The sequence below is a fragment of the Leptopilina heterotoma genome, unplaced genomic scaffold (assembly GCF_015476425.1).
Source record: "Leptopilina heterotoma isolate Lh14 unplaced genomic scaffold, ASM1547642v1 Lhet_17, whole genome shotgun sequence".
NCBI lineage: Eukaryota > Metazoa > Arthropoda > Insecta > Hymenoptera > Figitidae > Leptopilina > Leptopilina heterotoma.
The window spans coordinates 1,881,543-1,953,631 of record NW_025110886.1 but is presented as its reverse complement, the minus strand read 5'-3'; the positions used below and the strand labels follow the sequence as shown (position 1 = coordinate 1,953,631).

General features: G+C 28.3%; 3 protein-coding genes across 4 annotated transcripts; 2 read left to right on the top strand and 1 right to left on the bottom strand.

The window, feature by feature from the left end:
- Positions 1 to 17,634: 17,634 nt before the first annotated feature.
- Positions 17,635 to 28,110, bottom strand: LOC122499650 (putative uncharacterized protein DDB_G0270496). Of its 2 annotated transcripts, XM_043608102.1 has the most exons (4): positions 27,937 to 28,110; positions 26,375 to 26,425; positions 25,893 to 26,060; positions 17,635 to 19,050 (listed from the first exon to the last, which is right to left on the bottom strand). In XM_043608102.1, exons 1-4 carry the CDS (start codon positions 28,040 to 28,042, stop codon positions 18,536 to 18,538), a joined length of 840 nt encoding a protein of 279 aa, XP_043464037.1. In that variant the 5' UTR covers positions 28,043 to 28,110; the 3' UTR covers positions 17,635 to 18,535. The 2 variants fall into 2 exon arrangements, with proteins under 2 accessions (XP_043464037.1, XP_043464038.1); XM_043608103.1 differs by lacking the exon at positions 26,375 to 26,425.
- A 15,532-nt stretch (positions 28,111 to 43,642) lies between these two features.
- LOC122499634 lies at positions 43,643 to 47,032 on the top strand. Its single transcript, XM_043608086.1, has 2 exons — positions 43,643 to 44,021; positions 45,416 to 47,032. Exon 2 carries the CDS (start codon positions 45,947 to 45,949, stop codon positions 46,508 to 46,510), a length of 564 nt encoding a protein of 187 aa, XP_043464021.1. The 5' UTR covers positions 43,643 to 44,021; positions 45,416 to 45,946; the 3' UTR covers positions 46,511 to 47,032.
- A 10,660-nt stretch (positions 47,033 to 57,692) lies between these two features.
- LOC122499597 (tigger transposable element-derived protein 4-like) lies at positions 57,693 to 58,310 on the top strand. The gene has a single exon (XM_043608045.1). The coding sequence runs from the start codon at positions 57,693 to 57,695 to the stop codon at positions 58,308 to 58,310; it is 618 nt and encodes a 205-aa protein (XP_043463980.1).
- The last annotated feature ends 13,779 nt before the right edge of the window (positions 58,311 to 72,089 follow it).

Sequence of the window (72,089 nt, the reverse complement as noted above, 5' to 3'; positions counted from 1 at the left end):
AAAAATTTACACGTGTAATTACACGTGTAGATTTGGCCACATGTAATTACACGTGTAATTTGTACTTTGATACTTTTTCAAACATTTCTAGAATTATTACACGTGTAATTACACGTGTATTTTGAACTTTGAAATTTTTTCAATAATTTCTAGAATTATTACACGTGTATTTGGAACTTTGAAATTTTTTTAACAATTTCGAGAATTGTTACACGTGTAATTACACGTGTATTTGGAACTTTGATACTTTTTCAAAAATTTCTAGAATTATTACACGTGTAATTACACGTGTATTTGGAACTTTGAAATTTTTTCAAACATTTCTAGAATTATTACACGTGTAATTACACGTGTATTTTGAACTTTGAAATTTTTTCAATAATTTCGACAATTGTTACACGTGTAATTACACGTGTAATAATTCTAGAAATGTTAGAAAAATTTCAAAGTTCAAAATACACGTGTAATTACACGTGTAATAATTCTAGAAATGTTTGAAAAAGTATCAAAGTACAAATCACACGTGTAATTACATGTGGCCAAATCTACACGTGCAATTACACGTGTAAATTTTTAATGAATTCAAAGTAGGTAAACTTAACATATTTTAAATTTCTAAAAATAATTAAATTCTTCGAGTAATTTAATTGGAATTATATTAAAGAAAATAATTGAATCTTTTAAAAGAATTTTATCAAAATTTTTAAAAAACAATTTAATTTCTTGTGTAAAATTTTATTATTTATGTAACTAATAAAAATCCTGTGATTTTAACATTAACGTTTTGAATTCCGATTTTATAGAGTAAAAAATAAAAAATGTGTCTTTTTCACATGTTTCGTTATATACTTCTAACGTTTTTATTTGTTTTAGATTTTTTGACTTTCAACATTTTTATTTTGGATTTTTTATACTTTGGACTTTTTTTCTTGGTTTTTTCGGTCTGAATTTTTTGAAATAGACTTTTTATCCTGTAATCATTTTAGTTGTTTACAAAAATGAGTCAAATTTCATGTTGTTTAAAGTTTATTCCCAATCAGCAAATTTGATACTACATTTTGTAAAAAGTGTATATATATTTAAATCAAAAGTATTATTTATAAATTGATTATAAATTAGTAGACAAGTTGACAAAAGGGTATAGCCGTATAAGTATAGAAAAAGTATCAACGCATTTATATTTATTCAAATTTAGACATATATTCGTATCCACTTAAAATTACCCTTCTGCACGGAGAAAAATGAGTTTGCTATTAGGGTAAACGTACCAATTATCGAGGATGGTTCCTGTTGTCGAGTAAACAAACTTTGAATGTTATTTAAACAGTGTAGCACATTGTAAATGAAAAAAAGTAATAAATATTAATTTTTTAAGCGTTATAAATATGAAAAAAATATATTAATATTATATAAACAAACAAATGAGACATTTTAGACAATATTTTTTGGTTATTACCATGGTAACATCGACAAATGGAACACCCTCGGCAATTGGTACACTTACCCTATATGGATAGCTAAATTTAGTTATACATCAGTTAATGATTAGCTGTCGCAGAAAAAAAATTAGCTACAATGAAAAAAATTATTTGATTCAATTATTTCATACAAATAATTCATATATTTCACTAAATTTATAGGCAATTTGATACTAATAAAAATAATTTGACGCAATTAATTAATTTTATAGCTTCAAGTAAACTATAATATTTAATGGGAATATTGTATTATTTAATGCTAATAAAGTATTATATATATAATTTTGTCGAAATTCGACAATATTCTGAAGCAAATTTTTATATTGGTTGAATTAAATTAGCAAAAAGAAAAAGAAAATTTTAAAAACAAGATATTTTTTATCCTATCAACAAACGTTTTTCTAGTTTCGTAAATAGTAGAGAAAGACTTCCTAAAAGGTTTGAGAAAGATGCAAAGTAATCAGAAAAATAAAAAAAAAAACTTTTAATTCGATGAACTTCTAGCCAAAAACAAATACGCAAAATTTTAAAGACAGAAAATTTTTACCTCCATCAGCAAAGGTTTTTCTAGTTTCGTATCAAGTTGGAAAAGATTTTTTTAATAGGTTTAAGGCGGAAGCAAAGAAATCAGACGATATTCTGAAAAACTAATTCCTGTCTTTAAAAATATTGAATTTTCGAATTTTTTTTTGACTAAGTTAATCGAATGTTAAAATTTTTTCAGAAAATCTCCGCATTTCTTTGCTCCCTCCTAAAACCATTTGGAAAATCTTTTGATACTTGATACGAAACTGGAAAAACTTTAGTGGCCTAAGAAAAAATTTCCTGTCTCCAAAAATGTCGAATTTTCCTATTTTGTTTGGCTAAGTTGATTGAATGTCAAAATTTTTTCAGAAAATCTTCGCTTTTCTTTGCTCCCTCCTCAAACCTTTTGGAAAATATTTTGATACTTGATACGAAACTGGAAAAACTTTAGTTGCCTAAGAAAAAAATTTCCTGTCTCTAAAAATTTCGAATTTTTGTATTTTTCTGGCTAAGTTGATTGAATGTCAAAATTTTATCAGATAATCTTCACTTTTCCTTGCTCCCTCCTCAAACCTTTTGGAAAATCTTTTGATACTTGATACGAAACTGGAAAAACTTTAGTGGCCTAAGAAAAAAATTTCCTGTCTCTAAAAATTTTGAATTTTCTATTTTTTTTTTGCTAAGTTCATTGAAAGTCAAAATTTTTTCAGAAAATCTTCACTTTTCCTTGCTCCCTCCTCAAACCTTTTGGAAAATCTTTTGATACTTGATACGAAACTGGAAAAACTTTAGTTGTCTAAGAAAAAATTTCCTGTCTCCAAAAATGTCGAATTTTCCTATTTTTTTGGCTAAGTTGATTGAATGTCAAAATTTTATCAGATAATCTTCACTTTTCCTTGCTCCCTCCTCAAACCTTTTGGAAAATCTTTTGATACTTGATACGAAACTGGAAAAACTTTAGTGGCCAAAGAAAAAAATTTCCTGTCTCTAAAAATTTCGAATTTTCTATTTTTTTTTGGCTAAGTTCATTCAATGTCAAAATTTTTTCAGAAAATCTTCACTTTTCTTTGCTCCCTCCTCAAACCTTTTGGAAAATCTTTTGATACTTGATACGAAACTGGAAAAACTTTAGTTGCCTAAGAAAAAAATTTCCTGTCTCTAAAAATTTCGAATTTTTGTATTTTTTTGGCTAAGTTGATTGAATGTCTAAATTTTATCAGATAATCTTTACTTTTCTTTGCTCCCTCCTCAAACCTTTTCAAAAATCTTTTGATACTTGATACGAAACTGGAAAAACTTTAGTGGCCAAAGAAAAAAATTTCCTGTCTCTAAAAATTTCGAATTTTCTATTTTTTTTTGGCTAAGTTCATTCAATGTCAAAATTTTTTCAGAAAATCTTCACTTTTCTTTGCTCCCTCCTCAAACCTTTTGGAAAATCTTTTGATACTTGATACGAAACTGGAAAAACTTCAGTTGCCTAAGAAAAAAATTTCCTGTCTCTAAAAATTTCGAATTTTCTATTTTTTTTTTGGCTAAGTTGATTGAAAGTCAAAATTTTTTCAGAAAATCTTCACTTTTCCTTGCTCCCTCCTCAAACCTTTTGGAAAATCTTTTGATACTTGATACGAAACTGGAAAAACTTCAGTTGCCTAAGAAAAAAATTTCCTGTCTCTAAAAATTTCGAATTTTTGTAATTTTTTGGCTAAGTTGATTAAATGTCAAAATTTTATCAGATAATCTTCACTTTTCCTTGCTCCCTCCTCAAACCTTTTGGAAAATCTTTTGATACTTGATACGAAACTGGAAAAACTTTAGTTGCCTAAGAAAAAAATTTCCTGTCTCTAAAAATTTCGAATTTTTGTATTTTTTTGGCTAAGTTGATTGAATGTCTAAATTTTATCAGATAATCTTTACTTTTCTTTGCTCCCTCCTCAAACCTTTTCAAAAATCTTTTGATACTTGATACGAAACTGAAAAAACTTTAGTGGCCAAAGAAAAAAATTTCCTGTCTCTAAAAATTTCGAATTTTCTATTTTTTTTGGCTAAGTTCATTCAATGTCAAAATTTTTTCAGAAAATCTTCACTTTTCTTTGCTCCCTCCTCAAACCTTTTGGAAAATCTTTTGATACTTGATACGAAACTGGAAAAACTTTAGTTGTCTAAGAAAAAATTTCCTGTCTCCAAAAATGTCGAATTTTCCTATTTTGTTTGGCTAAGTTCATTGAATGTCAAAATTTTTTCAGAAAATCTTCGCTTTTCTTTGCTCCCTCCTCAAACCTTTTGGAAAATCGTTTGATACTTGATACGAAACTGGAAAAACTTTAGTTGCCTAAGAAAAAAATTTCCTGTTTCTAGAATTTCGAATTTTCTATTTTTTTTTTTGCTAAGTTCATTAAAAGTCAAAATTTTTTCAGAAAATCTTCGCTTTTCCTTGCTCCCTCCTCAAACCTTTTGGAAAATCTTTTGATACTTGATACGAAACTGGAAAAACTTTAGTTGTCTAAGAAAAAATTTCCTGTCTCCAAAAATGTCGAATTTTCCTATTTTTTTGGCTAAGTTGATTGAATGTCAAAATTTTATCAGATAATCTTCACTTTTTTTTGCTCCCTTTTCAAACCTTTTGGAAAATCTTTTGATACTTGATACGAAACTGGAAAAACTTTAGTTGCCTAAGAAAAAAATTTCCTGTCTCTAAAAATTTCGAATTTTTGTATTTTTCTGGCTAAGTTGATTGAATGTCAAAATTTTATCAGATAATCTTCACTTTTCCTTGCTCCCTCCTCAAACCTTTTGGAAAATCTTTTGATACTTGATACGAAACTGGAAAAACTTCAGTTGCCTAAGAAAAAAATTTCCTGTCTCTAAAAATTTCGAATTTTCTATTTTTTTTTTGGCTAAGTTGATTAAAAGTCAAAATTTTTTCAGAAAATCTTCACTTTTCCTTGCTCCCTCCTCAAACCTTTTGTAAAATCTTTTGATACTTGATACGAAACTGGAAAAACTTCAGTTGCCTAAGAAAAAAATTTCCTGTCTCTAAAAATTTCGAATTTTTGTATTTTTTTGGCTAAGTTGATTGAATGTCAAAATTTTATCAGATAATCTTCACTTTTCCTTGCTCCCTCCTCAAACCTTTTGAAAAATCTTTTGATACTTGATACGAAACTGGAAAAACTTTAGTGGCCAAAGAAAAAAATTTCCTGTCTCTAAAAATTTCGAATTTACTATTTTTTTTTGGCTAAGTTCATTCAATGTCAAAATTTTTTCAGAAAATCTTCACTTTTCTTTGCTCCCTCCTCAAACCTTTTGGAAAATCTTTTGATACTTGATACGAAACTGGAAAAACTTTAGTTGCCTAAGAAAAAAATTTCCTGTCTCTAAAAATTTCGAATTTTTGTATTTTTTTGGCTAAGTTGATTGAATGTCTAAATTTTATCAGATAATCTTTACTTTTCTTTACTCCCTCCTCAAACCTTTTCAAAAATCTTTTGATACTTGATACGAAACTGGAAAAACTTTAGTGGCCAAAGAAAAAAATTTCCTGTCTCTAAAAATTTCGAATTTTCTATTTTTTTTGGCTAAGTTCATTCAATGTCAAAATTTTTTCAGAAAATCTTCACTTTTCTTTGCTCCCTCCTCAAACCTTTTGGAAAATCTTTTGATACTTGATACGAAACTGGAAAAACTTCAGTTGCCTAAGAAAAAAATTTCCTGTCTTTAAAAATTTCGAATTTTCTATTTTTTTTTTGGCTAAGTTGATTGAAAGTCAAAATTTTTTCAGAAAATCTTCACTTTTCCTTGCTCCCTCCTCAAACCTTTTGAAAAATCTTTTGATACTTGATACGAAACTGGAAAAACTTCAGTTGCCTTAGAAAAAAATTTCCTGTCTCTAAAAATTTCGAATTTTTGTATTTTTTTGGCTAAGTTGATTGAATGTCAAAATTTTATCAGATAATCTTCACTTTTCCTTGCTCCCTCCTCAAACCTTTTGGAAAATCTTTTGATACTTGATACGAAACTGGAAAAACTTTAGTTGCCTAAGAAAAAAATTTCCTGTTTCTAGAATTTCGAATTTTTGTATTTTTTTGGCGAAGTTGATTGAATGTCAAAATTTTTTCAGAAAATCTTCGCTTTTCTTTGCTCCCTCCTCAAACCTTTGGGAAAATCATTTAATACTTGATACGAAACTGGAAAAACTTTAGTTGCCTAAGAAAAAAATTTCCTGTCTCTAAAAATTTCGAATTTTTGTATTTTTTTGGCTAAGTTGATTGAATGTCTAAATTTTATCAGATAAGCTTTACTTTTCTTTGCTCCCTCCTCAAACCTTTTCAAAAATCTTTTGATACTTGATACGAAACTGAAAAAACTTTAGTGGCCAAAGAAAAAAATTTCCTGTCTCTAAAAATTTCGAATTTTCTATTTTTTTTGGCTAAGTTCATTCAATGTCAAAATTTTTTCAGAAAATCTTCACTTTTCTTTGCTCCCTCCTCAAACCTTTTGGAAAATCTTTTGATACTTGATACGAAACTGGAAAAACTTTAGTTGTCTAAGAAAAAATTTCCTGTCTCCAAAAATGTCGAATTTTCCTATTTTGTTTGGCTAAGTTCATTGAATGTCAAAATTTTTTCAGAAAATCTTCGCTTTTCTTTGCTCCCTCCTCAAACCTTTTGGAAAATCTTTTGATACTTGATACGAAACTGGAAAAACTTTAGTTGCCTAAGAAAAAAATTTCCTGTTTCTAGAATTTCGAATTTTCTATTTTTTTTTTTGCTAAGTTCATTGAAAGTCAAAATTTTTTCAGAAAATCTTCGCTTTTCCTTGCTCCCTCCTCAAACCTTTTGGAAAATCTTTTGATACTTGATACGAAACTGGAAAAACTTTAGTTGTCTAAGAAAAAATTTCCTGTCTCCAAAAATGTCGAATTTTCCTATTTTTTTGGCTAAGTTGATTGAATGTCAAAATTTTATCAGATAATCTTCACTTTTTTTTGCTCCCTTCTCAAACCTTTTGGAAAATCTTTTGATACTTGATACGAAACTGGAAAAACTTTAGTTGTCTAAGAAAAAAATTTCCTGTCTCTAAAAATTTCGAATTTTCTATTTTTTTTGGCTAAGTTCATTCAATGTCAAAATTTTTTCAGAAAATCTTCACTTTTCTTTGCTCCCTCCTCAAACCTTTTGGAAAATCTTTTGATACTTGATACGAAACTGGAAAAACTTCAGTTGCCTAAGAAAAAAATTTCCTGTCTTTAAAAATTTCGAATTTTCTATTTTTTTTTTGGCTAAGTTGATTGAAAGTCAAAATTTTTTCAGAAAATCTTCACTTTTCCTTGCTCCCTCCTCAAACCTTTTGAAAAATCTTTTGATACTTGATACGAAACTGGAAAAACTTCAGTTGCCTTAGAAAAAAATTTCCTGTCTCTAAAAATTTCGAATTTTTGTATTTTTTTGGCTAAGTTGATTGAATGTCAAAATTTTATCAGATAATCTTCACTTTTCCTTGCTCCCTCCTCAAACCTTTTGGAAAATCTTTTGATACTTGATACGAAACTGGAAAAACTTTAGTTGCCTAAGAAAAAAATTTCCTGTTTCTAGAATTTCGAATTTTTGTATTTTTTTGGCGAAGTTGATTGAATGTCAAAATTTTTTCAGAAAATCTTCGCTTTTCTTTGCTCCCTCCTCAAACCTTTGGGAAAATCATTTAATACTTGATACGAAACTGGAAAAACTTTAGTTGCCTAAGAAAAAAATTTCCTGTCTCTAAAAATTTCGAATTTTTGTATTTTTTTGGCTAAGTTGATTGAATGTCTAAATTTTATCAGATAAGCTTTACTTTTCTTTGCTCCCTCCTCAAACCTTTTCAAAAATCTTTTGATACTTGATACGAAACTGAAAAAACTTTAGTGGCCAAAGAAAAAAATTTCCTGTCTCTAAAAATTTCGAATTTTCTATTTTTTTTGGCTAAGTTCATTCAATGTCAAAATTTTTTCAGAAAATCTTCACTTTTCTTTGCTCCCTCCTCAAACCTTTTGGAAAATCTTTTGATACTTGATACGAAACTGGAAAAACTTTAGTTGTCTAAGAAAAAATTTCCTGTCTCCAAAAATGTCGAATTTTCCTATTTTGTTTGGCTAAGTTCATTGAATGTCAAAATTTTTTCAGAAAATCTTCGCTTTTCTTTGCTCCCTCCTCAAACCTTTTGGAAAATCTTTTGATACTTGATACGAAACTGGAAAAACTTTAGTTGCCTAAGAAAAAAATTTCCTGTTTCTAGAATTTCGAATTTTCTATTTTTTTTTTTGCTAAGTTCATTGAAAGTCAAAATTTTTTCAGAAAATCTTCGCTTTTCCTTGCTCCCTCCTCAAACCTTTTGGAAAATCTTTTGATACTTGATACGAAACTGGAAAAACTTTAGTTGTCTAAGAAAAAATTTCCTGTCTCCAAAAATGTCGAATTTTCCTATTTTTTTGGCTAAGTTGATTGAATGTCAAAATTTTATCAGATAATCTTCACTTTTTTTTGCTCCCTTCTCAAACCTTTTGGAAAATCTTTTGATACTTGATACGAAACTGGAAAAACTTTAGTTGTCTAAGAAAAAAATTTCCTGTCTCCAAAAATTTCGAATTTTCCTATTTTGTTTGGCTAAGTTCATTGAATGTCAAAATTTTTTCAGAAAATCTTCGCTTTTCTTTGCTCCCTCCTCAAACCTTTTGAAAAATCTTTTGATACTTGATACGAAACTGGAAAAACTTTAATTGCCTAAGAAAAAAATTTCCTGTCTCCAACAATTTCGAATTTTCCTATTTTTTTGGCTAAGTTGATTGTATGTCAAAATTTTATCAGATAATCTTCACTTTTTTTTGCTCCCTCCTCAAACCTTTTGGAAAATCTTTTGATACTTGATATGATACTGGAAAAACTTTAGTTGTCTAAGAAAAAAATTTCCTGTCTCCAAAAATTTCGAATTTTCCTATTTTGTTTGGCTAAGGTGATTGAAAGTCAACATTTTTTCAGAAAATCTTTGCTTTTCTTTGCTCCCTCCTTAAACCTTTTGAAAAACCATTTAATACTTGATACAAAAGTGGAAAAACTTTAGTTGATGAAGAAATAAATTTCGTGTCGTAAAAAAATGTTGGCTCGCTCAAGGCTACCTCAAGGCTCGTTCAAGACTCGAGACTTAATTGAAGCTAAAAATTCACCTAAAGCTCAAAGGTTCGCTGAAGGTTCGAGACTTGATTGAATATAAAAATTTATCTAATACTCTTAAAGCTCGAGACGTGGTCAAAGTTGCAGCTTTAAGTAAGTCTCGTACCTTGAGTTAGCTTTTAGCTTTAGTGCAATTTTTAGCTTTAACAAAATATCCAGCTTTGAGCTTTAGTATTATTTTTAGCTTTAACCAAGTCTCGAGCCTTAAACGATCCTTAACCTTTCGGATTTTTTTTAGCTTCAACCAAACCTCGAGCCTTGAGTAAAAGCGATCCAGGAGCGAGCCAACTATTTTTTACGCTGTATAGGGCTTTAATTGTGACATTAAGCTCCTATTCTTGAAAGGGGTCATTTCTATTCTTAAGTGTTGATAAGCATAGCTATAAAAAATTCATTTTTATTATTATTTCGAGTAATAATAAAATTAATTTCATTTGATAATAAAATTTTATTGTTAAAAAGAAGATAATAGTGTCGAAATATTGTTAATGGCGGTTGGTGGATTTAATATGCTTTTTGACGATGATGAAGAGGATGCCGTGGAGAGATATTTCGCAAATATTGATGATAGAGAGGAGCATCCGAAAAACGAAAATTATTTTGAAGAAACTGTACCAAGTTTTTCATTATCAGGTATAACTAAATTATTTTTTTAATCAACATTACAAAGAAGACATTAATTTTAATACTTCTTTTTAATTAATTTGATAACATTTGTAAATCATTTATAATTTGTTCTCAGAAAGTAGTCATTTTCGTACCAACTGAACAAAATATATGATTATAGCAAGTGGGTATAAAGAAAATCGAGAAGACCTTATCTGTGAATAAATTTTATGAGAAAAATTATAGCAATTTATTATTAAAAGAGTTATTAAGACGGTTTTCGTTCTTTTTAAAAACTGATAAAATATATTTTCATATTTACAAATGGAGACGCATGAATTCTTCCCAAATTATCATTTGGGATTCAATAGACATTTGGTTGAATGGACATTTGAACTGTTCGCTCGAATAACGGCTTAAGTGTTTTTGAGGCATTTTGAAAAAGCTTAAAATTAACACTAATTTATAAATTATAAGTAATTTAAAGCATTACTATTTAATTTAATAGGTTTTGCTTTAAACAATTCCAATCAAACATTATAATTTAGATGTTAATTAACAGGATGGTAAGCGTCTTTAGAAAAACGGCTTAAATCAACTTAAACCGTTAGTCGAGCGAACGGTTCATTTGATAAATAAGCTTTTAAACATTGCAGCAAAATTTAAAACCTTGCTGCAATGTTATAAATGTTGCTGTAATGTTTGAAACCTTTTCTGTCAAATGTTTATTTCATATATTGTCTATTCGAGAAATAGCCGTTCTACTAAATGTCAATTCGAGCAAATGTCTTTTGGGAGGAATTCATTCTCCTCAACCGGTGCTAAATAACCGGTCTCTAAATCAGTTAAATTCCACTGAAGATCAGTTAGAAATAACTGAAATTTCAATTATTTTTTACTGGTTTTCAGTGAAATTCCACTAATTCAAATCACGAGAAGAGAGTCACTGATTCCTGGTCAAATTTTATTGATTTTCAGTGGAATTTCACTAGGCGAAAAATTCGAACAATTCGTTTAGAATTATGTTGCACGCTGTATCCAAATTCCATTATACATGAATTAAGCATTTTATATTTTAGAAATGTTGTGTTTAAATTTGATACTTCTTTTCTGCCCTATAAGTGGAAGAAGTTTTTTTTACTTTAACTACCAGGAAGAAAGAGATATATAGGTTTGAATCGATTTTCTTTATACCTAAAAATAAGGTTTAGGTTATTTTTAACTTTACAATTCTTGTAACTTTGCGTTTTTTTTACAACAAAAGGAACGTAATATCTTTTACAATGTTAATTTTTAAAAAAATTCACTTCTGTTGTAGCGAAAGGTTTCTGAAATTATCATCGATGCTCAGCATCGAAAACTATTTGTTCTTATTTTTAGTGATAAAATTTTAACTAATTTCACTTCTTTCATTCAATTAGGAAGTAAAAATAGTATATTAAGACCTCCACTCGTGTCACAAAAATCATCGTAAACAAATTGGGATGCCTTTATTCCCATGTTACTTACGATATTTTTTATTCCTAATGCACAAAAGTGACGATTTCAGATAGTAAACGGCAGGGAATATAAAAGTCAATCACTTGTTCGTCTTATATGAAAATAGCGGCCGTTTTCTCCCATGGGCAAAAATAACGCATGGGATAAGCTGCTATGTTTGCACATGGGAGAAAATGGACGGCATTTTCATATGGTCGAACAAATGAGTAACTTTACGCCCTATCGTCAGCTATCTAAAAGCGCCATTTTTGTGTGTGTGGGATAAAAAACTATTTAAGAGTATTTTTTAACATTAAACCTTTGAAAAAATTGAGTGATTTTTTCGCTATCGTATACAAAATATTTTTTGATGTTGAGTATCGATGGCAACTTTAGGTACCTCAGTTATAAGATAGAAGTACCGTTTGTGGCCATTTTTATAAAATTTTTATTTAATTATTTACTAGAATTAATATTTCTTATTATAATAATATAGTACTACAAGATTTTAAGTATTTCCATAAGTAAAGTACTTAAATAAACTACATAATACAAATAGTTACGAGAAGTATTAACTAGTGACCAAAACTGGTGTCAAAGTGGCCAGAACTGGTGCTTCTACCCTTACTGATTTCAAAAATATGTTTTAAATTACAATTTATGGTAATTTATATAGCTATATAGGTGTTAGGTGTATGTAATTTAATGTTATAAAATTCCTAGATTTTCAATCCCATTTTCGATTAACGCGAACGACGTTTGAGGAATTAAGCCTAATTCTAGGCCCAGAATTAAATACTCCTCAATCTTTTGTGCCGGTAACAAAAAAAATGGCGATTGCCTTATGGACTTTTGGCAACCAAGAAGTATATCGGTACGTATTCTAAAGAAAAATACATTTAACATAAAGTGATAAACATGAAGCAAAAAGGGTACAAATGCACAAAAGTGGCGATTCCAGATAGAAGGTGTCAGGGAATCATTCAGATGTTCAACTTTTATAAAAAATAGCCAGGCTGCCCACCATATCTTCGTTACAAAAAATCCCTGACTTTCCCTGACCGAGCGAACATTTTTCCCTCACTTTTTAAAACTATCGTATGGCAATTAGTTAATAAAATAAGATTAAAAATGGTTCAGTAAATACAATAAAGTATAATACTCTACATGAAGTTTACTATTTTCGCCTTTCGAGAAAATTTTCAAAAATTATAATTTAAAAACTTTAAATTTCATAATCTATTCAAACTGTAGCGTTTTATGCAGAAAACGCATAAGTCAATTTTTAAAAAATTACTTTTCCACTGGAAATTTATCTTTAAATGAAGCTTTGCAATCTGGTAAAATATTATATAAGTGACTAAACTATAAAGTATAAACCCTTAAAAAAATAATTAATATATCATTTCGTGCATAAACAGCACAAGTCGATGGTAAGTTTTATATTAACTTGTGATATTCTTGACGTATTTTAATAATTTATATTAAATAGTTTATATTATAAATAAAAAAGACTGAAGGGAATCAAAAAGTGATAGTTAGACTGAATTATTTTAAAATTAGAAAATATTACCGCACTTTAAGACTGGTATGCGATATTTCATATTCTCAGTACCTTTCACAGCACACTTCCTCTTTATATTAAAACAATTTTTGTGTTGTTTTATACTTTTATTTTATTGTTATTAAATTTGAAAGCAGCATATGTCGGGAATTTTTGACGCAAAGTGAGGAAACTTCTCATTGCGCGACTAACCGCGTATAATTGATTTCATTTGTCAATAATTTTATATTTAAATAATAATTTTAAAAAATGGAAGTAAATTTTACTGCCAATAGGTTGTTTAGAAATTCTAATGAACATTCCAAAACAATTTTGTTGCGTTTCATAACAATTTTGCACTAATTTATGTATGTGAGAAGTTTGCTCATTTGCGACGGATCGCGATACAAAAAAAGATGCGACGCATGGAAGGTTAATCCTTTTTTATGTTAATTTAATCTGCAACGCTTTTTAAGGGGACATTCCAGTTAAAAATGGCAAAAAAATCGATTTTATTTGTTTTTTGGATTTCTTATAGTGTCAAGAATACTCTCCTAAAATATTATTGCAAAATTCGAAGTAAAACAAAAGTTATACATCCATATTCTTCGCCATTTGTATGCGGATAAGCAATCAAATGATTTAAATGTTTTCTCATTAGCATTTAAAAAAAAAAAAAAAAAATGTATTTGGTGTTGCTGATCACAAATTAGATATCAAATTTTCAAAATTCAAAATGACGGATCCAATATGACGGAAAAGAAAATTTTTTTATTTCAATTTTTTTTTCGTCCACCATATTGCATCCGCCATTTTTAATTTTGAAAAAATGATGTCATTCGTAATCAGCAACCCCCAAAACCCCCCGTAACGATTTTCAAGCAAATCCAATGATTTTGAAAAAAAATGTCCGCCATATTGGATCCGCCATTTTGAATTTTTAAAATCTAATTCCATATTCGTAATTAGCGACCTCAAAAACCCCGGAGTAACGATTTTCAAGCAAATCCGATGTTTTTTTAACAAAAATTTCTAAACTTATGAACAAAAACTTTAAATGCGTTTTTCTCAAAATGTCTTTTTTTGATCTGGTAAGAGTGATATCTCGAGTTCTACTGAAGCGATTTTAAAAAATCAAACGTCTTTTCATTCAGCGTCATCATGCCTATAAGTGGAACCTCAAAAACTGGAAAATATCCAATTCCCCTTTTTTTATAAGAGAAATTCTGAATAAAAACACTTTTTTTTGTATATTTTGTGGAAAAAGTACTCTAAAAAAAAGGGGGGGAAGAAAATTTCACTTTTTTGAGGTTCCACCCCTAAAGAAAGATCTAACGAAGAGAATGTCACTTCGTTTTTGGTTTTGTCTATTTTAGAAAGTTTGTAATCGATCTTACCACCGAAAATGGGCATTTTCTAAAACGGCGTATATCGCCGCAATTTTGAAATAAAAATGAAAAAAAAATTTTTTTTACAAATTCTTACATAAATTATTTATTACATGTAAAAGATATTTTTTAAATGTCATAGTTATTTTAATAAAATATATTAAAAAAGCCTTCTTCTTGCCTGTTTCGAACTGAAATGTCCCCTTAATACTTAATAATTTACTGCGAACATAATTCACTTAACCTTCAGTTTTATTCTCACTTCACTTAATTTTAATTTCACTTTCACTTAAAAAGAAATGAAAGTGAAGTGAGAGTGAAAGTGAAGTGATAGTGGAAGTGAAGCAAAATTGAAGTAAGAATGTAATGAATGTGAGAATGAAGTAAGAGTGAAGTTAATTGAATATAAAGCGATAGTGAAGTGAGAGTGAAATAAAGTGCAAGTAGAAGCGAAATGAAAGTAAAGTAAAGTGCAAGTGACAGTTGAATTAAGAGTGAAGTAAAAGTGAGAGTGAAGTGAATTGAATGTAAAGCGGTAGTGAAGTGAGAGTGAAAGTAAATTGTAAGTGAAGTACGAGTGAAGTAATAGTGGAGTGAAAGTGAAGTGATGGTGGAAGGAAGTAGAAGTAGAAGCCAAATGTAAGTGAAGTGATAGTGTAAGTGAAGTTATAGTGAAGTAAAGTGATAGTGGAGCGGTATTTTAAATGAACTGAAAGTAAAGTAAAGTAAAGTAAAAGTGAAGTACAAGTGGAAATAAAGTGAAATTATTGGAGGCGAAGTTTAAATGAAGTAAAAGTGAAGAGATAGTGGAAGGAAGCGAAGTATAAGTGATGTTAAAGTGAAGTGCTGAATTGTATTTAAAAGATTTTCTAATGTTTCTATTAAAGTTTTGGAGAATTTTCACATGCATTGCAAATTTCATTTTTATAGCTCAATAGCTGATCGATTTGGAGTTTCGAAATCTACTGCTTGGCAATGCATGCTTGATGTTGCAACTTCTTTATGTGCTCGTGCACAAAATTTTATAAAATGGCCCACGGGAGAAGCGATTGCCAGAAACGAAGAAGAATTTCGAGAATTTGGAAGGCATCCTGGAATAATTGGAGTCGTCGATGGATGTCATGTACAAATCAGTGCACCGCACGAATATCCTGAAAGTTATTTTAATCGTAAAGGGTATTATTCGATAAATACTATGGCAATTTGCGACGCGCGCATGAATTTTATTTACATTTACGCTGCATGTTGTGGAAGTGTTCATGACGCCAGGGTTTGGGAAGTAAGCGATATTAATGAACAAATAAATGATAATTATGAAACTTACTTCCCAAATGAAACCCATATCTTGGGAGACTCTGCTTACGGCTTAAATACTTGTTTACTTACACCTTACCGCGATAATGGACATTTATTAGAAAGCCAAAGGTATTATAATAGAATTCACGCAAATTGTCGTCAGATTATCGAAAGAGCATTTGCTTTGTTAATTGGGCGTTTCCGACGATTAAAATATTTGTATATACAAAATGTAGAATATGCAGCCCTTATTATTTTAGCTTGTTGCTGCTTACATAATATATGTATCAGTTTAGATGATTTAATGGACATCGAAGACATATATCTTCCGCAACCAAATGATCATGAAATCTTTAACGATAATGAAAATCTCCTAAATGCTCATGCTAAGCGCGATATAATTGCAAATGTTTTGTTTGAAAATCGCAGAAGGGAATAATTATTAATCTTTTAACATTCATTTTAACTACAAAAAGTTAATCCTAATATTTAAAACAATTTAAGTTTATTTAATGACGAGTATTCTTTTAACGAAATTTTAAAGAAAATCTTAATAATCGTGATCCGGTAATCTGATCGCAGTTTGAAGTTAGTTGTACCTTGCTCTTTTTGTTTTCTACCTTTTTAATATTTATTTTTTAAAATATTATTAATATTAAAATTAATGTATTGAAAATCACAGAATTGTTGCAAAGAAATTTATCAAAGTATTAGATAATAAAAGAATTTTATTACTTAGGAAAATAATTGAATCCTCTCAAATAATTATGTTTAAAATGTTTAAAAATAATTTGCATTCTCGCAAGAAATTTTATTAAAATTGTTAAAAATTCTGATTTTTGATAAAATAAATTATAAATTCTTCTTGAAAAATTTCTTTGATTTCTTCTTTTTAATAATGGAGTTTCTTTAATAACTTTCAGTAAGAATGTTGAAAATAATTGAATTTTATAAATATTTATTCATAAAATTCAACTTGCAAATTTTTAAATAATCGTTTCTGTTAATAATTGCATTCTTTTGAGAATAACGAATTAAGAAAAATATAATAAATACAAGTAAATTCTTTCGAAAAATATTATTAAAAAATAATTGAATTCTTTCGTGGAATTTTTAAAAAATAATTGAGGGGCTGGATGCTATAAGGGGATACGCGCCATGTTAAGTGAATGGCGCGTATCCCCTAATAGCACCCAGCCCCTCAATTAAATTTTTGCAAAAAATTATTTTAATATATTTAAAAATGTAATTGAATTTTTTCAAAGAATTAATTAAAATTTTTAAAAAATAATTGAATTTTATTGAAAAATATTATTATAAATTAGAAATAAATTGAATTCTTTTATAAAATTGTCTTAAAAATAATTGAATTATTTCGAAAAATGTTAAAAATTAAATAGAAATTGAATTCTTTCATGTAGTTGTATTAAAATTGTCTTAAAAATTATTTTTAATTTTGCAAAAAACTTATAACGAATTATGAAAAGAATTAAATTCTGTTAAATTCGGTTGTAAAATATTTTTGAAAATAATTGGATTTTTGTAAAGATTTTACTATATATTTAAGAAAATAATAATATTCGTTCGAAAAATTTTATTAAAATTGTGTTGAAAAAAGAATTGAATTTTTGCAAAAAATGTTACTATTTAAAAAAATAATTGAATTCTTACATAGAATGTTATTATCTATATCTAGTAGTAATTGAATTCTTGGAAAGAATTTTATTAAAATTTTTGAAATTAATAAACAAGAATAATTATATAGTAAATTAGTTTAGGATTAATTTTTTTAAAGTTTGAATTTCAAATTATATAAAAATTCAAATTCGAAAATAAAAAATTTTGTAATTAAACTTAAAATTAAAAACCTTAAATATAAACCTTCAATAAACCTTTAATAAAACCTTTTTAAACCTTTAATAAAAAAAAATTTTGTAATTTGGATAATAATAATAATGGATTGAAGACTACGTTTATTGATTATATTCTTTTTATCTATTTATACTACTGAATAAAATAAAATACTGAAATAAACTAAATGAATATGGGAATCGTAAAAAAGTAATATTTATTTCTATGATAATTTTCTAAAAATATTTAACAAAGTATAAAATATTGATACTTTCTCAACGATATTTTATCTTAAGTTCTACGCTTGATTTGCACAAGAAATTGTTCACGACAGGTTTCAAGAAATTTTACTTTTTCAAGATGATTGTTTTCAATTTTCCACAACCCACAATAAGGAATTAATGAAAACAAACTATATTTATTTTAACTACTAATTAATATTGTAAAGAAAAATGAATCTTAGAGCCAGTTTCGCCAACTTCCGATTAAAAGTTAATCAATGATTAAAGACAATTTAAAGGCTTCTGATTGGTTAATTGAGGATTTAATCATTGATTAACTTTTAATCGGTGTTGGTGAAATCGGCCCTTAAAATATTAAATAAAAATCGGCTTTTTTTAAAAAAAAAGAAATAGTCATCTTGAATTTTACGCTCAGTTAGCGTAAGGAACTGTCAACAGTTTTGAAAAATAAAAAGAATTTCAAGAGACATTACATACTTGGTTTTAAATAACTTATAACAAAATAACGAATACAAATAAGCTATTAATTAGAAGACTAGATCTCAAGTGATTATTCAGAATTTTTTAAGTAATTGGCACATATGTACTTATAGCTCGCAGCTATCCAATTACTTTAACATCAATGTCTTAAATAATCAAATTTCCGAAAAATAAAATAAAATCATCTCAATTTTGTAACAATTTGTAGGGCGGATTTCAAAGAGTCTTCTTTTCTAACAAGTTAGTGACTTAAATTGCTTTTCCTCATCTGGGAACAAAGATTTCAAAAACTTAAAATAATTAATAGTTTATGAAAAACACGAAACACAATATATACGGAGATAAAAAAAAAGAAATTTTAGATTCAAGACGAGTGCTGAACGAATACTGCGGAAATAGATATTTATGTACTTAACAAAAATCTAATTTTTTCGCTTGAGAGCTTCTACCGCGTCACGGAAAATTTCCAAAAAGTGCCTCTCTGCTGGGTTGTTTCTTGATGTCTTGCACTTGCTTCTCTTCTTGCTTCTTGCATTTCCTCCAAAATTACGTCTTGTTTACTTTTTTTTACTGATCTTTTTTTTTTATCCACTTCACCTTCTTCTTGGATGTCATCCATTATTCGCTTTTTATAGCCTTGCAAACTGGAAGCTTCGGCAGGTGGCTTAATTTCGGGCTTCTGATACAAAATTTCATGCATAGCATCAAAATAAGGCCAAGTAATTGGTTGCTCTCCGGTCTTCTCCTTTTTTTTTAAATTTTTTTTATAAAGCGAATTCAATAGTTTCCATTTGGAATTGCATTGTTCTGCAGAAACTTTGTATCCTTTTGTATTTAAACATTCTGCCACTTCTTTAAAAAGATTTTTGGTGGTTATATTCTTTTTTACTTTTTTTATATTCGTATAAGTCGTTATAAGGAAAAGAGTCATGTTTGACGACCATCTAATAGGGTTTTTTTCTACAAAAAGTAAAAAAGGATTAATAAAATTAAAATGGATATTTGAAAAATTTATTTAATTAGAAGTTTCAAAAATTTAGGTCGAAAAATTCTTAACGTTTAAAGTAGAGATGCACGTCGATCACATTGAGCGAGAATTGACAGTATTTGTTAAAGTTTCTCGTTTGTTAAATTCATTATATCGTCTTACTTCATTCTCGTGAATCAAGCTACAAAGAAAACGAGATGCTCATATATGATGTATATATATATGTATATAGACGATCATAATCGAAAGCTTTAATTTATATCAAAACAATTGAATCGTAAATTTCGAAATGAGCTCAACACGGTTTTTTGAAATTTTACAGGAGACATAAAAAACTGTTTATTTCAAACAGCTTTGATTAAAAGAGTCCAGCTTTTTTTCTAGTAACTACATGATATTTTATATGAGAAAATGTTAAAAGAATTATCGTTAATAACAGTGAATTGGATAAAATTGATATTATAATTGTCAGAGTTGAGCTCTTTTCGAAATTCATGAAAAAAATGTAATCATTTTAATCATAAAAATATATTAATAAAATTTTTATTATTTAGTTATTTAATTATTTAATTAATTAATTAATTAATTAATTAACTAATTAATTAGTTTATTAATTCATAGTTGCCACACAACCTGGAAAACCTGGAAATAGCATGAAATTTGAACAAATTTCTGGAATTTTTTTTTGGTTAATGAAAGATATTAAGAAAAATTCCATTCAACATGTTATTTTTCTTTAAAAATGTAAACATACAATTTTCTTTTTCCATGTTATCTTCTCTTTAAATTAATTTAATTTTTCTTTTTAATTATTGACTAAAACTGTGAAAAATGTTGTTAATATTGTTCTAAAAAAAGGAATTCATATCTTTATTAGTATTACGATTGTCAAAATTTTTTGTTACTAGTTGCTTTTTGTTCAAGATTTTGAACAAAATTTAAAGATTAAAATTATTTAATTTAGACATGACTTGAATGTTATATTCATATGACTGATTCTTCTGAAAGTGACATTTTTGATGTCTCGATTAATTTTATAAAATCTACTTTCTAATAATATTATTAACCATTTTCATTGTAAAAATTTAGCACTTAATTATCATTAGAAAAATTAAACAATTTTATTCAACTGAATTTATGCAATAGCTAAAATAATTTCAGCTAAACTAAATTTTTATGGTTTTTTTAAAACTCTTAGAAATTTTTTAAAAATAGTGCCAGAAAATACAATGTTTTTTCTATCATTATGTGCATTTTAAAAATTTTTGAACCTCTGTTTTTTATGTGATAAAAATGTTTAAATTTTGTCTTCCATTTAAGTTAAAATTACTTCAGGAATATTATTGCTTTTATAAATATTCAAATTTTACATATCGGCCTGAGTAAAATTCAAAGAAGAAAGACTTTAATATTTTCAAATTAATTTTGCGCAACTTAAATTCTTACTCTTGAGTATGAAATAAAATAGTTTCAATAGAAAATACCATATAATTTAAAAAAAATAAATTGGAAAATCGAATATCAAAAGTAGCACTTTCAGAGAAATCACCCTCAAATAGGTAAGTATGTATTATTGTCTCACTTTGACATAAAAATACCTGTGATTTTAACTGTATAAGGGAACATTAATTTATAACTACATAATAATGAATATTGTTAACACTCTTTGTAAAATACTTGTTTTTTCATCACAAATAATTCCTAAATTTTAACCTGGAATTTTTAATATTTTTGACCTGGAAAACCTGGAAAAAGCCTGGAATTTTGAAGTTTGAATTTATTTAATTTAATTAAAAATTATTATTTAATTAATGAAATGAAATTATTACTAATGAAAAACAATTTATTTATTTATTTAATTTTGAAATGTATTAAATTTTTTTAATTCAAAAACAATTAAGCATTAAAATAGAAAACAAACAATCTTAGGTTTAAAAGTAAAAGGAAAACACTTTAATACATTTTTCTGAACTTAAAGTACCTCAGATGAAATTTTACTTTTATGAAAACGTCAATGAAAAATATCCAAGTTGAGCCCTTTTCGAAAGTCATGATTCAATTTAAATAACCATAAATGAACTAATACTTTTATTAAATATTTAAGATTAAAAAATAATATCAAGAAATGAAATTGCTTTCGAAAATTAGTATGTAATAGTTTAATGTTTAATTTTATTATATTTTTACTATTTTTACTTTTGTTGTCAAAATTTTAAAAACTGGAAATAAAAAATAATTAAGCAAGTTCGACTTATTGATTAATTTTAGTTTTTTGTGGAGTTTTCAAATAATTTAATAATATTAAAATTCGAAAATATAATATAATTATTAACAATTTATAATTTTAAAAAAGCAGAATTGTGTTTTAAATAATTTTGTTTATTTCAGAGGTTTTATTTAACTTTACAGGACACTGATAGTTTATTGAAACTATCAGTTTATTGAAAAAATAATTAAATGATAAATTTAAAATAATCTAATCAAAGAATGTGATTAGTACTAAATGTGATTAATTTTCAAACATAAAGTTTCATTTGTCAATTTTCGATTTGATTTTTTTCGTTAAAGAGCAATTGACCCAAGAGTTTAGGCACATCAATGATGTAATGGACTTATCATTTAATTTGTTCCTGTGTTTTCTAATAGTAAGAGAACTTCTAGAAAATAATCGTTCTGATGGAACAGATGTGGCTGAAATAGCCAAGAAGTCTCGTGCCATGCGTGCAAGATCAGGATACTGATTTTGGTGTTCTTTCCACCAGTTTAAAACATTTGTTGTCGCGACGGATCGTTCTTCGGCTAAATATAAATTTATTTCTCGTTCCCAATAATTTTCAACTGAAGTTGACGGAGAGTCGCTTTTTTTGTATAAGGCAAATAAACTGATTTCTTCGTCTTCATCTTCCGACAAGTATTCCACGTTTTGAGCTTGGTTTACAATTTCCTACATACAATTAAAAATATATCAGAGAATTTCAATATATATTATTATAATTTTTTTCTAGAAATATAGTAATAATTGAATTAAAATGTGTTTATAAAATTATATGAGAATATTCAATATCACCAGTTATTTAAAATCTCAATTTGAGACAAATAATAGGATTAAAACGTTGCAGTGCAACATTTTTGATACTTTATTGTTTTTATTCAAGATTACTGAAAAAACTGTATATAAAAAGATTGGCTTAAAATAATAAACTTTATCATTCTTCAAAGTGTATGTTTACAAAAAAGGATTATTATTATTATTCTATTAAATAGAAAAAAAGTATTTTTTTCCATTTTGCTTCATTAAATCAATTTTCATTCCATATTTTCATTTAATAAATTAATTAATATTTAAAATAAATAATAAATAATAAATAATAAATAATAAATAATAAATAATAAATAATAAATAATAAATAATAAATAATAAATAATAAATAATAAATAATAAATAATAAATAATAAATAATAAATAATAAATAATAAATAATAAATAATAAATAATAAATAATAAATAATAAATAATAAATAATAAATAATAAATAATAAATAATAAATAATAAATAATAAATGATAAATAATAAATAATAAAAATGGATTAATAATAATTTTTTAAATTAATGAATTATAATTAATAAATTTATTGTTTTATCTATTAATTTTTATCTATTTTGCTTGAATAATTTTGTTAACTAATTAAAATTCTAAGAACTACCTTTTCAATAGGTTTTGATTTTCCATAATATTCGCTTTTAAATATTGTTTTAAATTTGTTTAACGATGCTGCTTTCATTTCTCGTCCCCATGGTGTCATGTCAAAAGTCTCCACTTTGAATCTCGGATCAAGGATCAATACAACGCAATAAATCCAATTACTTTTACTGTAATGTTCCGACAATTTTGCTAATCCTGTTTGCAAAGCTAAATATATGTTGTCTTCGATTGGGCTTCTTAGTTTTTCCTGCAATTTTCCTATCGATTCTTCCATTTTATCTAAAAGCATGTTGAATCCCAAGACTATCAAGTTCAAAGTAGGATAGTCTTCTCCGCTGAAAGCTTCGGACAGTATTTTGAAATGACGCAGATATTTGTGAATTTCTTGTAGAAGGGTCCATTCATTTTCAGAAATCATCAATTTTTTCAGAGAAGAATTATTTTGACAAAGCATAATTATTGGTGACTGCATACGAATTCCTAAGAAAATCATGTCGCATGTAGAATTCCAGCGAGTTGAAACGTCGATATTCGGTGATAACATTTTAATTTCACACACATCGCAACAGGTTTTGAATTTGATTCTCCATTGCTCTGAGTTTTTCAAGATTTTAAATAAATTTCTTAACTTAGTAAGTGGCGATGTACACTGAGTATTCTCTTCAATATTTTCTAACATTTCCCTCGCTTCATCTTCACCATCTCTTACTTCTGTGTCATCTTCAGCTCCTTCATGTCTGTCATCCAAATTATCTTCGTCGTAAATATTGTCGAGGCCTAATATTTTTAACATGTGTTGCACTGCAATATTCAAAACATGCGCATAACATTGAAAATGTTGATTTGCGTAATCGAATTTCATTAAAAGAGATAAATCTTTCATAAATCGAAAATTAGCTTTGGTGTTATCGACAGTTATTCCCAAGACTTTAGGTGTAATTTTAAACTCTTCGACAGTATCATAAAAACATCTGGCGATGTCTTTGCCCGCATGTCTTCCATGAGAAGCAACAAAATCTACCACAAGAGAATGTAACTCCCAGTTATCATCTATAAAATGACCGGTAATGCCATTGTAGCTTCGATGAGCAATTGAAGACCATCCGTCTAGTGTAAACGATATCTTGGAGGAATTTGTTTGTAAAATGTTTGAAACAACAGCTTTCATTTTGTCGAATCTAGCTATAACTAATTCTTTCATTTTTCTACGCAATGGAACTTCAGCGATTGGGTTGAGATAGGCGAATAGATCTTGAGTACATTTATCATCGAAGAATCTGAGAGATAAATATTTCCCCGCTAACCAGTCAACTACCATATTCTCAAATATTTCTTGCTGAAAAATCTATAAACAATTTTAATAGTTTTAAATCCTATTTTTAGAAAAAATATCATTTTTCTAATAAATTATTAAATTTTCTTAATTAAATGATACAAAAATTCTATTAAAGAACCTTTTTCATAATTTTTTTGAACTTCTAAAATTAAAAACTTATTATAAAATAACAACGTTAAAAGAAAAATGATTTAAAAAATACAATTGTTTAGAATTACTGATGTAGTTGTTGATGGATACGTTTGTTTAAATTCGATAGGATGTTCTTTTTGTAAGTGACGTTTGATTCCGGTTGTGTTACCACCAGTCATTTTAATGTTCTTAATCTCAGAAGGATTTTTTGAGAGGCAGAGTTTACATTTGCCCCACTTTATATTACTTTGATCGAAGGAAAATTCAAAAGAATCATAAAGAGGTTTTCCATCATGTTTTCTGCGTTTTGGTTTAAAGGTATCTTCTGGATTCTCGCTAATTAAAAATAAAAAATTGTAACTTGATTATGAATTTCTCAATTTAGTATGACAATCAAAGATTAAACGGATAAATTAATTTTTAATGAATTACATAATTTTAATTCATATTAAATTAATTAATTAATTAATTAATTAATTAAAAATTAATAACTATATTCAAGAGTTCAATTTAATGAAAAAATTTTCTTTAATGTTATTGTTGTTATAGGTTAATCCATTAAAATTTACTTTTTACTTTACAATATTTCAAATTTTTGCAAAGTTTTTTATTTATTTTTGTAAATCAATTTCTATATCATGAAAATATTAAATTAATAATAAACATACTGAAAAAATAATAATAAATAAAAGCTATATAATATTCACTTATAATTGAAAAAATAAAGAAAAATTATTTGTAAATTTAAAACATATTTATAATTTTATAAAAAAATTTTAAATACTTTGAACAATTCCGTCTATTTTGTTCTTCATTTTGATCTATTTCCATTTTCCTAAAATTAATTTTTTCTCCAAATAAACTTTCTCCTTTCAAAAAAGAAACAATTATTTTAACCTGTTTTAACCTTTGACTTTAGCGAGCAAACTGAAATTGGCGATATAAAAAACTCGATAATAACAAATGAAAATATAATTTTCTCGGTATCTAAGTTGATTGTTTACGAGATTTAATTCAACGAGACAAACGATCATCTCGGATCGACGTGCATCTCTAGTTTAAAGAGTTTTTATGCTAATATCCAAAAACCGGAACATAATAAAAAAATAAGAAAAAATCTTATGGTGCCATGGAAAATAAAAATAAAGTAAAATTTTATTTATACAAAATAATGCAGTCCGGTCCTAATTCGGAAAATCAAAATTTCAGATGATAGAAATTAAAAGTGATTTAATATCATAATACAATTAAAAGATAATTTCAATTGAATAATTCAATTTTGCCATTTTTTACAATAAGTAAATAATATATATATATATATATAAAATAAATATACCATATTCACTTTTTCGCTATTAAGCTTTGCAAATAAAAATAAATACAACCTAATCCAGTATGAATAATTTCAACAGTTTTTTGCACCGATCAAGATGAAAAAATTAAGTTTTATATAAGAGATACGTGTAAAAGTTGGATAAAATGATATACGATTTAAGAAAAGAAAGACTTATGAAAATAAAAGTTCAGGCAATTGATATTTTACTACAAACACAAATTTTTCAGAACACATTTAACATTTTCAAAAAAAATCGTGTTCATAAAAAATGTTTCGATGTATTTATATTAATTAAATGTGCGTACTTGGATCCAAATTCTCATCCTCTTCGACAACTTTTTCCTCATCATCCTCGTGATCGTCTTCATCATATTGAACTGCCATACTTTCATCCAAATCCTCCTCACCATCTCTCAATTCTCCTTCATAATATTGATAAGCAGTTGAATTTGACGCTTCTCCTTCATTTTCGACTAAAAATTTAATTAATTATAGAAAATCATTATTTTTAATTTAAACAATATAAAAATAATCACATGTTGTAGTTAACTTTCGAAAATCATTTTTATGTACGCGGATGAAAAGAACCAACCCAAGGAAGGTAACAAACTTCTGTTTATAACATTTTCCAACATTTGGAAAACTTTTTCCCGTGACTAGAAATTCCAATAAAGTAAACGAAAACAGGCTATAGCTATTTTAACAGTAATAAATTGATCTACCCTGGGTGGGATCTAACCCGTAAGGGTGAAAATTGTCGCTAACAATAACAAAAATTTCTTCTTACTTGATAATAAGTTAACTTGATCAGGTGCGATGTATTGAACTGATTCCGTCCCTAGAAAAATTTATTAAAAAATTTTTAATTAAAATTTATTTATGCGATGAATTAGGAAAAGTAGTTTACGCAAAAACAAAAAAAATTTCTTAGATTTTTTAAAACGTATTTTATAAAAATTGATTTTTCTAATGAAGATAATTTTGAAAAGTTTGTTTTCTATCATAACTATTTCAGACAGAATGTAGACTTGTTCCCTGACCCTAAAGAATATTTATACATAGAATAAATAGAATTTATTTAAATTTTTTATTTGAAACTATTTTACATAATTTAAATTCAATATTATTTCTAAAAATTAACGCAATAATGCTTTCAATATTAAATTATTATTTCAAATTTTAAATTCATTTACGAAAAATTTCATTACTTTGTTAATTTGAATCATTAAAAATCGTGGTTTTGGTAACTGCCAACCAGTGACTGATTTTTTGCTTCTGAGTCAGTTAAAAATAACTGATCTTCAGTGAAAAAATAACTAATTTTCAGTAAAAAAAAACTGAAAAAATAGTTAAACTTGATTAATTAAAGCAGTCAAAAAAAATTTACTGAAATTTTAGTTATTTTTAAAACTGACAATCAGTTATTTTTAACTAATTGTCAGTAGAAATATTACTATTTGAATTAGTGACTGACTTTTTGCTTCTAAATCAGTTATTATTAACTGATTCAAATTTAGAGAGTAACAACTTTTGAAAATAATTATTTTCTTTTAAGGAGATTAATTAAAATTTTACTGACATTTATTATATTGAAGAATTTTATAAAATTGTAATAATTAACTGAAACTTTGGCAACAATGTAATTAAAATTTCTGAAAATAATTGAATTTCTTCGAAGAATTTTAATATTTTTGAAAATAATTGAATTCTTCTGATGAATTTTGTTGTTTATTAAAATAACCGAATTCTGGAAAGGATATTTATTAAAATTCCTAAAAATAAATTATTTTCAGTAAATAATTTTAATACTTATCAAGATAATTGCGATAAAACTTTCGAAATATTTGAATAATAATAAAAATTAATTCTTGTCAGAAATAGAAAAAATGTTTAAGGTTTTCTACATATTAGAATCCGCCGTAGTAGTTTCATAATTTATGAGGCAAACAAAAAAGACACCAAAAAATCAGAATTTTCTTATGAATTCTAACAATTAAATTCTTTCTAGTACTTTTCATAAAAATCCCGAATATTTTCCTGCCCAATTCTAATTTTCCTTACGTTTTTCTAGTTTTCCTAGTTAAAAATCATAATTAACAAACAGAAAATGTAGGGATTTCTTCCTAAAGATATTTAAAATTTTCTAAAAAAAAGTTTTATAGATTAATTAATTTTGTAAATTTGGTATAAAAAACGATGCAAATTATTATTTTTTTCAAAGAACAGAATTTTTTAAAAATCGTGGTATTAATTTTATTGAATTATTTCTACTTTTCCAAAAAGAAGCTTTTAATTATGTAAACAAAATTGTAAACACTTAAGTATTCTTAAAAAGCTAAATATACTTACCGTCACTTCGAAGTAAGTTGTATAAAATGTAGTGGTCCTCCGGACGCACAATTAAATTTCCCGTATCGGGATCGACTACTGCGTTGATAATTCGCTTTTCACTCATTTTTTTTATTTTCTTTTTAATAGGATAAACGGTGACTTTAAATTATAAATTAAAACGTGCTGTGCAAGTGTAACTGTCCAAATGGTAAATGACCTAACCTACGTGATAAAAAAGGTTAAGCTTCATACACACGTTTCAATTTGCAAGTTTTCAAAATAATCGACAAAAACGATCTGAGCACCACTGGAGTAATCCAGATTGTAAACCGTTTATCTTCCGAAAACACCCATTGTACCACTCATCTAACTGGGTTGTCAACAAAATTTCACTTGTTTTCGCGATAAATGTTTTTAATTCTGATTGATCCTCTTTCCCATTCATTAAATCTTTCTTAAATTTCGCCCCCAACACGGTATATACTTTCAACGGACCATACTTGTTTAAAGCTTTTTCAATATTAAATTTAAATAAAGCACATGCATCATCAAGGAACTCATTAATATCTATGTAATCTATATTCATTATCCCACTAGTTTGCAATCGACTATCAAATGCTTCATCGAAATTAACCCATTTCATTCTTTCGTTAGTCATTTGTACACCCGCACCACGTTTCATTATTGCATCAAAGTGGCAAAACAAGTATTCCAATTTCTGGATCAAATTCAAACACCTTGATTTTTGAGAGGTTGTAAAATCAGATTTTTTAAAAAAATTTCTAAATATATTTTTAAACTTCTGACACTTGTTTTGCCATTCATTTGCTGTAATGCATTTCTCATCACCAGACATGGACATTGTGGTAATGAGCTGATTTTCCGCGATTTTAATGAAGTTGTCACTTTCTTGACAAACTTCATTGTACTCGTCAATCTTAATTTTTGATCGCGATTTTTTCGGTGATTTAACCTTTGGCATCTTAGAAGTTAAGTCTAAAGAATTCCTGAAACAAATCTAATTCCTGAAACAAATAAAAAAAACTCTGAAACAAAAATTTAAAAAAAACTCCTGAAACAAATTTTTAAAAAAATCCTGAAACAAATCAAAAAAAAATTCTGAAACAAATCAAAAAAAAATTCTGAAACAAATCGAAAAAAATCCTGAAACAAATCAAAAAAATATTCCTGAAACAAAACTAAAAAAAATTCTGAAACAAAACTAAAAAAAATTCTGAAACAAATCAAAAAAGCACAACTTAAACAAAGAAAACAAACTCTGAAAATATATCTGGAGATACTCTGTAAACTGTTAGTTGCATCTGAAAAGATGCTACTGATGATTGTGGCTCGCGCTCTCGAACTTATACACTGGTCCCCACCATACCTGACACCCCACTACGACGCGCCCCACTACTCCATAGTCGCGCGCAACACTACTCCTACCTCATCACATCGTATAGTAAGCGCCGGCTGCCGCGACAACTTGGAAGTTCTCATAGGTCTTGCAGTCGGTATCCTAGAACACTGGCGCACATAGTGAGTTAGAAATCTACATTACCATCAGTCGGTCAATTACCGACTTTTTTATAGGAATCTATTACAAAGGTCGATATAGTAGAACATCTAAAATACCCCCATACCAATGCGACTTTAAGTTAATTAATAAAAAAATTCAAATATCCCGCCAAGCGGTTTTAAACTAAGCAAAAATAAAGTGGCGCCATCTATAGGAGGCAGCCGCAACTAAGTTCAGTCGGTAATTTTGGCGGGATATTCAAAATACCCCTACCAAGCGACTTTAAATTAAATAAAAATTCAAATTTCCCGCCAAGCGTTTTAAAATTCAGAAAAATAAAGTGGCGCCATCTGTCGGAGGCAGCCGTAATTCGAATGATCGGTAAAGTAGAACACCCCTTCTAACGCAGTTGAAAATTCGAAAATAAAAATTCAAATTTCCCTCCAAGGGGTTTGAAATTGTGCAAAAATAAAGTGGTGCCATCTAGCGGTGGCCGCCGCAACTAAACTCGGTCGGTAAAACAGAACATCCCTTCTAACGCAGTTGAAAGTATACTATTTATGGTAATGTAGGAATCTGCATTACCGACCTCGGTCGGTAATTGCGCCAGGACCCGCCTAGTAACACTACTAATTTCTCTTCAAGTCTAAAAAATATTATACGATTAATAAGTAAATTACAAAATATTTTCTTTTATTTTTATTAGATTATTTTAAGGGAGTATTCTGGTCTATAGGCCTCAATGTCAGTCGTTTTTCCAAGTAGAATAAAAAAGAAAGTTTAACATTTTTAGTATTTACTTTTCTTGCAAGTTGTTTATTAATGTTTAAAGAGTACAGAAAAAAATTAGAAAACAATTCTTGATTATTAAAGGCTTCGCTATGGTCGGTACCTTGGAAAAGAAAAAAGAAAATTTTTTAGCAAAATGTCGACGATTTAAAAAAAAATTGTGTTTTTTGATTCTGTTTTTTTAATTTTTTGGAATTTTTTAAAAATAGTAAAAAAAAATATTTTTCAAAATCCAAGGTTTCGACCATAAAGAGATATACAAAGAACATTTCTGCAAAATTTAAAGTAAATCAATTAAGTAGATTTTGAGTTATCGTGTCAACAAGAATTTTTTTCAATTCCTACTTCACCAGTTCATAACTTTTAAAATTTTTTATTATTTTTTTTCCTAATTTTTTTCTGTATTCTTTAAACATTAATAAACAACTTGCAAAAAAAGTAAACAGTAAAAATGTTAAACTTTCTTTTTTATCCCACTCGGAAAAACGCCTTAAAATTGAGGCCTCTAGCCGTGTGAATAAAAATTTTACGACTTTAGAAATACAAGACAGAATAAGTTAGAAAAAATATCAGATTATTAAAATCATATAATTTTATTCTATGTAAGAAAATCGAGGAAAACTCTAAACAAATCATTTTAAAAATATTAACATTTTTTTACACTGTAAAATTTAGTAAATGGTAACTTCTATGTATTTTAACCTTATGCAAGCGATTTAAAAGAATAAGTGACACATTTAAAAAAAGGTACCTAAGAAGAAAATATTTTTAAGGTTGTTTGTGTTATTTTTACTGTAATTAAAAGTTTTTTATTTGTGTAAAACTAGAATCAGTTTTTAATAACTATTTTAAATGTAATCCAGATTAAAAAATGAGTGGTTTATATTGTGAATTGATCTCTTTTGTATATTTTAATTTAAAATTTGGTAAACATAACCAGGGTGGCCACAAGTTTCAGTTTATCAATTTCCCTGTCAATTTACTGACATTAAAATTACTTTTCCTGACAAAATTCTTTTTACAGATTAATATAAATGTTTACGTAAAATGGGTAAAATTTATAAATTTTAATAATTTCTTAAAATTACAATTATAATCCTTCCTGAATTTAATTATTTTTTACAATTTTCAACTAAACTTCATCTCTGAATCAATTAATTGTAATAATTTCCCAAAAGTTCTTCTAGAATTCAATTATTTAAATACGCAACTCAATTTTTTGTAATAATTGTAATTATGTAAATATAATAGTATTTTATTAAAAAAAATTTCCAAACAATTAAAATTTGTTAAAATCTTTTAAAACGAATTGGATTTTTGAAAAATATAAATAAAAATGATCAATTTTCAAAAATTTTAATAAGTCCAAAAAGTAAATTTTCATAAATTTTTATTTGCATTTGTGGAAGATAATTTAATCTTAAGAAATTATTATTAAAAAAAGTCTAATAATTAGTTTTTAAAAATATTTTAATGTAATTTTAGAAAATAATCGAATTTCTTAAAAAAAATTTGTATAATTTAAAAAAACTAATTACTTTTTTTGTAGGGTAATGTCACATTGAGTGGACCACCTGAGTTTTTAAGTTATCTGACAGCGGAAACGTGAAATAAATAAAACGAATAGCAGCACCGCACCTAGAAACAGTAAGAATTTATGTTCCGCGATAATCATACACGTTATTGTTTGATGTAACGCATTTTTAAGAACACAAACCAAAAAAGAAGTCGCTCTTACAATGAGTAAAGTGATTCGGAAGTGTAAAAGTAGTGTAAAATTTAAGTTTTAAAAGGTAACTTATTTTTTTCCTACTACTTTGGACATTGAAATTGATTGTCTTAGTTTAATTAAGTGATAATTTTGACTCAAAAAAAAATTTCGGTGTCTGCCATAAAAAGTTGCATGTCACCATGAGTGGACCACTGTTTATAACCATGACTGGACTGCCTGTTTTTTATATTTTTAATGTCAGTTTACCATTTTTATGGAAATAAATTGACAATAAATTGGTTTGAAACTGTTTTATATTCTTTATTAATTTTTTTGTGATTTTGATGTGATATGTGCCAAAATTATTGAAAATGGTTTCACTTGTAAACATTGCGATACAAACATGGTCTGAAGCTGCATAAGCATAAATTTTGTTTCAATATATCAGAAATATTAAATACATTAAAGAATTTAGAATAACTTTTACAATTTTTTAAGAGTGGTCCACTCAAGGTTACACTTTTTTCATTCCTTAAAAATGAGCTATTTTTTTAAAGTCAATTGTTTTTCCCAAATAAAAAAAATCAATGCTATTATATTAAAAAACAGCGTTCTAATGTAGTTTCCCCCCTTAAGACTTTCCTTGTTGTACGATGTACATAAAAATAACTATTTTATAGGTTTTAAAGAGAAAATGAAAAACTGATTGCCTGGGTGATAAAATTGAAACAAATAACATGGAAGACGATGAGAACTATACAAATGGAGATGAAGTAAGATATAATTTTCTTTAAGCATTTTGCCAGGGTGATAGAATTAAGTTATTATATAAATTCAGTCAAAAATGATTCAAATACTTATATTTAAAGAAATACAAATAACTGTCAATTATACAATTATAATTAATTATAAATTAATTAATTAAATTTATTAATTCAATTATAATTATTATTATAAATAATAATTAAATCAAATAAAATTTAGTAACTAATGAAAAAAATGTTTTGTGTATCAAACTAAGTTTTGAATAAACTTTTACGTCCGAGTTGATTAATAAAATCAAATTAAATAATAAAATTTAAAAAATATATAATAAAAAATAAAAACTAATCAAAAAATTAAATAAAAATTGTAGTAAAGGAAATAAAAAAAATTAAAAATTAAATTACGAAAAGAATATAAATAAATAAATAATACACAAATAATATTTTTAACAATTTACACTATAAAAACTACTAAAATAAAGTAAAATAAATTAAGTGTGTAAACTGTGAAGTCAAAATTACAACTAAACTCCAAACATCAACGAAAGAGAATTTCAAATTAGAATTTTGTTACGTTAAATTATTCGTGGAGAGATTTAGAATCATTTAATACAATTTATCAAATTTATCTAAATTCGTGTAAAAAAATTTTTAACCTACTATTCAAATTAAACTTAGTTTTAATTTGAAATGTGTGCAACATTAATTTTTCGTAGGATATTGGTATTGACATTTGCTATTTTTTTATAAGTACAGGATTCAGAATTGGATATTGAAGAAATAGTTACTCAGGATAATCAAGAAGAAATAAACCTTGTGTTTAGTTAAAAGTTCAATTTCAAATATAAAATTTAAAAAGAGAAAAAATTCATATTTTTTGTTTTCTTGGTTTCAAATAAAAGGTTCAAGAAATTAATTGCACCAAATATTCTTGAATATAAAAATCATATTTATTTATAATATGGAAATATTAACTTGAATTATTAGACAATTACAAATTTAATTCATATTGAGTCGAAAGAACATTATTCGTTTCTGTCCGACGACCGACTGCCGAAGCCTTACACTTTTTGGACCTTAGTCCTGACCGAAAAGGCCAATATTTGGCAACGTTAGTTTTCTCATAGGTTAGAAAAATACAAATTTTACAAAAAATGTAGCAACATGGTTTAAGGTTTTTACTTAAAAATAAGATCTGTTTTAAAAGTACGATCCTTTAGGCAAGGGCTAGGTACAGAGATTTATAAAACCCAGGTATCGAAGGTACCCTTGTGTGGCCAAATCATCAGATGTGATAGTTTTCAGAAGTGCAAACCGTTTATGTTATTGCATCTACGTGATTTTTACTCATTGCCTTGCTTAAAGAATTGCCCTTTTCTGTATTGAAAGAAAGTATTTTCAATGTGGACAGAAAATATGAGAAATACAAAATTAGAATTTTAGTTTTTGAAATTTAGTAATGTAAAAATATAATTTAATTGTAAATTATTAGTTCATGTCTGAACACCTTGAAAACTTTCCAAGTGATTTTTCTTTTGATACGTTGAGTCACATATCTTCTGACCATATTGATAATATAGAAGAAAATGCCGAGATGATTATTGACGAAGATCAAGAAAGACTTAACTTACAACATGAACATTTTAATTCTTTTGCTAGCAGTCAAGAAAGCTTAAATCTGGAAAACTTTCAGAGTGTTTCTTCCTTTGATATTTTTAGCAATGTACCTTCTGTCGATATTGCTAATGTAGAACAGAATGCACAGATGATTATTGATGAAGATCAAGAAAGATTAAACTTACCACATGAATACATGAACTCTTTTTCGAGCACTCATGAAAGCTTGAATCTTGGAAACTTTCAATGTAATTCTTCCTTTGATATTGTAAGTAATGTATCTTCTGCCGATATTGCCGCTATAAAAGAAAATTCAGAATTAATTATTGACGAAGATCACGAGAGGCTGAACTTACCATATTAAAATTTAAACTCTTTTTCCTAGCACTTTTAGCAATGTATCTTCTGCCGAAGCTTCGATTATAAAAGATAATGAATTATCTTAAATTCTTTCGATATCTGAGGTTTTTGAACACTTCTTCTATGAGAAGTTTAAATGACCCGACGACAAAGACTTTAAAATAGAATGGCTTTTCAAACCGATTTATGAAGGAGCAAACAGCTTAAATGGACATATTTTGATACAAATTCTTGAAGTTTTCGTAACAAATGCATCAACAAAACAGGTTTTAGATAAAACGATAAAACTTGCAGCAGCTTTAGTGCCAGAAGGTACAAGTAATTTTCCGAAAAATAGATACTTCTTTTTGAAACTTCTATCACGACTAAATCCTCATTCATTTTCCAAAACCGTAATAAGACACAAAATATGAGGAATATGATTTGTGTTTGCTTTGGAGTGTTGATGGAGTACTGTCAGATAACGATAATGGTGAGCTGTGGGTAATTCAGGCACAAGTGATCAATGTGAGCCCTAGAAGTCGAAGAAGGTTTCAAATTCTTTGTGGATTGTATTATAGCAACAAGAAAGGGAAACGCAAACCATCAATGTCAACTTTTTTAAACCATTTGCGGAAAAACTGCAAGATTTGTTTACAAATGGGGTTAAGTGGAAGCATCCTACGACAGGTAGAATTATTAAATCCACAGTAATTGCCCCTGTAGCCACGTTGGATGCTCCAGCAAAATGTTGTGCACAAAATGTAATGCAGTATAATGGAGAAGGTAGTTGTCCATTTTGCGAGCATCCTGGTTAAACCAGACAGATTGGAAACGGTTTTAATCATGTTTTTCCATTAGATAATAAAAACTATCCTTTAAGTACGGAGGAACGAATGTTAACATACAAAAAATTATTATTCTAAAACCCGTGCAATCATTGTTTGATATGCTAATCAGTTTTAACTTCTAAAAATATGTTAAGAAAAGATTACCTAAACATTGCTTTCAGAATGTCAAATTTTCGTAACTCAATATTAGCTTAAAAACTTTAAATGGCTTAAAGAAATTATTAAAAAAAAGTTTTCAAATTTTTTGGAAAAAATTACCGGAAAAATTACCGATAGTTATTACCGGTAGTTATTCCGGTCAAAATTTCCGGTATTGTTACCGGTAAAAACGTCCGGTAGCAGTTACTGGTTATTACTCCCTCAGAATTTCCGGGAATATTTTCACCTGGGGGGTATCATTTTGAGTTTATAATAAAATTACAATCACATTGTAATAACTAAGAATAATTCAAAACATTATAAATTAAAATAGTTTATTGCATTTATGAGAAATCAGTTCAGAAAACAGCTCTTGTAAGACGAAACATGCGAAACACAAAAAACTAGAGGTAGAGGTGTGTAAAAGTTCGAGTAGCATGCATGGCGGAGCTCGAGCATTATAAATTTTAGAGAACTAGAAAATAAATTAAGGATATTAAAAAATGATGCACGGCTCACAAAAAGTAACATTATAAAATTTATTATTTAGGGTAGAGTTGGGTGAAAAAAGCCATTTGAATTTTATTTAAAAACTATTAAGCCGATTTAAGGCTATGTCCAAGTTGAGAAATGTAAACAAACCAAGCAAAAAATCGCAATTTTATAACAGCCTTTTCTCCCAAAAAAATAAAACATTTTTACACTTTCTTTACGAAAATCGTAAATTAAAGTGTCAAAGTTTCTAATGAAATCATATTTGACTATGAGTATTAAAAAACAATTGTTTAAATAACAAAATAAAATTACCTGTAAAATAGCATTTTTTACGCGTCGCGAAAATTAAACTGTTTGACTATATTAACCGCACGGACGATGAAGAAGATTTTACCCTTTTTCTTTGTAATTTTAAGGAGGAAAGGGAAAAATTTCCCCTTCCACATGTTGAAAGTCCAATAGCTGACTGGAACTTCTTCATCGTCTCTTTGGTTGATATAATCAGACAGTTTAATTTTCGTGACGCGTAAAAAATGTTATTTTACAGGTCATTTTATTTTGTTATTTAAATAATTATTTCTTAATTCCTATAGTAAAATATGATTTCATTAGAGATTTGACACTCTAATGTAAGATTTTCGTAAATACAGTGTAAAAATGTTAATTTTTTGGGAGAAAAGGCTGTTATAAGAGTGCGATTTTAGTGCTTGGTTTGTTTACAATTTACAACTGGGACATTGACTTAACAGTCATTTAGAATATAAATACTATTAGGTAATACGCAACTTTTGATTCTAGTTTGGATGTTGTATCTATAGTAATATAGTTTTTATTGTAATTTTAATTTTTGAGTTGCTTCTTTGAAAACATTTCGATGAAGTTTTCAACTATATTACAACCTCATTAAGTGAACAGGTAATAAAAGTAAATATTTGTACATAAGGAGAAAATTATATTCAAAACGTATACAATGTTAATTTTTGGAAATTAAACTAAATTTAAAATTTATTTTAGCTTTTTGAAAAACTGGTCTTGGGTGTAAAAAAGCAAGGGACAAAAATCCATTGAAAATTATGTGAAATTCATTTGTTTTCTACATAAATTAACCTCAGCGTTGCCAGACCGTACCATAATTATGTTTTTGTATCATAATTTTGATGCCTGTACCATGTACATTACCTGATCTACTATTGACCCCATTTTGTACCATAGTTTTGCTATCGGCGATATTATGTCATATTTTGATTAAGAACTTTAAAGGCTGCAGTCCCTTGGCACCCTTTTGTAACTAGGACATGAGTGTGAGAGAGATGGAGATATAGGTTCGCTACATGTGAACTTATAGCTTATTTACAAAACACAACGCAAAACGGTGTCATGCGACTGCAGCCTAAGACAGCCTCCACAAGTCCCGAATCGCAACATTCGACTGCAATGCCTTGCTGCGGCAGTTTTTGAAATATTTCCTTTTTTGCAAAAGGGTTTTCCCCACTTATACAGTTTCGTAAACAAATTGTTATTGCTGTCTATCGTGATAAATTTGTGTCTGGTGTTTAGTGCAATTTTTAAAAGAAAATAATGGAAGACAATCAAAAGGAAAACCCAAATAAAAGGAAAAGATCTGCAACACCCGAATACAAAAAACTGCTCGTAACAAGTCAGTAAAGAAACAAAATAGAGGTCAAAAATACAGAAAAGAATGGGAACAAGATCTTACATTTTCTCAATGGTTGCAGTGTGTTGCAGAAGAAAATGATCAAGCGCAATGTATTGTTTGCAACGCAAAATTTAAAGCAGATATTTCGGTTATAAAACTGCATGCTAAAGGAAAAAAACACTTAAGCTACGTTAAAGGTATCATTATTTTTTTAAATTATACGGCGAATTGCATTATCTTAACCCTCCGTCACACACCTAGGAAGGAATTTCCTCTATGGTTTCAGTATTTTTTAAATAACTTTTGTTTTCCTCATTGCAAAATAAAATCAGTTTCTATACCTTTCGACAATTTCTTCCTCAACACATTTTAAAAATAACATTTAGTTTAAACATAATTAATCTTTAATTATGAGGCTTCAAGGACAGAAAAAACTCGAAAAAGTAAGGTTATGTTAAGTAAAAAATCAAGTTTTAAAAACATTTTTTGTTCCACTGTTGGTTAATGACAAAATTATATTATAAATATAATTAAAATAAATTGTTTAATGATTTTTTTTGCTTATTTGTTAATGTTACATTATTTTTACATATCAAGTGGAATTCCTTCGAAGATGTGCATTCTTGTAATTAATTTTTATTTTTGACACCGAAAATTAATTTTATAATTTAGAATCATTTAATGTTGTAATTATTACTAAGGTGTGTGACGGAGGGTTAAAAAATTGATAGATCTCAATTAAATTACCAGTACCGTTTTGTTGTTTTCATTTTAAAGAATTTTTTCAAGGAATTCGATTCAAATTTTATTGAAAATAATTGAATTCTCCTAAAAAGAATGTTATTACTTTTAAAAATAATTGAAATTTTGCAATGGATTTTATTAAAATTTTCAAAAATAATTGAATTCGTGTGATAAATATTGTTAATTATAAAAATAGTTGAAATTTTTTAATGAATTTAATTAAAATTTTTGAAAATAATTGAATTTTGTCGAAGAATTTTGCTATTTATTTATAAAGATAATTGAAATGTTGACAATGTTTTTTAGATTTTTTGAAAATAATTGAATTTCGGAGAAGAATTTTAATATTTCCAAAAATAATTGAAATTTTGACGAGAACTATTAAAAATTTTTGAACATAATTGATTTTCTGCGAAGAATTTTTTTTACTTTTGAAATTAATTGAAATTTTGCTATGGATTTTATTAAAATTTTTGAAAATAATTGAATTCGTTTGATAAATATTGTTAATTATGAAATTATTTTATAATTTACTGGTAATTAAATTACCAGTACCGTTTTGTTGTTAAGAACTTAATTTTTTATTTAAAATATATAATTTAAACAAATGTGTTAATATATTTTTACATTAATTTTTTAAATCAGGTTTTAATTATATTCTTATTTATAGCTGTGCCGAATAATACCATTAAAAATGTTCTTCAAAAACAAAATAATAAAGAAAAAGAAAATTTTTTGGTTGACGTTAAAAACGCAGAAATAAAATTGTTTTCATTGTTGCACATTTGTTTTAAAAAAATTGATAAAATAATAATTATTTTTATTTTGTTTCTTTAACGTTTTTCTCTTCGAATTGCAACAACCAATCAAGGGTTTATCCTTGATTGTTTAAAATGCGAGATTCGTTTTTCCCTGTTTAATTTACTAAAAATTTAGAATTTAGAAAAGAGTAACTAAAAATGGTTGCGGGATGGGTTGTTTTTAATTAATAAGCATTTATTTCCCTTATAAGTTTTAAATTTATTTTCCCTTTTCTTTTCAAAATTTAAGCCTAAACATTACAATAATTATATTTTCGCTTACCGCTAAACTTTTCCTACCACCTCTACTTCTTAGAGATGGGCCTTGTTTAATTGTTTAGTGTTGATCACCTCGATTGTAATTTTCAATAATTCTTCGCTTGATCCATTGAGATGTCGATTATTTCAAACATAATTCTTACGCCCGTGATTTTACTCGCGTTAATTCTACGTTTGTGTTGATTCTTTTTCACCACTATTGATTAACCGAGTTGTTAAAACTTGCCTTAATTAGTGTAGGAAACTAATTAAGGGACAGTTAAGAACGCGCCTTCTTATTATGAATGACCGATTAATACTGCCCTGAATGAACTGTGATGTCAATTTTTATACCAGAAACTATATTTCTGTTGGAGGGAAAATCTGCAAATATGACATTCCTCAGGGATTGTTGTCCCGTGTTGAAATAATTTATTATTTCTATATTTCGAAGGAGTACTCCTTTGGATCGCTTTTGCTGACTTTGCTTTCTTTTGAATTAAGCAAGTCGATAGTATATTAATCCATGATTGCCAAAGACAAACAAAATTACTTGTAATAATTGTTGCTTCATTATTTGGCAATCATTATTAATCTTTTCATATTTTTGATCCTAGGGTTAACAACCTTGCAGCAATAAGTTATTCTGATTCTGATTCTGACTTATTCTGATTTTAAGGAGGAATGTCATTACAAAGAATGATGGTTGGTGTAACAATTGACATACGAGCTCATTCCAGAAAATGATTAAGTTGATTTGTTTGCATATTTCTTATAATAGAGATTCTCTTTTTTTAAATTTATTTATAATTAATGGATTATTGATTCGTTACATTCATACATAGCTGAACACAATTTGTCACTGCGAGCAGCAGATCATCTCGCAGATGTCTCCAAATCAGCCTTTCCAGACTCTTCTATTGCAAAAAATGTGACACTGGGTAGGACGAAAGCCACAGGGATTATACAAAATGTGATTGGCAAATGCCACACAGAGGAATTAGCTTTTACTTTAAAAAATTTCAAATTTAGTATAATAGCTATTGAATCTACTGATATTGGTGCAACAAACAACTTATGCTGCTGTGTTCGATTTTTTGACGAAAAAGAAGAAAAAGTCGTTTCTCGATTCTGGAAATTAATTAGCTTATTTTCGGGTGATGATCCGGCATCAGCTCAAGAAGGAGCAACTGCTGCATGTATTTATAACAAAATAGTGGAAAGTTTGAAAAAAGACAATGTTCCTCTCGATACTTTGATCGGATTCGCTAGTGATACGTGCAATGTAATGTTTGGCGAGCATAATGGGGTGGCCACAAGATTGTCGAGACTTCTACCTGGTCCCACAACATTGAAATGCATTTGCCATTCACTTGCAACTTGTGCTAGTGAAGGTTGCAAGTATTTACCTCGAACATGTGAAGATTTGGCTCGCAACATTTTTACCTTTTTTAAATATATCTCTAAAAGAAAAGCACAATTTCAGGAGTTTCAGAATTTTTGTGATGTCGAACCTCACAAAATTTTGAACCATTCGATAACTCGCTGGTTGTTTCACTTTCAGGTATCTGAATAGAACGTATATTTTTCGTTTATAATAATAAATATTAGAATGCTTCATTTTTATTTTCAAAATTTATATTTTATTTAAGATACTGTTTATAATTTTATTCTACTTTATTTTAATTAATTAAATATTAATAATAATTATTAGGTACAGTTATTATCAATATATATGTGAGAAGAAATCATTCTTTCCGAGTCAAATAAAAAGAGAAAATTCTTTTTAACGTTTCGACGATAACAATCGTCCTCATCAGAAACTATAATTTATTTAGAAAAAATTATTTGTTAATACATTTTAATATATAATCAAAAAACATTAAACAATTAATAATAATATAAATAATTAATTTCGTACCGATCAGAATCGTGTTTGAATGCACGTGTGGACGGACGAATGTCACGTCGTCAACTAACTCATTTAATCGACGAAAACAGAGGCATCGCAATACATTCAAAAGACACAATACAATTTAAGATGCGAATGAATACATTTAAAAGCAGATTTAGGACCTTGAGATAGGAGAGAAGTAAATGACCGAGAAAAGTAAACTATTGGATGTGATGAAAGTGTTATTGAGATTTTAGAAATTGAGAATATTTGTCATTCAACTTATTTATATCTTCTTTAGTGTTTATTGGATTGGTTTGCAAATTTATGTGTATCATCTCCGATATCAATCTCCTTCCTCTTATTTTTTCTCTATCTAGTATAGAGAATTCGTCAAAATCGAAAACATGACCTTGCTCGGCACTGTGTAATGCAAGTGCGTTATCTCTAGAGAAAATAAAACAATCATTGACTACATAAAGTCCATTGAACACTTTTTTACTTTAAACAATGTTAATGAAAATTTGGCAAACAATATCCGGTCACAGTTCATCGATGACGCTAAATTATTTACAAAAAGCAAAACAAAACATATTTCATTTAATGATAGATTATTTGCCAAAAAAATTGCTGATACTAATTCCTTTCTAAAACGAAACACTAATATCTTGTTTACTTTAGCTGACAAAGGCAACGTCACAGTTGCACTAGATAAAAAAGATTATTATACTAAAGTGGAGAATATGTTGTCTGACACAAACACTTATAAACGTATAAATGTAAATCCCTTATCTTCCTTACAAAAAAACTGTTATAAATTTCTGAAAGGGTGGAACATTAATAATTATTTAAATCGGATATACGTTGACAGGGAACTTACCCAAACTGACACTTCGCTTCCAAAATTTTATGGTTTGCCAAAAATTCACAAGGATAATTTTCCACTGAGACCAATTATATCAAATGTAGGATCTCCAACAGAATTTTTGGCAAAACATCTTTATAATGTATTATCCGAAGCTATTGAAAAGCCGAAGTCACATATTCGAAATAGTTACGAATTTGTTAAGAAAATTAATGACATAGAAATACCAGACGAATATATATTTGTAAGTTTCGATGTTACTTCTTTGTTTACGAATGTCGGCCTTGAACATGTTACACGCATTATAGAACAAAAATATGCAATTATCTCTAGAACTTGTAATATTCCGTTGGACGAAATTATCGACGCATGTAGTTTTTTAATGGAAAACACTTATTTTAAATTCAATGATAAATTCTATAAGCAAACGTATGGTTCTCCGATGGGGTCACCAGTTTCGGGACTGTTTGCTGATTTGGTTATGTCTGACCTTGAAGTAACATGCCTCGATAAATTGTCTTTTAACCCACTTTTTTACTATCGTTATGTGGATGATATTATTACTTGTATACCACAGAGGAAAATCTCAGAGATGTTAGATATTTTTAACTCGTATGACAATAGACTGCAGTTCACTTTCGAAATGGAAAAAAACAATTCTATTAATTTTTTAGATGTTTTAATCATTAACAAAAATAACAAAATAATAACTGACTGGTATCAAAAACCAACTTTTTCTAGAAGAATATTAAATTTCAACTCTCAACATCCCTACTCTCAGAAGATTGCACTAATATACAACCTTACTGATAGAGCAATAAAACTTTCAAACAAATGTTTTCATGGGATAAATATAAAATTTATTAAAAACTTACTTATTGATAACTGTTACCCCAACCTTCTTATAGACAAACATATTAAAAAACGCATTTGCAAAATAAATTCAAATATTACTGTTAGCAAAAATAAGAATGATTATTATAAATTAATACCAAAAATATGTTTACCATACATAAAAGGCTTTTATGAAAGAACAAAGTCTAACCTAAGAAGATATAACATCCATTCTCTTCCCCTAGGTATTTATAATAACAATTTTATTAAGAAAGGTAAAGATAAAACAAACAAAAATGAAATTGTGAACTCTGTCTATAAAATTAATTGTAAAAACTGCTCCGTCTCATATGTAGGTGAATCAAAACGTATGATAAAAAAACGTGTCTACGAACATAAAAACTCTAGAGATAACGCACTTGCATTACACAGTGCCGAGCAAGGTCATGTTTTCGATTTTGACGAATTCTCTATACTAGATAGAGAAAAAATAAGAGGAAGGAGATTGATATCGGAGATGATACACATAAATTTGCAAACCAATCCAATAAACACTAAAGAAGATATAAATAAGTTGAATGACAAATATTCTCAATTTCTAAAATCTCAATAACACTTTCATCACATCCAATAGTTTACTTTTCTCGGTCATTTACTTCTCTCCTATCTCAAGGTCCTAAATCTGCTTTTAAATGTATTCATTCGCATCTTAAATTGTATTGTGTCTTTTGAATGTATTGCGATGCCTCTGTTTTCGTCGATTAAATGAGTTAGTTGACGACGTGACATTCGTCCGTCCACACGTGCATTCAAACACGATTCTGATCGGTACGAAATTAATTATTTATATTATTATTAATTGTTTAATGTTTTTTGATTATATATTAAAATGTATTAACAAATAATTTTTTCTAAATAAATTATAGTTTCTGATGAGGACGATTGTTATCGTCGAAACGTTAAAAAGAATTTTCTCTTTTTATTTGACTCGGAAAGAATGATTTCTTCTCACATATATAAATTTCGACCGAGTGATAAATTCTACTTCATATATTATTAATATAATTATAATAATAATTATTAATTAATTTTAATTAATATAATGTTATAAAAATTATAATTTATATTATGAAAATATTTAAAATATAGGGGAGAGGGCCCCAAGGTGGTCAGGGCCCTAAGGTGGTCACCCTAAGAAAATTTTTGTATATTAGTTAGTATCTTCAAATGTTTTTTGTTATTGTTATTATTTGAGAAGACAAAGATTTTAGTAAAGTTTTGAGGTAAATAGTCGTATGAGTCTCTTTGTAATGTGAACGTCGTAAAATTTCTGTTTTTAAATGATCGAGAAATTTTTTTCTCAGGGTGTTAAAATCATCGAAATTAACCATTTTAAATTAGTAAAAATCGTTATAATTATCTTTATACAGTAAGAAAAGCTATCCGTCAGTCATAGGAAAGTATGGGAATCGCATAAGTCTGTCTCACTCACACTCATGGGATATGACTGACGTGGTAGGTTTTCGTACTGTATATCGTACAATAATATTCCAAATGAATATAATTAATATTGTGCTTTAAAAAATTTTTTCATTAACGTTTAAAAAATTCTTTCTTGGCCCTAAGGTGGACACTTTTTTGGCCACTTTTGATTTTTTATGAAAATATGTTTATACGCCATATTTATCAACATTTATCACTGTGAATGTGAATTTTATCAATTTTTAAGTTTTATGATGAATAATAATAAAATAGAATTATTTTCAAAATTTTACCTATCTAATACATACACAAAAAGTATCATTTTTGACGAAAGGACAAAGTGCAAAAAAAATATGTAATATGTTTCTGTGATCCTGAAAAACAATTAATATTAAATAAACAACTTAGTAATACGTTTTTTACATTTTTTTAAAACTTTTTTAGTGAATTTTTGTATGGTGACCACCTTGGGGCCACTTTTTTAAAAGTCGAATTTTCAACTTTTTTTAAAAAGTGCCATAACTTTTTTTTTATTAATGAAATAAAAAAAAGTTTATGATAGGAAGTTAGGTAATAAGATAAAGTTTCATACGCCGTATTATTGACCTTTATATATAATTCCATTTGAAATCTACAGTCGTTCAAAAGATGGGTGACCACCTTAGGGCCCTCTCCCCTATTTAAAATTTTTAATTTATTTAATATAATAATGATTGTGAAAAATAAAATCAAATTTACAGGTGGTTTAGCGAATTTTGGAGCAGTGGGAACCACTTCGCTTGTATTTTACCTCAAAGTGGTTCGATGAACGTCTTGTAATGGCTGAATCTATATATCAATCGCTTAATGATCCGATTGCAAAACTGTTTTACTACTTTCTAGAATGGATTTTAAGAAAAATAGTCGGAACCAACGAATTCTTTCAAAGCGACAAAGTAGTTATTACTTCATTGGATACGAAAATGAGACTTTTGTTTAAGGAATTGCTCGAAGGTTATATAGACCGTCAAAAATTGAACTCTACAAAATTGGAGATGATCGATCCAAAAAATGAAAGTCTCTTCATGTCCTTAGAAAATGTATATTTCGGTGTCAGAGTAATGACTGGTCTACAAGATCCCAAGCTTGCTACGATGCGGAACGCAGTGACTGATTTTAAATTTAGGTGCCGTCAAATGTTAATAACAATGTGCATTTAGATCAAACAACGTTACGATTTCGCTGAAAATAATTTGCTGTCGAGCATTAGTTGCTTTGATCCAAAAATTGCAATGTCTTTAAATGCAGAAAGGCCTCAAAGCATCCATCAGATCATTGCACAACTTCCGCGCATCGTTTCATCGGAAAATTTAAACACAATTCAACTTATAGACGACCAATGGAGGAAGATGCCAAACGAAGCAGCGTTTCGAGATTTTGTATCAGAGACTCCAGATTCATTCCGGTTCAGGGTAAGAGGATCCGAAAATTTACTTAGGGAACAAGAATATAAAGAATTAGGGCAATTTGTCCTAGATGTTTTTGTCTTGCCACATTCAAATGTGTCATGTGAGCGAACTTTTTCAAAGGTGAATATGGTGAAAACAAAGTCGAGAAATAAAATGATCACCAGTACTTTACAAGGATTAATCGCTGCTTCGGAATGCATCAGTCAAGTAGGATGCATGAATTTTAAGCCTTCGGAAAAAATGCTACAATGCATGACTGCAAATACAATTTATGGTCCTAAAGCCTCCAAATGTAACAAAACGCGTGTTTGTGAGAATACGGAAAAGACTGCAGCTTCTGTTGAAATCGAAGATATGGAGTATGATATAACCTTTGAAACAGAATGAGACATGAGACTGAAATGAGTCGAATGTGATTTACAAAATAACAAAAAGTATTAATTAAAATTCAAATTTTTATAGTAAAATAAAAAAATATTTATAACAATTATCTCAATAAAAGTATGTAAAATTAGTAAAATCGCATGTTTCAATTCACTGTCATTGTGAATACACCTTTACTCATTTTTTCTCTCTCAGTTGCTCTCACTTTTTCTTTGAACCAACTCTTACGCAGGCGTACCATAATGTTAGGGATAATTCCATAATTTTGATTCGTTAGTTCCATAATTTTCCCTGTAGGATCTGGCAACGCTGATTAACCTTCTTATTTTACAAAATTTCTCGTGTTTATTTAATAAAATTAATTAAATACGACGAAAAAATAGTTTATAGTGCACTAAAAAAACAACGAATAAACGGTTTAAACGAAAAATGGTACCTGTGGTAAAACTTAAAGAGGACTTTTAGAAAAGGTACGAAAAATTGGCAGTGTAAATCGAAAATTATTATAATATTTTAAAAATAAGATTATTTGTCATTTAAATAAAGGAAAATTATAAAAATACTAAAATTAATAACATATTTTGCTAAAATCGCGGGGTGGCTTTTTCACCCCACCAGGTGTTACAAAAAAGCCACTTGCAAGTGCTGTCGTTAAACTCTTATAACTTATTCCTTTCATGAGATAAAAACTTTCAATACTAATTGGAAATTTGAGAAAAAAAATTAAATAGATTTTATAGTATCAAATGTAAAAATGTGTCTTTTTTACCCCACTCTACCCTACTACTTAACTATAATATATGATATTTAGTCAATATCATAATCAGTTCTTTTTGTTATCTAGAAGGCAGTGTTTGTTTCAATATTAATACTACAAAATAAACTATTGTTCCTAAATCAAAAAATTAAAATTAAATTTTTTTAATATTTTTAATTTTATTCCCCTTTTGCTATAGGATTATTTAACTTCAAAGGTGAATTTGTATCTGCATTTAAAATATCTTAATTTTTTTGTTCTTCATTGATTTTTGTTTTGTCTTTTAAAGACAAACTTATTCTTGTTTTATTCAAAAATCTTATTCTCTTTTCCACATTTTTTTTCTGTATGTCCTTCACACTTGCTGAAATTTTCAATTAATTAATCGATTAAAGAATTCAATAATTACTAATCATTTTAATAGCATTGTATTGAATTATTTTAAAAATTTAAAAGTGATTTTAGAACACGTAGTAATACACACAATCACCCTAATATACTTCGAGTTTAAGATTTTTACCAGAAATTGTATGGCTTGAAAATTGCTTAATTCAACTATTTCAAGAATTTGTGATATTTCATGATTCTAAATATCTAAAATTTATTTTAAAAATATCAATTTAACAATACTTTTTCAGATATTTTTATGGCTACATCGGGCGTTCCCCAGGGATCGAATTTGGGACCATTATTATTTTTGCTGTTTATTAATAATAAGAAAACTTTTTTTAAATTAAGTTTGTTTTTGTTGTTTGCTGATACCTCAAAGTTTTTAAATCTATCTCTAGTGACAGTGATATTCTTGCATTACAGCATGATCTTAAAAAATTTCGACGTTGGACAAAAAAAATAATATCTTTCTAAATATTAAAAAATGTAGTGTAATTTTATTCACTAGATCTAGAGAAGTAAGTAGTTTTAAATATTCGATTGGTGCTGCAGTTCTCAATAGTGTAACTATAATTCGAGACCTTGGGATTTTGCTTGATGTATTTTTTTCCTTCTCTGAACATATTTCTTTTACTATTAATAAAGCAACTAGAGTCTTGGGCTTCGTCATGAGAAATGCTAAACATTTTCGAAATTTAATTGCACTATGATCTTCATATTGTTCGCTTGTCAGATCACAGATTGAGTTTCTTTCTGTATTGTGGCATCCTTATGTTTGCAGATTTCATTTATTTTTTTAAGATAATAAATGGATTAAGAAAAAAGAAAGTAAGAAAAAGTATGCAGGGAAGTTTTGAGTTCAGCAAAGTTGCAGTGAGAAAGTTGTTCCTTACTATTTAAGGAAGTTTTTTGGAAAATTTCAAATAAATTCGTTAAAAAACAAAAAAGTTATATAATTGTTAAAGAAGTGCGCGCTGCGCGTAGACTTCAACGTTACCTGTAAAGACGTGAAAATTGTCTCTTTTCAGAATTCTATAAATAACATTTTATGCAGTTAATTCATATCAATGCTTTTTTTATTTTAATAATAATAATTTTATTTATTTACAAACATTAGAACATTAAAAAAATTTTTTTTGTTTAACTGTATTTATATTTTTCAGCAATTTTTATTTTTACAGTTTCTTCATTTCACACAATATTTAATACTAATAAAACTTGTACTCTTTTAAAATATACATTACACAGGACTACAAAAAAAATTCATTGAAAGGTTCCTTTGACCAAACCTGGTGTATTATAAGTTTTTCGGGTCGCTAAAAACGAATCTGAAGTCCGTTTTGCTCCATCACGTCAGGATTTTTCCTAACCTCAAAGTACATATCAGAGAACGATGCTGAAAAATGGTCAAAATTTGCCCCCTAAGGGGATTGTAAAAGAAGTATATGTTTTTATAGATTTTAACCTGCTGAATCCGAAAATCAACCTAAGAAAGTTCTAAGCCTTGGGGAAAGGGTTGAAAAACCACCCTAAACTCAAAGACACAATTTTCAATGAAAAATAGTAAAATATGATAAAATTATTAAATAAGAAATGTTTACACTATAATTTAATAAACTAAGGTAACAGTAATAATAACCGCATAATTTAAATCACGATTACGACCCTTGCAGTTTAAAAAACTACCCCCTCATACATCAACACTTATGCCAAACCCCCAAAAAGGTATAAAACGTCAATATATTGATACATAACATAAACCACCCCTAAACAACCAAAACCGAAAAAAACTTAAAATGTTATGGATTAAGTTTCTAATGTTTTTGTTAAAGAGTTATCCCTACCAATAACAAATAAGCAACTAGTGTTACATCTACCATTAACTCAACAACCCTTAATCATGATCAGAAACTACCCCTATATAATCCTTAAAAAATAACCTCCGAAGTTACAAATTAAAAACCAAATTATTTTGCTATTTATGACACTTTAAATATATATTTGATATGATGATAATCAATTTATTGCAATTAATAAAGAAAACACATAAAATATTCAAACCTTGAAGGTACAGTCTTTGGTGGTCCAATCAATAAAGATCAGGGCTATTGGATCCAACCATTAAAGGTAAGAAACATTGTGGACCACTCAATGAAGATCAATGTTATCAGGTCCAACCACTGGAGGTGAGGAACATTGTCCAATCAATGAAGATTAGGGTTATCAGATCAAACCACTAAAGGTAAGATACATTGTTTTCCAATCAATGAAGATCAGGGTCATGGGATCCAACCACTGAAGGTAAAAAACATTGTTGACCACTCAATGAAGATCAATGTTATCAGGTTCAACCACTGGAGGTGAGAAACATTGTTAAATCAATGAAGATCAGGGTTATCAGATCAAACCACTAAAGGTAAGATACATTGTTTTCCAATCAATGAAGATCAGGGTCATGGGATTCAATCACTAAAAGTAAAAAACATTGTTGACCAATCAATGAAGATCAGGGTTATCAGGTCCAACCACTGAAGGTAAGAAATATTGTTGACCACTCAATGATGATCAGTGTTAACAGGACCAACCACTGAAGGTAACAAACATTGTTGACCAATCAATAAAGATTAGAGTTATCAGGTCCAACCACTGAAGGTAAGAAACATTGTTGACCACTCAATGAAGATCAGTGTTATCAGGTCCAACCACTGGAGGTGAGAAACATTGTTGTCCAATCAATCAGAGGTTGGACCTGATAACCCTGATCTTCATTAATTAGTTAACAATTTTTTTTACCTTCAGTTGTTGGATCCCATAACCCTGATCTTCATTGATTGGACAACAATGTTTCTTATCTTCAGTGGTTGGACCTGATAACACTGATCTTCATTGAGTGGTCAACAATGTTTGTTACCTTCAGTGGTTGGACCTGATAACTCTGATCTTTATTGATTGGACAACAATGTATCTTACCTTCAGTGGTTAGACCTGATAACCCTTATATTTATTGATTGGACTACAATGTTTCTTACCTTCAGTGGTTTTATCTGATAAACTCTGATCTTTATTAATTAAACCACCAAAGACTGTACCTTCAAGGTTTGAATATTTTATGTGTTTTCTTTATTGATTGCAATAAATTGATTATCACCATATCAAATATTTATTTAAAGTGTCATAAATAGCAAAATAATTTGGTTTTTAATTTGTAACTTCGGAGGTAATTTTTTAGGGATGATATAGGGGTAGTTTCTGATCATGATTAAGGGTTATTTGTTATTGGTAGGGATAACTCTTTAACAAAAACATTAGAATCTTAGTCCATGACATTTTAAGTTTTTTTTCGTTTTTGTTGTTTAGGGGTGGTTTTTTTAACATATTTAGGGGTGGCCGATATTTCTACAGTAGTGGTAAACGTTGTTTATTTTTAAAGGATTAATTATTGCTTTGTTATGTATCAATATATTGACGTTTTATAACTTTTTGGAGTTTTGGCATAAGTGTTGATGTATGATGGGGTAGTTTTTTAAACTGCAAGGGTCGTAATCGTGATTTAAATTATGCGGTTGTTATTACTGTTACCTTAATTTATTAAATTATAGTGTAAACGTTTCTTATTTACATAATTTTATCATATTTTACTGTTGTTTATTGAAAACAGTGTCTCTGAGTTAAGGGTGGTTTTTCAACCCTTTCCCAAAGGTTTAGAACTTTCTAAGGGTGATTTTCGGATTCAGCAGGTCAAAATCTATAAAAACATATACTTCTTTTACAATCCCCTTCGGGGGCAAATTTTGACCATTTTTCAGCATCGTTCTTTACGTGACAAATAAAATTCTATAAATATTGACAGATTTACCTCAATCTCGGTATTAAGGCTTAATTGGGGTTGCTGATTACAAACTTAGAGGCAGATTATCAAAATACAAAATGGCGGATCAAATATGGCGGTCGGATTTTTAAAAAATTCTTGAATTTTTACGAAACTTGGTATTGAGAGGTTTTTGGGGTCGCTGATTATGAATTTAAAGTCAGATTTTTGAAATATAAATGAAGTATCTAATATGGCGGTCGGATTTATAAAAATTTCTTAAATCTTTACAGAACTTGATATCTAGGTGTTTTTAAGGTCACTGACCAGGAATTCTTTTGTGGGTCTGTATCCAGGGAAACTTCAAATTGTAACGTCGGGCAATTGAGTTATTCCGTTATATGTCAGAGTCCAAAAACTCACAGATACTAAGTTCTGTAAAAATTAAAGAAATTTTCATAAATCCGACAGCTATATTAAATCCTTCAATTTTTATTTCACAAATCTGACTTAAAATTCGTAACAAGCTGCTAAAAAACCCCTTGATACCAAGTTTTGTTAAAATTCAAGAATTTTTTAAAAATCCGACCGCCATATTTGATTCGCCATTTTGTATTTTGATAATCTGCCTTTAAGTTCGTAATCAGCAACCCCAATAAAGCCTTAATACCGAGATTAAAGTAAATCTGTCAATATTTATAGAATTTTATTTGTCACGTAAAATCTGATATGTGTTTTGAGGTTAGGAAAAATCCTGACGTGATGGAGCAAAACGGACTTCAGATTCGTTTTCAGCGACCCAAAAAACATATAATACACCAGGTTTGGTCGAAGAAACCTTTCAACGAATTTTTTTTGTAGACCTGTGTTATTTATTTACATAATATTTTTTTTCTATTATATAGATTGGATGTTTTTAAATAATTTAAAACATTATAAAAAACACGAAACATTCATCACACATTCAACATACATTTAACAACTTGTAAGTCAGTTTTACAAATTTTAGACTTTTTAAAAATATAGTTTTTAAGTGTAAACAACATTTAGAATTCGTTTTCTTTATTGTAGGTAAAGTTCTTAATCGCTTTGTTTATAAAAAATCAGAACAGCAAGAACTCAAAATAATCACGTATACATTTTGATTGAAATTAAAATTAGAAATTATAAATAGTATATATTTTAAAAGAATACAAGTTTTATTAGTATTAAATATTGTATGAAATGAAGGAACTGTAAAAATAAAAATTGCTAAAAAATATAAATACAGTTAAACAAAAAAAATGTTTTAATGTTCTAATGTTTGTAAATAAATAAAATAATTATTATTAAAATAAAAAAAGCATTGATATGAATTAATTGCATAAAATGTTATTTATAGAATTCTGAAAAGAGACAATTTTCACGTCTTTACAGGTAACGTTGAAGTCTACGCGCAGCGCGCACTTCTTTAACAATTATATAACTTTTTTGTTTTTTAACGAATTTATTTGAAATTTTCCAAAAAACTTCCTTAAATAGTAAGGAACAACTTTCTCACTGCAACTTTGCTAAACTCAAAACTTCCCTGCATACTTGTTCTCATTGAAAGTAACAAAGCTTCATCGATGACACGTCATCATTTATAATAAAAGAAATTATAAACAATGAATAATTTTTAAACTTTTTAAGACTTTGTCAATTTCAGGAGACCCAAATGAGTATACATACCAAATTGCAATCAAATTCATTTAAATTTGTACTAAATAATACGATTTATGTTTTAAAATTTAATTAATTTCAGAATAAAAATTTTTCAGTTTCTAATTTTTATTGTAAAAAATAATCGTTCTATAAAAAAATGACAGTAAGAAAAAAGTTGTGCTTTTCCATTTCCTTTAAGATAGCGTTTTTAAAATATCGAAAATTTAAGTTTTTATTTTTTCCTATATTTGATACCATTGACTGGCTTTTCAGCGTTTAAGCCGAGCGAAGATCGAGTTATTTGACTAAACTCCTCAATTGCGGTTGGACGTCGGCAGACGTTAATAGCCCAATATTGACTGCCATTACTTACCCAGTATTGTCAAAATACAAAAACTATATAAACTATTACATTTTTTATTAATTAACTAATTAATTTATCATATTTATACGGCTTTTATTTCACTCTGCTACTCTGACGTGAAGTTAAGAAAGCTTAATGTTTTATAAAAGCTACACTATTTATTGATATTGTGATATTATTGGGGGAGGTACGTCTCAATATTAGCAATTGTATTTTGCCATCATAGCACATACAAAATTTTTGCTATTAATGTGCCATTACTGAGCCGAGCAACGTCCCAATATTCTGAAACTGAAATTACCAACGTTTATTCGACTAAAATTTTTACTTAAGCTAATTGCTTATTTTAATATTAACAGCCCTTTAAAAAAATTACGAAAGGATCACAGATTTCCGGCCAGCTGGGTTTCCTGTTTCACGCCGGTCTGAACCCGGTCAGGCCCCTGTCAAAATTTCTACTCGGGATTATTTTCCAGGAGCTTAATAAAACTAAAAAAATTCTTGTTAATTAAATTCCATAAAAAATATGAAACATTTTCATTTCAGTATTACTAAATTATCTTGGATTATAATTTGTAAAAACAAAAAACATCTTATTCAAAAGTAATAAGTAGGTAAAATTAAATATAATTAGATGTCAATATTTTCATTTTTTATGGGTAAAAATAATTGAACTTTTAAATTTTAGATTTAAAATTCCTAATTTTTTCTATTTTTATGATAAAATTGAAATTAAAATTACCAAAAAAACAAATAGATTAATTAATTAGAAAATATCAATACCAACTTAATGCAAGAATTAATTAATATTTAATTTTTTGAGGACTGGTACATTCAATCAATATGAACATATTTTTGTTAACTCGTGCCTAACTTTCTTGATTTTAAAAACTAAATATTGAAACAATATTTTTATCTAATGAGGCAAATTTCTTGCTTTAAATACTGGTCTTTAAATACAAAAAGTTTAATAACTTTCCATGAAAAGCTTGTTTAAAAATCAAGAATCATCATTTTTGTAGAAAAAATTTTATCAGAAAAAACGAAAAAAAATTTCAAAATAAGTCTTTTTTTAAATTTTATTGTAGAAATAAGTTGTATGTATCTGAAAAAGTTAACTATGGATATTTTTCCATCCATTTTACAAAAATTATAAAATTTTCATTTTTTTGATTTTTTGAATTTTTTTAAAAATGTCATAACTTCCGTTCAAGATAATATTTTTCAATCGGATAAGGCTATGATTTTAAGTTACGTTAATACCTAATAGACTGCCAAGTTTGACTTTAATCGGTTAAACCGTTTTTAAGTGATGCGCGAACAAAGTTTTGCATACAGACAGACAGACAGACAGAAATTTTTTTTACATTTTTCGAATTCTAATGTCTCAAAACGAAAAAATATATAAGAATTTTAAAGCTTGGAGCAATGTACAGACAGAAGTCTGATTTTATTAATATAGATAGATTAAAAATTCTGAAAAAATTTATGAAACTAGTAATTAACCCTTTAAAGCATGCATTTTTCTTGTCAATGAATTTAATAACCAAGTACACTTTAGGGGGTTTTCAGGGTCGCTGATTAAGAATCTGAAGTCGGATTTTTCATATTTTTAAAATTCAATATGGCGGATCAAATATGTCTTATAGCAAACTTATATTTTTAAATAATGATTCACTTAAAACTTCTTACTTGAGGGTTTTTGGGGTAGCTGATTACAAACATGAAGTCAGGTTTTTAAAATTAAAAAAGGCGGATCCAATATGGCGGGCGAATTTTTTTTATTAGATCTGCCATTTTGGATTTTGAAAATCTGACTTCATATTTGTAATCAGCAAGCCCGAAAATCCCCGAGTAACAAATTTCAAGTGAATTAGAGCAATTTTAAAAAATAAGTCCGCCATTTTGGATCCGCCATTTTGAATTTTTGAAAACTGACCTTAGATTTGAAATCAGCGATTCCGAAAACTGCCTTGATATAATCCTCAAAGTATTTCATATTGTTGGTTAGACACAATTACATTTATTGTAAAAAAGTACTTTTTTTAAGTTTATTTATTTATAACAATCATTTTATCAACAAAAAATTTTTTTTTCTTTGTTATAGTAAGGAATGTTCCCTGATACATGTAGAATGCTTGTTGTCATTGAATCAAATGAAATAGTTCTTGAAAAATGCAAAAAAGTGGAGAAAAAAGGTGACACTCAGGAGTGTCACTATGTCGCAAAGGGTTAAGATGTATTTTGTAAATTTTTTTTTACTCTTTACACACAGTTTTTAATGTTAAATAAATTCCAAAAGCATAAAAATAATTATTTATAATTATTGTCTATATATGTACCCTGAATATAAAACACACCAAAAGTATTGTTGTTTAAATAATGTAAAAATTGTTGGAATCATGAGTGTGAAGTACTTCACTATTATTGGTTACTAAAGATAAATAATGTATTTTACTATTACTACAATTAACTTTTCATTTGTTTAAACAATTTATTATTGCCTAATTTAGAACAATTCTAAAAACAAAATAGAGAGAAGCATATTTCTATAAATTTGACAAATGATATTAGTAGTGGAGTATAGTCGAGGTTGAACCACTGTCTAGGTAGCCCATTCGCGATTTTTTGGACAAGTTCACTAGCGCCACCTACGCGCATGCTTGGCGAAGATTGTCTTAGTGACACCTAACCTTTTGTTATATTCCATTTTTATTTATTTGTTTATACACTCGTCCTAAGCCTACAATCTTGGCTATACAAGTGTTTGTTTACATCTCGTAAATTTCTCTTACAAATATTTCTTATATACATTTCCTTAATACTAAATTTTGCGCCTACAGAGCGACTTGAAAATTAGGAGTACTCGCATTTGCCTGGACGACCCGTCTAATGGGTTTTCTCGCCAGTGGAGAGGGAAACTGTAGAAAACATCTCCTGAGTACAACCGGTTTATCGACAGTCGAGTTCTAATGGTGTGTACCGGACAATAATCGACGGTGCACATCATTATACCTCGACGTCAAACCTCCCGCTCAGATTGTCTCACGTGCCGGAAAAATACCAAGCCAAATGGGCGCGAACCAAGGGTAATTACCCTTAGTCCTTAAACGACCGCTAAGCGAGGCATCTATCCGACTGAGCTAATCTGTCAGTTATATACATATATTCCATTTTTAGAGAATTAAATGTAGTGTTTTTTATGACCTTGGTACAAAAAAAGCTCAAAAAAAGTTTTATGCATCATGTGAAAAACCATTAATAAAATATTTTAAAAAACATGGAATCGTCAAGGCAAGTATGTAGAAATTTTGTGGGACTCATGGTTGAAAAAAAAACAAAGTGAAAAATCAAATCCGGAAACGTATCTCTTTTTGGTTAGAACAATTCGACAATGGTGCATTTTGTCAAGGTCGGACCACCATATATACTCCAGTAGAATCCGTTTATAATGACTCCGCTTACATTGACGAACCGCTTAAAGTGACAACATTTTGATTAAAAGTTTGGTCTCATAACTATTTCAATGTATTTAGGTCTGCTTATAATGACATTGCTTATAGTAATATACCGCTTATATTAAAGTTTATATTGAAATATTTTTGTTAGCCACACTGCTTATAATGACGAATTAGCTGTACATATGATCAGTATAATCATTCGTTAGTTTTACACAAAAATGCCCCATCATCGCAGAGCTTTCACAATTGAAAAAAAGGTGCCATTATATGTAGATTAGAAAATGGAGAATCTAACTCATCTCTTGCAAAAGAATTTGGTGTTGGACATTCCACCATTTCTATGATTTTTAAGAATAAAAACAATGTTGAGAAATCATTTAATTCAAATGTTCTAAAATCAAAGCGTATTCGAAAATCAACACAGGAGAGTGTTGAAAAGTGTCTAATTAAATGGTTTAGTGCTATGAAACAGAAAAGAATGCCTATCAGTGGTCCTTTGTTAATAGAGAAAGCTAATTTGTTTGCTAAAGAAATGAATATAAACTTTAAGTGTACTCCAAGTTGGATAAGTCGATTTAAAACTAGACATAATATTGTAATGGGCAAAATAAGTGGAGAATCTGCGATCGTTGATAAAACTTGTGTTAATGATTGGTTGTCGACTGTGTGGCCAAATTTACGTGATCGTTATTCTGCTGATGTCAAAGGATAGACTAACAGTAATGGTAGCAGCAAATATGAGTGGCACAATAAAAAGAAAACTATTGGTGATAGGAAAATCCAAAAAGCCAAGATGTTTTAAAGGTTGTAAATCGTTGCTTGTAGATTACACAAATAATCGTAGAGCTTGGATGAGGTCACCAGTTTTCGAAAAGTGGATACGAGACTGGGATTACGAATTAGTAAAGAAGAATAAAAAAATTCTTTTATTAGTTGATAACTGCCCATCTCATCCTCAAATTAAAGATTTAAAATCTATATCCCTTGTCTTTCTGACAGCCAACACGACAGCTATTCTTCAGCCGATGGACCAGGGCGTGATTCGTGCATTGAAAGCGAATTTCAGAAAAAATCTTTTGATTAATACGATTGATCATCTGCATGCTGATAAAGACCTTTCTTCCGTGAATATAACGGTGTTGGATGCAATACTGATGGTTTATGATGCTTGGAACAAAATTTCACAAGAAACGGTTTCAAATTGCTTCAGACACGCAGGATTTATTGATTCATTTTCTAGGGATGTTGCTTGCAGTCAAATAAATGTTGAAGACGACGTACCAGTAGCTTTGTGGGTTAAAACTTTGAATCTTCAGTTACAAGTTTCAGATGAAATGTGAAACAATTATAATGACGTTGATAACAATGTTATCTCATCAGAAGAAGTAACAATTGATACCATCTTAGAAGACGCCAAAAATGATCAGATTGAGGAAGAAGATTAAGAAACTGTCGAAAACACAATCCGAGAAACACCTTCTGTTGCCAAGGGCTTGAAAGCAGCCGAATTGTTAGCACAATTTGTACACAGTAATTTGGTCAATGAAAAAGTTAATATTGCAAATGTCTTGTGTACATAATGCAATGAGAGACTATTATTGTTTAAATAAAGTAGAAAAGCAGACAAAAATTAGTGACTATTTGTAATAAGTTGTCAATATTTTATAATTGACAGGTGTACTTTATTTAATTAAATACATATTAAATTTGAAATATATCTTAGGTGATTGTTTTACTTTATAATTTTATATTATCCGTTTATTGTGACGACTGCTTAGTATGACGAAATCACTCTGCCCCTTCAATGTCATTATAAGCGGATTTTACTGTATTATAAATTAGCAATAATAAATTGTTTAAAGAAATAAAAAATTTGTCGTAACACTGATGGAGCTCCTATGTTTGAAAGCTCAACTTCCTCAATGTGGCTATGATATTTAATGATTAATGAGATACCACAAAATATTAGAACTAAGGAATTAATTTTAGCTAGAGTTTGGGTTGGCAAAGATAAACTAAATATGAAAGTGTTCTTAAAACCATTTGTTGATAATATAAAAAAATTATCAACTGAAGGTGTATCGTGTGATTATTGAATTTGAATAAACGTAACATAAAGGTATTTCCTCTTGTATGTTGTGTCGATTCAGTAGCTCGAGCACCAATGCAAGGATTTGGGCAATACAACTCATGCTATGGCTGCCCTTTGTGTCTTCATCCTGGTGAGTGGATAAGACAATCTAAAAATCGTCGCGGTGGATGTATCAAATATCCCTTATTAAAGAAAATTCCAAAACTCCGAAATTTAAAACAAACTAAAATTCATTGTGAAACAGCTACAGAATCAAAACCAATTCTCGGTGTAAAATCAAAATCTCGTTTATAAAATTTAAAAAAATTTTGATTTAATTTTAGGCTGCGTGCCAGATGGTTTACATATTTGTACTGGTATTGCAAAACAATTTGTGAAAGCATGGTTCGGAACAAAAGAAAGGTATGTAGGTTTATTACCACGAAAGGTGGGAAAGGAAATTGATATACTTTTGAAAAACATTAAAAGTCCTTATCAAGTAAAAAGGTTAACTAGCCCTTTGTCAGACAGAGAGTTTTGGAAGGCATAAGAGTGGGAAATTTAGCTCTTTTACTACAGTATTCCTATTCTTAACGTGTTACCGCTTGAACTGACAATGCTCTATTTGTTGAAGCTTTTTACCATCTATTAAAAGAAGAAATATCAATTGCTGAGATCGATCGAGCTGACGATTGATCCAGAAGCGTTTACGATTGGGGCCCATTAACATTTCATAACACATACGCTTTTGAATCTGGGCACATGCAATTGCTAAATGGAATACATTCTGCGAAAGGCATTCATCATCAAATATGTCGAAAAATAAGTCTGCAATACAGCATGATCGTATTGAAAAAATGTGTAAATTTGTCTTATAAATGTAATCACTTTCTAACTTTTGTAGGTACTAATAAAGTAAACAAAATTGTTAATATTTCTGATTGTATGTATTTTGGTCCACCTTCAAATGTAGTACCTTTTGGAAACAAAAGTTGCCAATTTCAGAGTATTCACTTTTTTTCTACAAAATGGTTGAAGACGGTTGCTTGTTTATGTCGTCATCAAGAATCAACGAACGTTTAGATAATACTTACGCCATGTTGAGCGATAATTTACACGTAAGAATAAATTGCTTTATCGTGGACAGAAGCTATAAAATGGAATATACTGTTGTACAAGACATAACAGTTGTCAATGTTTTTGATGATAGTTGCCATATGATCACACAAATTGTAGATATTTCTGAAAACGAATCAGCGATGTTCACAAAAGATATAGTAAGAATATGTGTTCACGTAAAATTAAACGGGAAAGAACATTTATCTGCTACACCAAACATGTACTCTTACTAAGTAACACTACCGTAGTGTTAATTGCGAATCGACTTGGGCCTTAGTTTTTCTTTTGGAGGATCGAAAAATATTTAAAACGTATTTCAGTTTAAAATTCACGTACAAAATCTGACAAGGGTCTTTGACTAATCCTGAACATGATACTGGAACAAGGTTTCTATGCATGTTACGATGCAAGAACATAAACTATCAATGTTTAATGTAAAATAAATTAATTGAATGAGGAAAAGATGTAGGATCCTTTACGGGTTCCTTACACGATCCTTTATAATTAAGTACCTACAATTTACAAAAGGAAATAACCTGCACAGGAACCTTTACATAAAACATTGATAGCTAAAGCTGATGCACCAGAACCTGAATGGGAACCTTGTACCAATATTCTATACATGACACAGCACCACAAAAAAAGAAAAGTACCCTGCGCGAAAGTCCACAGTACCATACCCCTATGTATTTTGATGCGCTAAACAGGTATCCGAAATTAGATTTGCTCCATCACGTCAGAATTTTTTTCTAACCTCAAAAAACATGTCAGATTTTATGTAATTTATGTAAAATACAAAATTTTCTAAAAATTGATTAGATTTGTCTCAAACTTGTTTCTCGGGGGTTTTAAAGATCGCTGATTACGAATCTGCAGTCAGTTTTTAAAAATTCAAAATGGCGGATCAAATATGGCGGAATGCCTAAATTAAAATGTATTTATCGAGACGACATCTAGGAACATTTTTAGAGAATTAGGCATAATTTCTGGATGAAGTTCAATTCAACAATTGCAGAATACTTTTCTCTGGACGCAGGCCTGCTAGGACATAATACAGTATTGTATTTCCGTTTTGCTTTGGCACAATATAAATCCTGCTGCTTCGATAGATGTAGTAGGCGATGACAACTGCCCCGAAAGGGGATGTGTAGAATGATTCGCTTCCTGTCTATCGAAGTAACGAAGCCAGCGAAGGCGCGCTGCCTTGCAGGGGGACATTAGGGTGTGAGGATGATACCGTAGTGTGTCCGACGACAAGTTGACAATGTTCTCGTCAAAGTCGGAAAGCTCTCATACTTAGGCCTAGGGAGGTATGAGAGTTATCACCCCTAGGACGGTGGATTCGCTTGCAATCGGACCAGGATCCCTAGCGTGCGGGCATTTTTCTATATATCGTGGCTTTCATAAATTAAAACAATAAAAAAACTTCAAACGCTTCTTAAAGTTCTTTTTGGAGTGTCAACCTCACAACATACATGTGACAGCAATGCAGATGTATTTTGTTACGTATGCGGACAATTTGATGTCCCGAAAAATCGCAAATTAATTAATGAAAACATTAAACAAATTTACAAAGATTGTTTTGATTTTGAGATAGTCAATCAGAATGAAAAATGGGTTCCACATACAATCTGCAGTTCCTGCTACACAATGTTAACTCGTTGGAATGATACGAAAGAGGATAAACACCTGAAGTTTAAAAAACCATCATTATGGAAAAAACCATTGAATCAAGAAGATTGCTACTTTTGCATGACCAATGTAAAGGGCTATAATAAAAATAATAAACAGAATATAATTTACACATGTGTAGTATCTGTGACAAAACCCGAAATTTTAAGTCATTTAACTCTTCCTTCTGCAAATATGGAAATCGACAGTTCACCATTAGAGTACGTACTTTCCGATATAAGTTACTTTTATCGTGACAGAAAAAAGGAATTTCGGAAATATTTTACAAAAGACGATGAGCTTTGATTAGTATATTGTTCTGACATTGAAGGACTAATAAATAAATTGAAACCAAACGTATATGAAGATCAACATTGGAGGTTATTCAATGACTTTTCTAAAAGAAGTCTAAAGGCAGTGCTAATTCATAACACTAATGTTTTTGGTTCAATTCCCGTAGCCCATTCCACTGAACTTAAAAAAGATTATGAAACTGTCAAATTAGTTTTGGAGAATATTAAATATAAAGAACACAATTGGCAAATTTGTGGAGATTTTAAAATTGTAAGTATCATGTTGGGCCAACAAGCAGGTTTTACGAAAACACCTTGCTTTTAATGTTTGTGGGACAGTAGAGATCGAAAAAAACATAACGTACAAAAAGAATGGCCCAAAAAAACATCCTTTACACCAGGTTCCAAAAATATTATAAAAAACCTCCAGTTGAACCTACAAAGGTAATTCCACCACCTTTACATATTAAACTAGGGGTAATGAAACAGTTTGTAAAGTCTTTAGATAAAGAAGGGAAATATTTCAAGTACCTGGAACAAAAATTTTCAGAGATATCTGATGCTAAATTAAAGGAAGGAATTTTTGTTGGGCCTCAAATTCTCAAACTAGTAAAAGATGAAAAATTTATCACAGTAATGAGTAAAAAGGAGAAAGCTGCATGGCTTAGTTTTAAGGGAGTTATTGAAAACTTTCTTGGCAACCATAAGAGCGAGAATTGGGAACTAATAGTGAATGGTATGATCAAAAACTTTCAAAAATTGGGATGCTTGATGAGTTTGAAGCTCCATTTCCTACATTCACATCTAAGTTACTTTCCCAAAAATTTAGGAGACTACAGCGAGGAACAGGGAGAACGGTTTCATCAAGATATTAATGAAATGGAGAGCAGATATCAAGGCAGATGGGACGTTAATATGATGGCTGACTATTGTTGAATGCTAGCACGGTGGGCTTGAACCAATTTTAACCCAAAAGTTCTTGCACCTCGCGGTTTTTTATTGATATCGTTTCAGTGATATCTCACAATGATTTTAAGGCGTAAAGGAAAATAATCGTAGGAGGGAAACTCAAATTATCTTAATTTTAAGAAAAAAATTCTAGGTTATTCAACATAATTCGCAAAAAGTTTAGCATTGCAAAAGCGTCTTTGCTATAAAATGCGTATTTTGTGTTTAAATAATACTTTTTTATGTAGGCAGCACATTTCAACACACAAAAATCATAAAATGGTCGAAAATTTGTGTAAAAGTGTGTTTTATTGGTTTTTTTCAAAATTTACTCCTCTATGAGGCATCTCACATTAATATAATCTCAAAGTCAAATACAGTGTGTAAAATTTCCTAAAAAACTATTACAGAAAAATTAATTTACCTCTTTCCGTTCCGAAGATATGATTATTTAAAGTTGATTTTAAATTTTAGATTCAGTGAACTTTTGCTTTCAGACTTAAATATTTCGAAAAATTTCTTTTTTTTAACTTTAAAGTTAAGCTAATTTATTTCTTATGTATTGTTGAAAGATGCATTTCTATTTTAAGAACAATAGCTTTTTGCATTGGTCTTTGAATAAATCAGTTTCTATGGTGATAAATAATTGTTGACTTCAATTTGATTCCCTAAATATTGGTAAAAACTTTCTTGTATAATTCTATTTATTAATTAATATGCCAAAAGCAGCAACGCACGAAGAAAACCGTTTAAAAATTTGTTTAATATGTTTCGAAAAAACGAAGGAAATGAAGCGAGTAGAAGGCAAATTAAAAAGTCACGTGCAGAAAATGTTTGAATATGATTGTTCTGATGAGTTGTTACCTCTCGCTTTATGCAGTAATTGTAAAAGAAAATTATATGAGAATTTGAGTGATACAGTTCTAAGGCAACTGAGCAAGTGATTTCTTCATTGTTAAAACGGAAAATGGATGAATCAAGTGATGGGAATCGAGCATCTTTATCCTTAAGCCAAGCACGTGGTGGAAAACCCCTAAAAGTTGCTATTAACTCAAAAAGTACTGAAAATGCACTGCAAGAAACTCTTGTTTCTGCAAATGATTTTATGAAAATTCAAAACCGGTTTCATCTTAGCAAAAAAAATGGTTGGCATTGCAGGAGCTCTCCGCGTGGCAGCGAAAAATAGAAAATTTTTTGAACCTAATTTGAAGCAAAAGTTGATAGCAAAGAATCACTGTTTGGACAAATATTTTAGTGTAACGAATTTTGATTTCGTTCGTTTGAAAGAAAATAAAGTAATATCCAGATCTACTGAACCAGTCGCTTTATTCACAGATCTTGAAGGACTAATAAATTTCGTTAAAGAGAAACGAGAAGTTTCCGAAGTTCTTTCAAAATTTGGAGTTGATGGTGGTGGTGGATTTTTCAAAATTTGTCTTTCAATACAATCTTCAATTGACAATCATGAACGTCTGGACAAAAATATGATGAAGGAGTTCTTGCTAAACAGTTCAAAGATTCCGGAGTTAATTTGTTGTTTATTCTCGCCACAAACAAAAAAATGTTTGGTTGGTTCAACAGAAAGTTCGTTTGCTGTAACCGAACTCTCTTGTTAAAATAGGACTGACCTACAGTACCGGCCAAAATTGTCAGTCCACCCATTTTTGAAGGAATAAAAAAAATTTTTAACATAAAATTTATAAAAACTCAAATTTTTTTTGTTTTATTTTAAAAAAGATAAAATTTTGCAAAGAATAAGACCTCACAGAAGTCATTTGGCCAAAGTTAGTAGAAGATATTCTTAAAAATCGTCATTTTCAATGTTTTACAAAAATCTAAATAACTTCTAAAATAATAAACGCTTTTTAATAATCTTAGGCTTATTTTAAAGGTAATTTTCTACGGAATAAGAATTACTTATAGGCATTAACCTCTAATTTTTTATTTGGAATAAGCTTTACGTCAAAGTTGGACAAAAAAATTAGAAAAATTTGAAATAAATTTTTTGTACTAAAAACTATTCTAAAACATATATAAAACATGATATGGTGTAGATTTTCTAAGAAAATTTAATAAAAAAATATGTTTGAATTTCAAAAATTATTTTTCTTTCAATAATATTATTTCAAATTTTTTGAATTTTTTTTGTCCAACTTTGACGTCATGCTAATTCCAAGTAAAAAATTACAGGTTAATGCCTATAAGTAATTCTTATTTTATAGAAAATGACTTTTAAAATAAGCCTAAGATTATTAAAAAGCGTTCATTATTTTAGAAGTTATTCAAATTTTTGTAAAACATTGAAAATTACGATTTTTAAGAATATCTTCTACAATTGTTGGCCAAATGACTTCTGTAAAGTATTGTTCTTTTCAAAATATAAACCAAAAAAATTTTAGTTTTCATGAATTTTATGTTAAAAATTTTTTTTCATTCCTTTAAAAATGGGTGGACTGACAATTTCGGACGGTACTGTAATACTTGGTTTTTAATAACCAAACAAGTTCTGTTGCATTTAGTTCGGTTGGACTAACCGAACTGACGGTTTCTGACAACCAAACTCTATTTGAATGTTTTCATTTTCTTGTTTTTGAATTTTTGATTTAAAAATAGGTTAAATTAACATGGTTTCTAAAGCTATTAATCATATTTAAGGCGTTTTCTACTTTTTAACATTATACAAATTTTTAAGGGATTCAAAATTAAAAGATTTTTTAGAACGCTAAATAATATATATTTAATAAAGGTTTAAAATCTTAAAGAATGGGTAATTTTAGTTTTTGAATAATGTTCATTTTTGAAAGATGGAATTTTCTCTAAAAACTAATAGGTACAAACTTTTCAACGTTTTTTGTAAATTTTTTGTAACAATTTATGATTTAAGAAGAAGGAGAAGCTTAAAGAACGTTATTTCATTGAAAGTACTAAAATTATTAACTTTTTATATATCTCATTGTTAAAATTGTAAATTTTATTTTAATTACTTTAGAATTATTTATAATTTATAAAGTTATAATTATTTACACTTAGCGTTGCAGTAGTAGTTATATAATTTGGAAGTCGAAATATATATTAGTTATAATAAGGAAACATAAAAATTAATTATTAAACAAATAAATTTATTTATTACTAAAATTACAATAGGGTTTTTAATCCTGCAAAAATTTTGCCATTACTTAACTTCCGTTCAACCCATTGAACAGTGATGCATGGTTTGTTAAAAAAACACTTTGTCGGCAAAGTTTTAGAAAAATTCGCAAATCCATTTATTATTTGAGTACTTGCATGGGATTCACTACGTCCAGTCAAAAGCTCATTTTTTAAACCCTCTTTCGAAGCTACTTGATAGCAAAATTGGAGTTGCTGTTTAAGGACATGTTATTCAGAGGTCACGTGATCCATGTTTGATTTTTTTTTCAAATAAGACATAAAACTTATTACTAAATTATTAAAAAATTTATTTTTATTCATTTTACACAAAAAAAATGAATGAAAACAATAAAAAACATTTTTTTATTCTGAAATCTTCTTTTGAGAATTATCTTCCAAGTCTTCAATCATGTGTAACAGGTGCAGTAAGCGGTGTCGGTAAAATAGACACACAAATTGTCCTGCAACGAGCGCCGCCATTAGGGTCCATGCGGCTGCTTTTTGAAGTACATTCCTCTTGTGAAATTGTGGCATCAGGTTAAACTTTTCTCAAACTCCACCTAGAAAACTGGAGTTTTTTTCCAAGTTTGCAATTGACCAAGACGATCATAACAATAAAAAAAACATTGAAAATTATTGTTTTATTCATTGTTTAAACAATTATATATTGTTTATTAGCATCTATTTTCAAACTCCACCTAGAAATGTGTAGTTTTTTTCCAATTTTGAAACTGACCAAGACAAACGCAACAATAAAAATAACATATTGAAAATTGTTGTTTTATCCATTGTTTAAACAATAAAATATTGTTTATTAGCAACTTTTCTCAAACACCACCTAGAAATGTGTAGTTTTTTTTCCAATTTTAAAATTGACGAAGACAAACACAACAATAAAAAATAACATATTGCAAATTGTTGTTTCATCCATTGTTTAAACAATAAAATATTGTTTATTAGCAACTTTTCTCAAACACCACCTAGAAATGTGTAGTTTTTTTCCAATTTTAAAATTGACGAAGACAAACACAACAATAAAAATAACATATTGAAAATTGTTGTTTTATCCTTTATTTAAACAATAAAATATTGTTTATTAACAACTTTTCTCAAACACCACCTAGAAATGTGTAGTTTTTTTTCAATTTCAAAATTGACCAAGACAAACGCAACAATAAAAATAACATATTAATAATTGTTGTTTCATCCATTGTTTAAACAATAAAATGTTGTTTATTTACAGCTTTTGTCAAACTCCACCTAGAAAACTGCAGATTTTTTCCAAGTTTGCATTTGACCAAGTTGTTCAGAAAAATAAAAATAATTTATTGAAAATTATTGTTTTATTCATTGTTTAAACAATTATAAATTGTTTATTAGCAACTTTTTTCAAACTCTACCTAGAAAAGTGTAGTTTTTTTCCAAATTTGAAATTGACTAAGACAAACACAACGGAACGTTCAAAAATGATGTCACGCTTTTAGGGGTAGGGGGGGGTCTCTACTAACGGTAACATAATGTATTTTTCTCATGTGAAATTGCAAAAATTGCGTGACAGGGTGGAGGGTGGGTCGAAAATCTCCAAAAATTGCGTGACATCATTTGTGAACGCTCCCCAACAATAAAAATAACATATTAAAAATTGTAGTTTTATCCATTGTTTAAACAATAAAATATTGTTTATTAGCAACTTTTCTCAAACTCCACCTAGAAAAATGTAGTTTTTTTACAATTTTGAAATTGACCAAGGCAAACATAACAATATAAATAACATATTGAAAATTGTTGTTTCATCCATTGTTTAAACAAAAAAATATTGTTTATTAGCAACTTTTCTCAAACACCACCTAGGAATGTGTAGTTTTTTTCCAATTTTAAAATTGACGAAGACAAACACAACAATAAAAAAAATTGGACAAGTGCGAGTTGTACTCTCACTGCAATGGCGGGTTCCGTACACAAATATTAAAACAATACTTGCAACATTTATCGGTAATTAGTAGAATTAAAATAAACAATTAAAAAAATATGTTAAAATCATTTGATAAGAAGAAATAACTAAAAAAATAAAAGTATTGTATATATCTAATATTGTAAACAATAATAAGCAGAGGAACTATAATTTTGAAAATTTTGTTCCTCTGCTTATTATTGTTTACAATATTAGATATACAATACTTTAATTTTTTTAGTTATTTCTTCTTATCAAATGATTTTAATATATTTTTTTAATTGTTTATTTTAATTCTACTAATTACCGATAAATGTTGCAAGTATTGTTTTAATATTTGTGTACGGAACCCGCCATTGCAGTGAGAGTACAACTCGCACTTGTCCAATTTTTTTTTATTTTTAGTTAAGAAAATAAAGTCAGAAAACAATCTATCATTTAATCTCTTAAAATTTCACTCTCTTCCTTAAAATATTTAATGCCACGTGTTTAAACTAAAAAAAATTAAAACAAATTTTTTTTTTTGAAAAAAAAAATTAAAAAAAAATTTTTTTTGATTTTTTTTCAAAAAGTTTCTTAAATAAATTTTTTGTCGTCAAACTGTAATAATACACTAGGATACCAATTTTCAGCTCATTAGGTCAAATAATGTAAAAGTTAGGAAAAAAAAATTTTTTTTTTTTTAAATTTTTTAGTTTTTCCTTGACAACGCTATGGCCATCATTACATATCAAGTTCTCTATAATTTTTCTGTAATATTCGAGTAAAAATACACCAGCATGCAAAATTTCAGCCCTCCATGTCGAATAGTGTAGAACTTAAGGGGGAAATGGTCACTTTTTATGCATTTTTGGCCAAAAATCTTGTTATTTCCTTGACAACGCTATGCCCATCACCTCCAATCATATTCGCTATATTTTTCCTGTAATCTACGAGTGAAAATACATATCTGGACCAAATTTGAGCTCTTTAGGTCAAATAGTTTAGCCGCTAGGGGAGGGGGCACGATTTGGCTACGGACAACAGAGTCTCACCAATAGGGTTCCGCCGATACACCGTAGGTGTACGGAACCCTAATAACATATTGAAAATTGTTGTTTTATCCTTTATTTAAACAATAAAATATTGTTTATTAACAACTTTTCTCAAACACCACATAGAAATGTGTAGTTTTTTTCAATTTCAAAATTGACCAAGACAAACGCAACAATAAAAATAACATATTAATAATTGTTGTTTCATCCAATGTTTAAACAATAAAATGTTGTTTATTTACAGCTTTTGTCAAACTCCACCTAGAAAACTGCAGATTTTTTCCAAGTTTGCATTTGACCAAGATGTTCAGAAAAATAAAAATAACATATTGAAAATTGTAGTTTTATCCATTGTTTAAACAATAAAATATTGTTTATTAGCAACTTTTCTCAAACTCCACCTAGAAAAATGTAGTTTTTTTACAATTTTGAAATTGACCAAGGCAAACATAACAATATAAATAACATATTGAAAATTGTTGTTTCATCCATTGTTTAAACAAAAAAATGTTGTTTATTAGCGAATTTTTTTTAACTACTCTTTAAATCTGAATCGATGGAATTTGACTGAGAATTATTGACTCTATTCTCGCGATTTGAATCTGTAGAATTTCACTGATTCTGATTTACAGAGTACACCTAGAAAACTGCAATTTTTTTCCAATATTGCAATTGACAAAGATGATCATAAAAATAAAAAAACATTGAAAATTATTGTTTTATTCATTGTTTAAACAATTATATATTGTTTATTAGCAACTTTTTTCAAACTCCACCTAGAAAAGTTTGGTCAAAATCTGAAATTATAGGTATTGGAACAAAATACGTAATGGATAACAAAGACCATCGTCCAACAACGTTTTTTGTTTTTTTTCTGATTAAAATTTTTTTTACATGGAATTTGTTATTTAGATTTTCCCACGCTGCCATTACTTGTGAATATTAAATGTTTGACTGCTGCATAAGTTTGACAGAATAAGTACCTTTTTTAGGTTTATTCTGAGATTAAAAGTATTAAAATAAATATTGTATACAATAAAGACCACCCTCAACCACCCTCTTTGTTACATTTATTTCTGATTAAGTCTGCTTATAAATGACAACTTTTTTGTGAAGTCAAATTCTCCCAGGCAGAAATATCGGAGTCCTGCCTATGCTTACGACCAGCATGGTACCGACCCGGTGGGAAGGTCGGACTTATGCCGGCACCGGCGTAGTAGTGCCGCAGATTATTTTTCACCGGCACAGAAGTTCTGCTAGGAAGAATGTTAGTACCGGCCCGGTACCTAAATTTACTTAGGATTTTTCACCTGCAGTTCGACGTGCTTTAAAATTTTTACATTGCCTCTAATTTTAATTGTTTTTATTTAAAATCGAAAAAAGAAACTAATTTTTGTTAAATACAAACACCGAATTCTTTTGTTTTAAGAGGACAAATAATTATTTTGTTCAGGTAGCTTGACTGCATAATATTCCACGTTAATTCTATTTTTACGTTTTTTTGTTTAAATCTGATAAAGCAAACTATTTTTTTTACTTACAAACACCGTTTTTTTGCCTTAAAACGACAGAGTTTCATTTTGTTCTGTTCGCTTGACTCCATAAGATTTTACATTAAGTATAATTGTATATTCCCTACTGAAAATATTCAGATGTAAATGCAGACAAAAATCCATTGGAAAATTCGCATGTAATTTCTAATGGAGATTTGAAATTTTTTCACATGTAAATTCACATGAATTTCCAGGTGAATTTTAATTTTAAGAAGAGAGCAAAGAAGTTCACATGAAAATCCACATGGAATTTTAAATGAAATAGTTACAAGAGCACTAGGAAATTCAAGTGAATTTTTAATTAAAGTTGAAATGTAATATACTAAAACACATTCCTACAGAATATTACTACGAAATCCAGATGTAAATTCACATAAAAATTCCATATGGAATTTCAATACTCTTTTTTAAATAGAATAAAGAAATCCTTCTGCAATTCTTGGTGGAAAATAACATTTAAAAGAAAATCAACGTTTCTACGATTTCCCGTTAGGATTACAGAAAAATAATTCACGTTTTTCGCTGAATTTATTAGTTTCTTAAAATATTGATAATGAATGCAGATGTAAATTCACATAAAAATTCCATCTGGAGTTTCAACACTCTGTTTCAAGTAGAATTAAGAAATCCTTATGGAATTTTAGGTGGAAAATAACAGTTTAAAAAATCCACGTTTAAACGATTTCTCGTTAGGATTACAGAAAAATAATTCCCGTTTTTTGCTGTATTTAACAACTTCTTAAAATATTCATAAGAAATCCAGATGTAAATTCACATAAAAATTCCATCTGGTATTTCAATACTCTTCTTCAAGTAGAGTTAAGAAATCCTTATGGAATTCTTGATGGAAAATAACAGTTAAAAAAATCCACGTTTAAACGATTTCTCTATAGGATTACAGAAAAATAATTCCCGTTTTTTGCTGTATTTAACAACTTCTTAAAATATTCATAAGAAATCCAGATGTAAATTCACATAAAAATTCCATCTGGTATTTTAATACTCTTCTTCAAGTAGAGTTAAGAAATCCTTATGGAATTTTTGGTAGAAAATAACAGTTGAAAATTCAACTTTGGAAATTATTGCTCCTTAAGATTACAGAAAAATAATTTACGTTTTTTGCTGCATTTAATAGTTTCTTAAAATATTGATAGGAAATCCAGATGTAAATGTACATAAAAATTCCATCTGGTATTTCAATACTCTTTTTCAAGTAGAATTAAGAAATCCTTATGAAATTTTATGTGGAAAATAACAGTAAAAATTAAAATCACATTTTACAATTATAATAAACTATTCTTTTATATTTATAAACTTTTCGTTATTATG

Coding starts and splice junctions, on each gene's coding strand:
- LOC122499650 (XM_043608102.1), bottom strand. CDS start 28,042: ATGAGTGAAAAGCGAATTATCAACGCAGTAGTCGATCCCGATACGGGA. Junction 26,061..26,374: donor TCAAGTTAACTTATTATCAA/GTAAGAAGAAAT, acceptor TTAAATTTTTAG/TCGAAAATGAAGGAGAAGCG. Junction 19,051..25,892: donor GGATGAGAATTTGGATCCAA/GTACGCACATTT, acceptor TACTTTTTGTAG/AAAAAAACCCTATTAGATGG.
- LOC122499634 (XM_043608086.1), top strand. CDS start 45,947: ATGTCTTTAAATGCAGAAAGGCCTCAAAGCATCCATCAGATCATTGCA.
- LOC122499597 (XM_043608045.1), top strand. CDS start 57,693: ATGGTAGCAGCAAATATGAGTGGCACAATAAAAAGAAAACTATTGGTG.